This window comes from Cetorhinus maximus, chromosome 2 (genome assembly GCF_964194155.1).
Source record: "Cetorhinus maximus chromosome 2, sCetMax3.hap1.1, whole genome shotgun sequence".
Lineage (NCBI taxonomy): Eukaryota > Metazoa > Chordata > Chondrichthyes > Lamniformes > Cetorhinidae > Cetorhinus > Cetorhinus maximus.
In genome coordinates this window covers 169,574,790-169,646,878 of record NC_135880.1, presented here as the reverse complement: position 1 = coordinate 169,646,878, position 72,089 = coordinate 169,574,790, and positions in this window count along the sequence as shown.

Below are 72,089 nucleotides of genomic sequence, written 5' to 3'. Positions count from 1 at the left end.
GTATCATTTGGTGTGTTGGACGGCCAGCCAAGCCCATGATGTCATGGTAATATTACTGGTAATATTATCTCTGTAATCTCGTCCAACCCCACAGTCCTCTGAGATATGTGTTTGCTCCTTTAATTCTGGCCTCCTGAGCATCCTCGACGTTAAATAAAAACAGAAAATTCTGGAAAAACTCAGCAGGTCTGGCAGCATCTGTGGAAAGAGAAACAGAGTTAGCATTTCGAGTCTAACCTGACTCTTCTTTGGAACTGGAGAGAGGCAGATTTTATGCTGTTGAAAAAATGGGGAGGGGCAGGTGGGGCTAAAAAGGTTATGGATAGGTTGGATTTTAAATACTTGGTTTTAAATCCTCCGCCTTTGGCGGCAGCACCTTCAGTTACCTAGGCCATTTGCCATTTATCTATGAGTAATTGCGAACGACATTAGCTTCGTCATTATATTGACAGCAAAATCGGGCTCATTGTGTTTTCACCTGCAAGAATTGTTTTATAAAGATAACATTTTCCCATTCAATGCTCCCAGTGCAAAGCCACTCTCACAAGAGACAATAAGATAGGATAATCAGCATTATAGTGTTGGCATCACACTTTGCCCCTTTGAAAGTCACTCCCCATTGAGATTGCGAGATAGGCAAATTCAACAATTTTATCCATTGTTCAGGTCTGTATACTCTAATCCAGACTCAGATAGCTGATCACTGTTGGCGAATACAGTAATGATTTGCCTGCCCAGTGGCAGGATGTGACCTGCCTAGTTAATGCGGTATTTCAGTTTCTTGATGGACGTGCTCGGTTTATGTCATACGTTTCAAAGAACAAACATGCACACAAAAAAAGAGACATACTGCATGCAGATGACAGCAGCCTGTCATCGTTCTTGCAGGAGATCATAGCACCTATTTGAGTGCTGGACTCCTCATGCCATCCAAATCAGCTTCCACTGTCACATGTAAGACTCTTCAATCTGCTGTTGTTGTTGTGCCAGTCTTTCATTTCACAGTTGATCCACTGTAGACTGTATCTCCATATAACTCAGGAATACATTAAGCTCAATGCATCTTCATTTAATACCAGCCTCTCGTCAAACATTATTACTATTACTCTTTCTTCACTCAATATGCGACAAGCACGAGATCAATGTTATCCTCAAGCTCAAACCATTTCCAAACTCTCCCCCTAAAAAGCTTGGTGATAGCTTCCTTACTTGTAGTCAGTAGTTAATGATCTCGATGTCCACAACCTATTGTTGCTAATTATAGGTCAATGTTTTCTTTAGATGGGGAATCAATCAATGGCTCACAGTAAATGCACTCTCTCTCCTATTCTGCCACGTATCAGGATATTTGCATAAATCTGTTTTTTTCACTTCTGATACCATGCTGTACTTACTGAAAATACAAGAATTTGACTTTGACAATTCAAATTAATTTGAATTCAACAAAAAGTATGTTTGTTGAGTGTGAAGTACATTGTACTATAATGGGATGATGTGCTTTATTAATATGATTTCTTCCTTTCATCTTTCTCAGTCCAGTAAAGCAGAAAGACATTTGAAGCTAGTTAAATTATCAGAGCAGGTCTAGATTCAGTAAAGTGACAAGCAGTAGACAGCAATATAATAAACACATTCTAAACCTGCTGATTATACAACTGCTGGATATTACTTCATCCTACTCACCTCCTTATAAATGTACTGTCCCTTTCTCCCAGCCTCTATATCTTCATTGCATTTTCTTTGGTGGCCCTACTTTCCAGTTTTGAAATGTCTTCCATTTCCTCTATGTAGAATTTGCTACAGTGATTGATAATATCTTGAAGGATATCCTAATTTCCCAAGGTTCAGCTCTTATCATCGCCACTTCCCCTCGCAATGCTTCCTCTTCCACCCCAACCCGTGCTCTTCCTCCAATCTCACACCATCAGCTTTCATATATACCAGATTGTCTTCAGTCGCTTGTTCCACCAAACAACATCATTCCATCATCCGGCTTATTTTCTGCGCTGCTGTAGGTGAGCCACTCCCTCCACAGTACCCTGCTCACTCTTCTAATGATCCACATATTCCCCCCAAACAACTCCACTTCTCTACCTCTCTCTCCCCTCCTTTGCGATACCACTTAAAACTTAGTTCTTTGGCCAAGCCTGTCCTAATATCTCCCGATATGGCTCAGTGTCAAACTTTGTTTGGCAATGCCCCTGTGAAATATCTTGAGATGTTTTATTACAGTAAAGGTGCTATATAAATGAAAGTTGTTATTGTTGCTTCCTGATATCTTCCATGTCCAACAACAAAGAGATGCAAACCCTTCATTTTTCTTCCCCTGAACTGCTACACAAGGACTCCGAAGTCGTTTATAAAAGCAAAATACTGTGGATGCTGAAAATCTGAAACAAAAACAGAAAATGCTGGAAAATCTCAGCAGGTCTAAAAGCATCTGTGGAGAGAAAAACAGAGTTAACGTTTTGAGTCCATATGACCCTTCTTCAGAGTTCAAGAGAAGTAAAAATGGCCATCTGTCACTTGTTTATGTTGCTCTTTCCAGAGTGCTTACTCTTGTCCTACTATTATCATATTCTGCTTTCCTATCTTAATGCCACCATCAGCACCTCTATTAGCCAGGGCCACTACCATTAACACCCCTTTGTCCTTATGTTCATGGCATCCTTGTCAATCCCTCCTTGGCCCCCACCTATCACTGGCCTTCTATCAAGCTTCACCTGCTCCATCCCCCCGCCCCCCCCCCCCCCCCCCTCCCCCCTTAAACAGTAAAAATTTCATCACATTTTTACTTCTCTTTAGCTCTGAAGAAGGGTCATATGGACTTGAAACATTAACTCTGTCTCTCTCTCCACAGAGGCTGTTAGACCTGCTGGGTTTTTCCAGCATTTTCCGTTTTTGCTCCGAAGTCTTTGCCCAGTTGCTGGAAGTAATTCCTCCGATCTGTATTCACTTATCATAGCAACAGTTTTTTTACATTAGACAAGGCCAAATTAACATTTAGAGGACTACTTTGCAGAACAGCTTTCTTCTGTCTCAAAGTATATACTGCTAACCCCTTGTAGTTTTCCAATGAGCTCCTCTCTTCATTCATTATCTGACTATTCTGTCTTTCGTCTCCGCCAATGCTTTGGCAAAAGTCAATATAAGCTGCAGGAACAGGGGTGTTGGGGGCATTGGGTCTCGCGGTGGGGGGTTTGGGCCTCAGGGGAGAGGGGGGGTGGTCGAGTCGAGTCTTGGGGGTTTGTCAGGTGGTGTCGGGTCGGACTTCGGGTTGGTGGAGGAGGAGGTTGAGTCATGTTGGGTCAGGCCTTGGGTGGGGGAGAGTGAGTGGGCCTGCCAGGGTGGGGGTGGGGGCGGGGGGTGGGGGGGGTGTCCCCATGGGAGTTGGGGCAATCCCATGGGTTGGGGAGTTCTTGTCGGGGGATGTCATCCCTCGTGATTGGAGGGAATCCTGTGCGGGTGCAGGTAGCCATGGGGCTGGAGGGAGGTACCAGGGGTGTTAGGGGGTTGGGGGAGTCCCATGGGGGGGTCTGGGGGAATCCTCTAGGATCCTGTGGAGGGTCGAAGAGGCTTTCATTCTGCTAACTTTCCTGGGTGACTATTGGTGTAACCCTGACAGAATCATTTGAAGCTTGCAATTTAAATTGCATTTTTGGATGTCTCCCATGCAGGGCAATTGCCCAGGGGAAATTTGCACTTCTGGGCAATTGCCATGCAAACTTTACCCGGGAACTTCCGTAGAGGATTCCCCAGTACACCTTTGGCGTACCTCCACCCAATAAGATGCCCTGGAGCTAGGAGGTTACAGTCTAATGTGGTTTGGCAGCATTTTCTGTTTTAACTTCTACTGTGTATATAATCCTCTTTCTCCAATTTTTCTCGAATTCCTTACTTTTCTTTTCATGTGAGCACACCCTCATGTCTTCTCACCTCCCCCAACTCAAATCTAAGCTCTGCAGTCCTGACACATCCAGTCGTCAACGGCGGTGGACAATTAAACAACTCACTGGGGGAGGAGGTTCCAGAAACATCCCCATTCTCAATGATAGGGGAGTCCAGCACATCAGTGCTAAAGATAAGGCTGAAGCACTTGCCAAAATACTCAGCAAGAAGTGCCTAGTGGATGATCCACCTTGGCCTCCTCCGAAGCTCCCCAGAGTCACAGGTGCCAGTCTTCAGCCAGTTCAATACATTCCATGAGATGTCAAACAACAGCTGTGGGCAGTGGATACTGCAAAGGCTAATGGGCCCTGACAATAATCCAGCAATAGTTCTGAAGACTTGTGCTCCAGAACTTGCCTTGCCCCTAGCCAAGCTATTTCTGTACAGCTACAACACTGCCACCTACCCGGAAATGTAGAATATTGTCTAGGTATGTCCTCTACACAAAAAGCAGTACAAGTCCAACCTGGCCAATTACCACCCCATCAGTCTACTCTTGATCATCAGTAAAGTAATAGAAGGGGTCATCAACAGTGCTATTAAGCGGCACTTGCTTGGCAATAACCTGCTCACTGGCACTCAGTTTGGTTTCTATCAGGGTCATGCAGCTCCTGACCTCATTACAGCCTTGCTTCAAGCATGGGTAAAGAGCTGATCTTCAGAGGTGAGGTAAGAGTGACTCCTTGACAACAAGGAAGCATTTGACTGAGTATGGCATTAAGGAGCCCTAGCTAAACTGGAGTCAGTGGGAATCAGGGGGAAAAATCTCTGCTGGTTGGAGTCATACCTAGCACAAAGGAAGGTGATTGTGGTTGTTGGAGGTCAATTATCTCCATTCTAAGACATCACTGCAGGAGTTCCTCTGGGTAGTGTCCTAGGCCCAACCATCTTCAGCTGCTTCATCAATGACCTTCCTTCCATCATAAGGTCAGAAGGGGGGATGTTCGTTGATGATTGCACAATGTTCAGCACCACTTGTGACTCCTCAGGTACTGAAGCGGTCCATGTTCAAATTCAGCAAGACCTGGGCAATATCCAGGCACAATATCCAGGCTTGGGCTGACAAGTGGCAAGTAACATTCACACCACACAAGTGCCAGGCAATGACCATTTCCAGTAAGAGAGAATCAAACCACCATCCCTTGACATTCAATGGCATTACCATCACTGAATCCCCCACTATCAACATCCTGGGGGTTGCCATTGACCAGAAACTGAACTGGACTAGCCATATAAATTCTGTGGCTGCAAGAGCAGGTCAGAGGTCAGGAATCCTATGATGAGTAATTCAACTCCTGACTCCCCAAAGCCTGCCCGCCATCTACAAGACAAAAGTCAGGAGTGTGATGGAATACTCTCTGCTTTCCTGGATGAGTACAACTCCCACAACACTCAACAAGCTTGACATCATCCAGGTCAAAGCAGCCCACTTGACGGGCACCCCATTCACAAAACATTCACTCCCACCAGCACTGATGAACAGTGACAGCAGTGTGTGCCATCTACAAGATGCATTGCAGGAACTCACCAAGGCTCCTTTGACAGCACCTTCCAAATCCATGATTACTACTATCTAGAAGGACAAGGCCTCTTGAAGCCCCTCATCCATGTACCATTTGGGTAAATCTCCTGTGCACTGGCTTGACATCCCTCTTAATGTTCACAGCTATAATTGGACACAATATTCTAGCTGAGATATAGCTAGCATTAGGGACAGGGCCAGGGCCAGGAAAGAACTGAAGCCTTGCACCTTTTCCCTTATTGCCCATAATCAGTGTGGTTTGGAGATGAAGATGTATGTGTCTTACCTGGTGGAGTATATGGTCAATTTAAATAACATCAGCAAGCTTTCATGGGTTTAAATAAAGAAAATTATTTATTCACGTATTCATCCCGAAAGTCTAAATGCTACATCACTCATGGCCACAAACAGAAGAAAGATACAATTAAAGAGGATGATATACTTTTACAATTTATTAACCAAAAGAATAGTTCATAGTTCATGTGGCTGACTCATTGCAGGCCTGACAAAACAAGGAGTCTTTTTCACTCTTGAATTGTAGTTTATGTGAGGTCAAATAACTGGAGCTGGATATCAGGATTTTTCCAGGGTTCCCTCAAAGAGATGAATGTTCAGTAGGTATCAAAGTTAGTCAAATCTCTTCTAAGGTGGACTTAGATTTAGGAATCAGCCAGGGAGGCTTTTTAAATTTTACAACCTCTTGCTCTAAAAGGGGAAGATGACGCTATCTTTTCTGCAGCTGCTGTGGCTTGCAGTATTCTCTCCAGACAGCCCTAAAAGCCAATTTTTAAAAAAGGATGACCAACATGGCTGCCTTCCCTGTGGTCCTTCACAGCTCTTTTCCAAATATGGTGTTGGATTTCATATCATTAGCTACAACCTGGGCCTTTATGTTTGCAAACTTCCCTCCTGTGGGGAGGGTTTGAGACAATCATCATCTTGGTCTCGCCCATTCAAGTTAGGAAGGTAGTTAGGATGATTTCAGGATATGGGTATCCACTCCTCTTTATTCTGGAATGTCCCTTTGTCCTGTTGAGATGTACGGCAGTGTTTCTTGGAATCCACGGACTGAGTCAGGTGACCCCCTCGGCCGCCATCTTTTGCAGCCAACAGTTCTATTTTTTTCAAAAGTAAAAGATAATTCCACAAGCTTCCTTACAAGCACAGTCCATGTTTGAAGTTATGAGTAGGATTATGAGTAGGACATGCCTTCACCGGGCATGATACTAGTGATTTATAAGGGCTCATCATAACTTCTTTGCTTTTCAACTATATTCGCTATTAATAAAGCAAAGAATCATGCCAAGGTGTATAGGAGCACCTTCACTGCAAGCTCCCCTCCACCAACACCTACACTCACTTGGAAGTTCCTTCACTATCGCTGGGTCAAAATCCTTGAGCATCCATCCTAATAGCACTGTGGGTGTACCTACACCAGATGAACTGCAGCAGTTCAAGAAGGTGACTCACCACCACCTTCTCAAGGGCAATTAGGGTGGAGTAATAAATGCTGGCCTTGCCACATCTGTGAAAGAATAAAAAATAACTTCCCTCCAATCTGAAAATGACCTTTCACAACCACTTGCTGTTTTTTGTCCTTTACCCAATTTAATATGCAGACTACCACTGTCCCTTCAATCCTGTGGGCTTTTATTTTACTAATAAGTCTATTATGTGGAACTGTACCAAATATTTACCAATACTTATTTAGTTTATTTTTTTCTTTTTATTAGAGTAATGAGCTTCATGTGAAACACCCACCACTTTCCCTTTCTCTTTTACATTCCATTTAGTTAATTTTCTTTCACTCTCCCTCTACCCTGTAATTATGCAGCATTCAAAAGCCATGGTTTCATTAGGGAGAATCTTTGTCAGCAGGCTTTTAATAAATCCAACATAACTGATGTTGTGGAAGAGGAAGGTCTGTGTTTAAAATGAGGGTTAACATCACTCCTGCGCAAGAATAAAGATGAAATATTATAATTATCTGGTCATTCTGCAGTGAAATAGCCAACTTCATTACTCTGGTTTACATTATTTAAAAAAAAACACTTCTGAGAATGTGGCAATAGCTGGTTGAAAGATGTTGTAATTTCACTTGTCTAATAATAAAAAGAGCAAATCATTCAAATTGATGGTTAACAAGAAGGCAGCAGGGAAACTGTGTATTTTTCCTGTAACTACTGTCCCCCGCCTCTGTGTCACAGTTAATGAAGTATATTGAAGATTTATGGTTTTAATATGACCACATTGGGAGACCCAGAGCGCTTCTCAAGTTTTGATTTATTTTATTGAAGTCCGTCTCTTAAGTACTGATAAATAGGTTAGCGCACTTCTTTTCTCGACTGAAGACACCGGCCTTTCATTGGGACACATTCCACAAGCGCTAATAGCTCTCTGGTATCTCACCCAAGTTGCAATTTCTCAGCATGTGTCCGGCAATTATTCAATCCGGGCTGGAACAGAGTGCAAACCCAACCCTGTCTTCACCCGACCTGGGCGAATATGGTCATTTTATAGAATGGCATTGCTCCGTGAATAATAATCAGGAGCAGGAATCTTGCTGATTCCCCTCTTTCTGCCCTCCAATCCCACCCGTTCTAGGAGCAAAGGGCACTGAGTCCAATTATAGCTCTCGCACTCCCGCACTGCTGTGGTGAATGAAATCAGTTAACATTACACAGGACATGGAACGCAAGACCACCCTGGCCTTTATGACTCATTCCACAGTGGGCAACTAATGCCTTAAAAGGCTATTTACAAACTCAAAACTTAGCTGTAGCACATGGGCAGATAAGTATCAGTTGTGTATGGCACTGGCTGAGTGGCAAACGCTATCTGAATTAGTGAAATGCAATTGACAGAGGTTACCATCCCCATAGAGATCAATAACTCTAAAAAGAGAGCTGTTTTTCCCCATGACTAGCCCAAAGGATTGCAAGACAAGGTTTCATCTTTAAAGATTTTACTGTAACAAACTAAAATCAATTTCCACTAAACATTATTGAGTAGGCAACAAATATGTAAACTACAGAAAAGGTATTCCTTATTAACTTTGTAACATGACTGAAAACCTCACTCCGTGATTAGACATTATATTCCCCTCTCTATGGTCATGTAGTTCTAAGTTTAAAGTTCAACTCCTCCCAGCATCAACAGGATCCCTTCTCCTGCTTCACCAATGTTAATCTTTCAGTGCCTTTTTAAACAAAGTCCTCTTCTCTCAACACTTTGAGCATAAACGAATGCACTCCCTGTCACAATGTTCCCCCTGGTGATTCTGTGGTCCCTAACTTCTCACAACCCTTGAAAGTGGATTCTGTCCTCACTAACACTTGCTTGGTGGTTAATCCAAAAGCAGTTGTTTTCTTCTGCTTGGCATAACAGCAATCCTGGTGCGTTCTCTCTTCCTCCCCAGCTCCTTCTGTCTAACTGGCCTTGAGACTCTCAGAGTCTGTAGCAGTAAAGTCATCTGCCTCCTCCATTGTCCAGCCATCAAAGCTCGCACCTGACTTTGAATAAGTTTTGACCTAGACCCGCTGCCTCCAAGGCAACCAAATCACATGGGCCTATCGTCGGGAAGAGCTAAGTGTAACTTTACATCACCACCCCATTCCAGGGAGTTCTATTTTACTTTAAATTGAAAGAGACAGTCTAAAACATTATAACGTCTTACAACGTCCAGCCGTCATAACACAGTGAATTTTAATTATAAACTGTATCACTCAAGATATTCGTATCAGACCAATGGTTTTGTTATTTAATACTTTTCTTAAACTGTTGGTGATGTTTGGAAAGAAGCAAGTTGTCCTATCATAGCCGGAGGATAGGGGATAATGTTTTGAATCATAGGGCTGAATTTTCCTGGCCCATTGATGTTGGTCTGGGAGGCAAGAGAGTTGGCAAAATGTGGGGGTAAATGTGAGAAGGGGAGCCTTATGTCTTTCCACTGGCATTGAAGTAGATTATAATCCAACCCTCTTTCGGGACTAATCTGGATCAGGTAAACTCCTCAGATGATCACTCTCACCTAAGGTTGAGAAAGACAGGCCTCATAGACACTTAAATGAGTCTGAAGAACTAAACCAACCTTTACTGAAGGAAAAAAACCACCAGAGAATATTACTGTCCTCCAGATAGCCTTTTTTAACAAGTTTCAGCTAGATGATAACAACCCGGATATTATAAGGGCCTGGGCATCTCTCCTTAACAATGTACCTCTCCACTGAAGAGTGTATGGAGATGGATTTTTAAGGTTGGATATACAAGTCTCTATGAGACAATGTATTTTATAAATTATATAAGAGTTTATTAAAGAGCTAAAGATGCAATTGACCTTTGATGATAAATCAATTGCAACATTGCCAGTTCTAGGAAAAGTAGTAACCTTGTTTCCAATAGAGAATCCAGGCCTTATTAATGTTACAGAGAGACATTTAAGATATGCATCAATATTTAAAGTAGTATTTGCTTGAAATCCCTGAGTAGAAAGCTACCAAGTCTAGAAAGATACATCTATCCCAATTAAGGGGAGAACTATCATTTCTAAACTACAGCAGCACTCCTTTACCTTGAGAGACATTGGAATGAATCCAACAAATCTAAGACTCCTCCTGTGTAGTTCCAATATTTATACCCTAAAAGAGCTAAACCAGCAGGAAACATGTTGACCATAGATGCTGGATAACAGCCTCTGTTTTACATCAACATCCTTCATTTTTAGTCAACATCTTTCAATCAAGCAGGATACTGAGAGGTGCAGACAGTGATCACTTCCTTGTAACATCCAATTTCCAGTTAACAAGTTATTTAGGGTCATCCTTAAGGTTGTCCATTGTTAGACTGTAGCATCTTACAATTTACTAATGCCTTGCTGAGGTGATATAAAGACTAGTTGCTGTTTTCTTGAGATTTGTCTTGTGTCAGAGGAAATGCCACAGGATGTTGTCCTTGAACATACAATTATGCCTAGATGTGTTTATAAATTTTAAACCTTTGCCCAGCAGATGAACTCTGTTTTTAATTAATAATCCCTAATTCATGGGATAATCGCTCTTTTTTAATCTTATAACTCCTTATTTATACCTGGATTTTCTTATAACTTTGTATTCATTGCAGCATTCCTTCACAGCATGACAATATTGTCAGTGGGGCCGCCTGCTGGGCATCCAATGGCACCACTTAATGGACCAATTAAGGGTCACTTCTCACCCCTGTGGGCATTTTGCCTGGATCTGGTGGGCTTGCTGCTGTGTGGGGAGGCTGCCAGGTAAACCCTGGTGGCCTCCCAATGGGTTGTTTGGGGGCTCCTCCTTTACAGGCACTCCCTGACATATGGAGTGGCCCCCAACGGCAATAATTGCCCTCATGCCTATGGCACCACCGCCATGACAACACCCTCCTCCCCAGCCACCTCCCAGTCATTGTGGCCTGCCTGCCTGTCCCTGGCTTTCCCAAAGAAGCTTTCTTTGAATTTTTTCAAAGTTATCTCAGCATTGGGCCCACAGCTCGAGGGGCCGGAATGGCTGCTGTCCTCAATTGGATGGTGGCCCCGGAAGTGGAATATTAATTGGCTGCCTGTGGCGAAATGCCACCCTGGGCTCCCAACATCCACTGGAACGCAGTTGGCTCCCACTTTTGCACCTTGCGCTGGGACATCCAGCCCTTTGGGAAAATTCAGCCCAGAGATTCTACCATCATGGAAGGATGTCACTCTATGCTTGTGCCAGCTCTTTTAAAGAGTTATCCAATTTGTTCCACCCTTGTTCTCTTTCCCTATAGCATTGCAAGTATCTCCTTTTCAAGCATGTATCCAATTTCCTTTCAAAAGTTACGATTGAATTTACTTCCACCAGCCTTTCAGGTAGCACATTCCAGATCATAACAATTTGCTGCATTAAAAGGTTCTCATTTCTCCTTTGGATTTTTTCCCCATTATTTTAAATATCTGTCCTCTGGTTACCAATACTCCTACCACCAAAAACAATCTCTCCCGACATGTATGAGCACCAGTGCCTCACGAGGCTTTGGATTTTCAGGTCAGGCCACTGCTGATATCTTAAGCCTCCTGGAACAAGACCTCCTTCCCAGTGCACCTTTGACTGTCACTGGAGGCACCTCCCCACTCTGCCCCGCCCCCGACAACCTCGGTTCCCCACCTCTCCCCGGAGCTCTGTGCTCTCTTTGCCTGTAGGGAGAGTAAGCAGAGACTTATGACGGCGAGAAATGGATTCTGTGGAGAGGAGCACAGGACAACATTTGTGCAGTGTGGCTGTGAGGCATGGGTGTGATATGGCACAAAGGTGAGGGTGAGTCTGAGAATTGGGTGTTCAGATGGGGATGTCAGGAGGCGCCTGGAGTGAAACGAATGAGTAGAGATCCAAGGGGTGTTGGTCAAGATGTGTTGTATAGGAGCATTCTGAGAAAGCCAGAGTGTGGGTTTCTCACCTGATTGAGTTATGCCACTCACCTTTCCTGCTCCCCCCTGGGGCCCTTGAAGCACTTGGGTCACTGTCTCCAGTTTTGAGGGGCCACACTCGTGTTGCTCACTTCCTCAGCTGCTTTCATGCACACCTGCTTGGTTTTATAGGCTAGTCTCTTCCTCCCATCCTCGACAAATGTCACTTCATTTCAGACCCTTGTTCCCACAGCAGGACCTCCAGCTAACTGTCCGGGGGCAGGGGTTAAGGGGTTGGGGGGGCAGCCTTTCCAGGGCTTCTCTCCATTCCTGTGCTTTCTGTAGCCTCAAAAATCAATTTATAGTTTAGCTATTCTAACACCTGCCATGGTCCCTTTATCTAAAAATCCTACCTTTGACAGATTTGGTGCGTCATCCCACACGGCCCCTCCGATTGGTTGGATAACATAAAGGCAGGATGCTAATGCTACAGCTGTCTTAAAGGGTCATGGCAAAATCTGCTTCAATTACAATTAGGTTCCAGACCTGCTACTGGCCTATCGGCCTCTGTAATTGGGTCTGTTTAGATAAAATTCCGCTCTTAGATTCAAATTTACAACAATCAGTTTTGCTCTATTCACTAAAGGTGTCATAAAAATGAACACATCTGCCTGGAGATTATTGTCAGCAGTATTACCAGATGACTGTTTAACAAGTTGTTACAATTGTGAGGTTTATAAGATTGTTATGCTTAAGAATTGTGTCTTCAATTTAGGGAAAAATGAAAGGTGTCATATGACCCATTCTGAAGTCTGGCTGGCATCAAGCCTGGGTGGTTTAATTATTGGAGATTAAAGAAGGCCCAGATTGTTTTACTGGGAAGAAGGTGCAAGGTGTTTACACTTACAGACAATGGCAGCAACATATATGCTAACAGTGGATAGACAGTGAGCCTCCAAAATCTCAGAAAAGCGTTGAGCATGTTGGGTTGTAAACACTCCTGCTTTAAGTGGTCCATTTACTGCCACAATAAGAGAGAGTTGAGGTTTCAAGGATAGCTATCCAGCATTTCTGCCTGAATACAAGGCCCATGAGATTCATGTTCCCATAGTAATGGGCTTTAAGATAAGAAAGGTACAGAGGCAGCCACTTTGATATCGGCTTTCCTAAAATATCACTGAATATCACAGTAATCTCTGTCTGCCAGGGTCCAGTAGAGAAAGAACAGCTATAGGCAGGAAGTCACTCTGGTTCACCATGCGGGCCTGCAGGTGGGAGTTCGCGTTTGGATTGGAAAGACCAAATTCATGGGGAAATAAAATGAGGCTGGAAAATTTGCCCACCTTTAGTTAGAGGCAGAAGTCTCTAGGAAAACTTACACCATGAAAGACAGTTCTGGAGTTAAAATTTGCCAAGAAAGAAAAGGAACAGCAGTAAATCCTTAAGAGCTAAGAAACATGTTTGGACTGATTCTGACAGAATTGAATGCATATCTACAGGACAGTGTACAGGATATTTGATGGCAGGGTTTCTCAGTTGTGCTAAAAGTTCTGTGATGCAGATTTAAGTATAAATTGTCCACAAAATTAATGTTTAGTCAATAGTACCACCAGTCTCCCTGTTATAGTAAATGTCTTAAAATGTGAAACCTTGGCCAGAATTTTATGTCCCCATCACGGTGGGGATGGGGCTATAAAATGCGGTGAGTCATTCTAAACTCCATTGGCTTCAGTGGGAATGTAAAACTCCACTGCCGTATAATTCCACCCTTCCTTGTGTCATCCATTCGGCTATTAACTAGAAGTTCAAATTTCTTTTTAAAAGTTATCAGTCTCTAAGCAGATTGTAACAAAGTTCATATGCCCTTCTTCGTCCACTATCTTAGCAGACATGTTAACCCATTCAAGGAAAATGGGTAACTCACCACATTAAAATCATGGGCAAACAAATGACACATTTAAGGACGTGTCTGCCAATATTGCCAAAAACAACTTCTATGCTTCGTAAACAATGTTGAAAAATGTTGGTCCGTAACCTCTGACTAGTGTCAGAAAGTGCTGGCCTGCAGAAATTAGAAGAAATAAATACCTATTATGGTCTTGAAAATTATGTGGCCACTTCCACTCACCAAAGCTGCTTGGGGCCTGCATTGAAAGGCTCCTCGCAGGCCCCAGCAAAGTGCAGCTCCAGCGCATTCAAGGAGACCACGCCCTGTTTTTAACAGCATTTGCTGCTGTCGAGCAGGTAACTTTAAAGAGTCAAGGAAATTGATAGGCCCAGGGAGAAGGTAGGCGTTTAAGGTAAGTGCATAGGATTTGTGAGGTGGAAGTGTCAGTCGGAGGTGCGGGGGTGGCGTAGGAGGGTGGTCGGCCAAAGGTCCGGTAGGTGGCGGGTGGTCGGAGGCCCGGGGTGGTGGGGGGGTGTCAGTCGGAGATCTGGGGTGGCTGGGGGTTGTTGGTCAGACGTCCGGAGGGGATGGTTTGGAGGTTTGGGGGGATGTGTCGGAGGTCGGGGGGTGGGGGTTGGGGAGTGTTGAAGATCGGTGGTGAGGAGGGATGTGGGTGTCGTCGGAGATCGGCGTTGGTGTGTGTGGGAGGTCAGGGGTTTGGGGGATGTTGGAGGTCACAGGCTGTGCGGTGTTGGGGGTGGGGGGGGGGAGGTGGGGCTGGGGATTTGGAGCTCAGGGGGTGTGAGGGGTATCGGAGGTTGGGGGGGTCCGGTCAGAGGTCCGGGGGGGGTTGATCGGAGGTCCATGGGGGTGGGGTGGATCGGGGGATCGGTCTGTGTCCTTACTCAGAAGTTTGAAGAGATTATAACCCTTCTAACTTTGTCTGGGTAACTATTGGTATAATCCCAGCGGAACCATCCTAAATTACTGATTTAAGCCACATTTTCAGATGGTTCCCAGCACAGCGCAATTGTCCAGAGGAGGTTAGCACTTCTGGGCAATTGCCATGCAAACCCTTACCTGGGAACTTCCCAGAGGGATTCCTGAGTGCATCCTTGGGGTACCCCCCAAATCTGATGCTGAGGAGCTCGGAAGTTATGGGCTCGTGTATAAAAACGAAGCTGGAGAAAAGGCCTATGCTAACAATCTGAGCTTGTCAGCTAGGGAAAAAGAGATGAGTTCATTCAGCACCAGTGGACCATCTTTGAAGACAACTGCTGATGCGATGATGGTCTCTACGTTTCCTGGGAAAGACAGACTTTATCATCTTAGATTACTTAGCAGTAGAGAAACCAGCAATCACTGCTCCCCTCGGAACCATTGATGTGAGTAAATTTACACTGAGTTCAACATAAATCTGTCACTGCACTTCTTAAGTGTGGCGGCTGTGTGGTTACGGCACTTTAAAGATATAGGTCCAGAATTTGTAGTAATAGTACCAGTGAGATTGTCTGCATTTGCCCTTACTAATGGATTAAACCAATTGTAATTTCTGTTATCTGTGCGTGCATAATTAAATGTGTAAATCTAGAAGGTGCTGTCAGAGATACCCTACCCCTTCGCAGGACATACTTTTACAGTTTTCGCAGGTGGCATACACATAGTAATTGACATAGAGCATGTTGTCAATTTCAACTAATTACCCACTACTTTCACTGTAAGGATCAATGCAAAAAACCTTGCTCAATCAGCAGAGCTGATTTTTTTAAACCAGGTCATAGTTACTTATGATAGACCTCTCTGGTCCTGAAAAAAATAACTGTTACATGTGTGGAGCCTCATTCCCTCAGGGGAAAATTTAAAAACTGCAGTTTTAAAAAAAAATAAATACATTGACATTTGTGTTTTGATATTTAAAGTTTCTCAATTTAGTACCACTTGTATGTCCCTATCATTATTTCACTTTCTGCACAATGACTTAAATGTGGTTTATGTTTCCTGCTTTTCACTTGCTATTCTTTTTACTCCTGCTTTGCGGTCTGTGAGATTTATTTTACCTGATTGCTTCAGCAGTCTCTGGACACCCATAGAAGACACCAATTTCAAAATGGCGTTGGACCAGAGAAAGCCTAAATTCCAGGTCTAACTTTAAGGGCAGCCTTTCTTGAGTTCAGTCACTTTGTCATCAACTTCAAATTCCTGGCCAATATCGAACTACCAGAGGTCAATCGAAGAGAAAGGAAATGGTGTTGCATTTTCCAGACTCCAGTCTGTTCTTTTTTGCTCCTGAGTTTTAGTTTAGTTTATTCTCCCCGGGTGGGCTTCAATGTCAATTCAAAACATTCAAACTCCCTTAATAAAAGCAGAAAATGCTGCAAATGCTCAGCAAGCCTGAAAGCATCTGTGGAGAGAAACAGGATGAATGTTTCCTTCCATGTTGTTATCACTTCTCTTTCTTCAGGTGCTGTCCCTCTCTCCTTTACATTTGCCACCAGCACCTCTCTCCTCAAAAAAGCAACCCTTAATCCCACTGTCCTTGCAAACTACCTATCTCCAACCTCCCGTTCCTCACCACCTCCCAGAAGGCGAATGTTTTGTCACCTCTCAAATCCATTTCCATCATTCTCCAAACTCTCCAATTAGCCAAAGTACTGAAACAGCTCTTCTTTAAATCACTAAGGAATATCATATGTGGTGTGACAAAGGCAAACTTTCCCTCCTCATCCTTCTTGAACCTTTTTGGCAGTGTTGATCACACCATCTTCCTCAACTCCTCGCTACTGTCATCCGGCTGGCTGGGACTGCTCTCACCTGGTTCTATTCTTACCTATCTAATCATAGCCAAAGAATCACTCGCAATAGCTTCTCTTCCTGCTCCCGCATCATTACCTCTGATGTCCCCCAGAGATCTATCTTTGTCCCCCTCCTATTTATTGCACACATGTCGTCCTTAGGCAACATCTTCCGAAGGCACAGCATGAATTTTCACATGTCCACTGACGCCACTCGGCTCTACCTCACCAACATTTCTCTTGATTCCTCCAATGTTGCTAAATTATCAAACTGCTCAACTGACGTCCAGTACTGGGTGAGCAGAAATTTTGTCCAAGTAACTACTGGAAACACTGAAGCCATTAACCCTGATCTCTCAGCCATCGGTAGAGCAGGAGCACACACTGCTGGAAACTGCAGCCTTACCTTTTTTACGCTGGAGCCTTTCCTGTATGTGCTGCAGTGTAGTTGCGTTGGCGAGGTGAGTCGGGAGGCCTAGTGGTGAGGTGCAATTGCAGTGATGCCATGGCCTTTTTTCATGTCATGAACTGAAGACACACCCCTTGAAGTTAGCATTCAGTCCAGTGATTTTCACTTTTTTAAAAACGTTATCTGTTTTTAATTATAGGTTATAGGTTCCCGCTGTCAACACTAACATTACTCATTACTCCCAACCCACTAATCCCCCAACACTGCCCACACCCCTTCCTGACACTGTTCAATCCCTCCCAACACTGTTCACTACCCCAGTACTGTTCACCTGCTCTCCCAACACTGCACACCCCTTCCCAACACTGTTCAACCTCTCCTGACTCTGTTCACCACCCCAGTGCTGCTCACCCCCTCTCCCAATGCTGTTAACCCCTTCCTGTCATTGCTCACCACACTCACAATACTGCTCATTATCCCAGCACTGTCCAACCCCTCCCAAAACTGTCCAACCCACCACCCCCAAATACTGTTCAAACCCTCCCAACACTGTTCTCCCCCTCCCAACATTGCTCACACCCTCCAAACATTCACATGGAGCCACTTCTGACGAGTTGGAAGTTCCGGGCTCAGATGTAAATCAGCTCCCTGGGCCTTCCAATGCCATTGCAACCCTCAATAGCAGTGAACTTCTTAACATTTGCCATTATTAGGATTGGAAGAACAGGGAGATTGATTTTGGTCCCAGCTCTGAACCCTGTTCCCGAGCTTATCAACCCCAACCCTCTACCTGGCAATAGTCTGAAATTAAGTCAGTCTGTTCACAACTCTGGCATCACATTTGACTGCAAAATGAGCTTGCAACCATACATTTGCGCTACTACAAAAGCTGCCTATTTTCACCTCTGTAACAATGCCCTGTCTCAGCTCATCTGCTGCTGAATCCCTCATTTGTGTCTTTGGTACCTTAGTCTAGACCTGACTATTCCAATGCATTCTACCATATTCTACCCTCCCTAAACTGGAGGCCATCCTAAACTCTGTTGCTCATTTCTTAACTTATTGAAAGTCCCATTGCCCTCTCACACCTGTGCTTGCTGACCTACATGGCTCCAAGTCAAGCAATGTCTTAATTTTAAAATTCTCACCCTTGTTTTCATATCCCTCCATGGCCTCACTGCTCCCTATCTTTGTCATCTTCTCCAGCTCCACAACCCTCTGAGATAGCTGTGCTCATTCAATTCTTGCCTCTTGAGCACCTATGATTCTAACTGCTCCACCTCTGGTGGCTGCAACTTCAGTTTCCGAGGCTCTAAGCTCTCAAGCCGCTCCCCATACCTCTCTGCTTCTCTACCTCACATTCCACCTTTAAGACCCGCTTTAATATCTACCTCTTTAATGAAGCTTTTGGTCTTCTTACCTGATGGACTGGACTTGGCGATCCTAAGAGTGGTGAACTGAAGGTCACAATACCACAGCAGTTTCTGGCTTGCAAACGTGCACACACTTGTGCCGAAAAACATAAGTTGTGATATGCATCAATGTGCTTCATCGCACCCCATTGACAGTCCCGACAACCCGCTTTGTAAAGTGGCAGGGACCCATAGCTCGTTAATTTGGACTCATGGCTCACAACTAATGGTTTTGTTTTGAGCTGCTATCATCAGGCGCAGAGCCTGATCAGGTGATTTAATTCTGTCCAGTAAGGCACCGGTAATAGCACATGTGAATTTAAGAGTTAAATGCAAAGATTAAAAATGTTAAAGTTTATACTTTAGCTGTTAATTTAACTTCTCCTCATGGCTTTCCAAACTTTGTAAATGGATTTTAGAAGAGTGAGAGGTGACAGGGTTGAAACATATAAGATCCTGAGCGGTCTTGACAGGTTCAATGTGGAAAGGATGTTTCCTCTTGTGGGAGAATCTGATATTAGGGGCCACTGTTTAAAATTAGGTGTCACCCATTTACGGCAGAGACGAGGAGAAATTTTCTCTCTCAGAGGATAGTGAACTTTGGAACTCTCTTCCTCAAAGGGTGGTGGAAGCAGAGTCTTTGAATATTTTTAAGGTAGAAATAGATAGATTCTTGATAATCAAGGGGGTGAAAGGTTATTGGGGTAGGCAGGAATGTGGAGTTGAGGTTACATTCAGATCAGCTATAATCGTATTGAATGGTGGGGCAGCTCAAAGAGCCATATGGCCTACTCCTGCTCCTAATTCACATGTTTGTATTTTATTCACCTGATTTTTTTTTTAAACAAGATTGAAGTGAGTTTTACAAGATTTTTAAATATAAACATTTATCTGACTTACTTGATGTTTCAATGTTAGAAAATTATTTATCAAGATTAAAGTGACTTTAAAAGAAACAATTGCTGTTTGACAATCCGGCTTGCATGTGACATTGTGAGATAACTTCAAAATACTGTGACCACTTTTCTAACAGGTACTGCAATACCTTAGACATTAAGCATGTGAGGGAGAAACATTGCCTTTCCACTCTGGTTGTGTGTGGTTTCTGTTATATGACAGCCCAATGCAACAAAACGTCGGGCACCATACCCATTGATTAGTCAGCAAGAACTATTACATGACTTTGCCTTGCAGGAAGGGTTGACCCTCCACCCACAGCCAAGATTGTTCCAGAAATAGACGGGAAAGAAGACTCCAACATGGACATCATTGGACATCATGGACATTGTGGACCACCTGAAGCCATGGCTGCAGCTGTCCAGAGAGCAACTGATGACTGATGTGTTTGGACATTGAGGGTGACGAAATTCCTCTCCCTCCCTCAGGAAATCAGACAAAAGTACCGTGTAGATGGAAAGTAAAACCAGTGACTTGTTTTAACAGCAAAGACTAATTGTAAGTCTTTTGATATAGTTATTGCTGAACAATGTAAACTTAAGGCGAATAGTGCCAGACCATTGATACCATTCATGCTAATGAACTATTTTTCTACATTGTGAATTGTTTTAAGGTTAAAATGTTTCATCTTAATAAAATTATTTTGAAAGCTTTAGAATGCCTACAAGCTAATGTGCAAATACAGCAACCAACTGAAGAAGAATATAAACAGTAATTTATAAATATAACTCTTAATAATTAACATTAACACTGTCTCACCTTCCCTTCCTACGCATTAAGATCTTTCAGAAAAGCAACATCTTTCTTGGCCAATGAATGTTCCACACATTATGTGCCATCTTACATTAAATAGGCATGCAGAGTAAATATCACTTTGTACTTCTTTGTTGGTTTGTGTAAGACTTGTTCACTTCATGACCTTTTAAATCTTAAACAAAAATTTAAATGAAAATTTCCCCAAGAACTCTACAAACTGTGACAGATTGTGTTAAATTATTTAATGTCCTGCGGCGTTGTGCTATGGTCCATGGGACAGCTACAGTGCTGTTAGCAGTCACAGTCTCCACAACCTCTTTCCACACCAAAATGCTAGCTTTTCTAGCTTCCCTACATTTTATAGTTACCAATAAGCTGGTGAAACTCTGCCTCCACCTTATAGGGAAGTGAATTGAGGTCTCTTCTCACAGATGTTACATTTGTTCCTCCCATCTGCCTTTTGTGTGGCTATCTTCTTTTCTGCAAGTAATTAAATAACACTAAGTAACTAAATATTATCGAATAACTGTTTATTTTATGTAGCTCATCTTTTTATAGACTGCACTTTCCCATTTACTTTAAAGCTTTTAAAAGTTTTTTTAAAGTCTTCAGCGGTTTATTAAATTATGTCAAAGATTTTAAAAGTTGATAGATGTCTGTTTTTAACAGTGTTTAAAGGTTCATAAAATCACTGTAAATCACTCAGCCGCCTTTCGGTTGTAGAGTGCCCGAATGGAAGCATCTTCAGCTGCTGATGCCATAGGGGGCATGGCTTCATTCAGGATGTGCTACACTGCAGGGCTTTGCTGCTTCTCCCATCGGCAGATCATGCTGCAGCCAGAAGTTAAAAATCTCTCTCCAGCCATTGAGCCATGCGAGTGTGAATTTTTCGGCGCAGTCAGTGGTGAATGGCATCCCTTTGTCACTGGCTGCAAAATCCAGGCCATTATCCTCTTACGTGGCTCAATGTCATATTTTGTTTATAATCATAAGATCACAAGATTGTAAGGGTCAGGAGGAGGAGTAGGCCATTTAGCCCATCGAGCTTGCTCTGCACGCTGCTGTGAAGCCCCTTGGGGCATTAATTCCAATAAAGACCCTCTAGAAATTTCAGCTGTTGATGTTGTTGCAACATGTGTATAAATGGCCAAACCAATGCAAAAGATCAGGGAATTTTAATGCAGGTGAGTGATGCCCAGGGCCATTGGGGAAAGGCCAGGAAGTGGGACGAGCTGAGTTGCCCTTACAGAGGGCTGGCATGGACACGATGGGCCAAATGGCCTCCTTCTGTGCTGTAACCATTCTATGATTCTATAAGCAGCCTCATGGAGAGGTGCTGTCTGTGAACTCTGAGCATGGTATGTAGTATCTGTGTGAACTTAAATTGATCCTGAACCCATTACAAAGTGTCCCCAGAGGCTCGGGTCATCTGAGTGCAAGCTGCCTGATTAGCAGGCATTTATACTTTATTCTTTTGGTAATCTTTCAATGGAATAAAGAAAGAAACAGTGGATCACCAGGCTTTAACAGCCCCTTATAGTTAATCCTCCAGTTCAGATCAATTGTTTTTAATGTATCAATGTCTAATAACAGTATTAAATCCACTGTTATATTAACCATTAATCAATGTCAAAACAATGAAGAAATCAGAACACCTCATCAGTGAACACTATCAATAGTCCTCATTATATTTCCTGTTTCAAGCTCATTAATTAAAATAGAATTGCTGGTAATATTTGTTTTCCTTACCTGCTGAGTTCTAAATGTCATTTAATCGTCCTGCATAAGTATTTTTTTCTTTGGATGCAGTGATGATGAGGTGTGAAATTGAATTGTTTAATTTGACGAAAAGGATGACACTTTAAAATCACGCTTGCCGAGGTGCTGGAATTAAAAGAACCTACAAAGGTCCAGCAGGTTTATCAAGAATAATAAGGGCTCTCAACATTTTTACCATATTTGGTGAAAGAGTTTGAAATGTAGAGAAGATCTTTCCATTCATGGGAAAGACCTGAATGAGGGACTTTAAATACATGGGGGGAATTTTCAAAAATGTCGGGCGGGCTGTGCGGGAACGGGCACGGGTGGGCACTGAGCCAATCGCCCATTAAGGCCCACCCAGCGGTGAATCGCGGCTCCTGAGAACAGCGGGAGGAGGCAGGCAGCGACTGGACTCCAATGACAACCCGGCGGCCTGTTTAAAACTGGCGCAGGCAGCCTTCCAAAGGCTGCCAGTGATGGCGCACAGAAGGATTCCCGAGACCGCTCTCGGAGAGTGGGCCAGGCAGAAGGGCAGGTCGGCGGGGCATTGTGCTCCGAGATTCGCAGGTGAATGCCTCGCTGCCCTCCTCGAGGAGGTGGCAGCACAGCGTAAGGTCAGCGTGCCAAGGGACGGGGGGAGGAGGCCCCCCCCCCACATGACAAAACGTGCCTGGGAGGAGGTGGCAGAAAAGGTCAGCTCACACAATGTGGTGCGATGCACCTAGGTTCAGTGCCGCAAACAGTTCAATGGCCCCTTGCGATCGGTAAAGGTGAGTACCATGTTGGCATGGGTCACTTAGCACAGCAGTTAGATTGGCCCCTCTGGCACCACCCCTCCCTCCCCAAACTCTGAATTTAGTTACTGCATTCATTCATTCGTGGCATGTGACCTTCGCTGGATGGGCCAGCACTTATTGCCCGTGCCTAGTTGCCCCTGAGAGGGTGGTGCTGAGCTGGCTTCTGTATCTGCTGAATGTGGTGCACTTACACCCACAGTGCTGTTTTGGGGGCGACCTCCAGGATCTGTACTTAGGCGCAGTGCTGGAACGCCAAAACATTTCAAAGTCAGGCTGCTGACTGGCTAGGAGGAGAACTTCCAGGTGGCGAGGCAGCCATCCATCTGCTGCCCTTGTCCTTCTAGGTGATAGTGCTTCCTTGCTTTGGAAGGAAATACAGTGTGAGTGGCAAATGTGATGGGGGCAGCATCTGGGCAAGGGGGTCAGCCCTGGCTGCTTGGAATGGGCATGTGGCGGCTCCAGGGTTATGAATCGGATGAGCCCTGCAATGTTTCGCTCAGGTGGGGTGGCAAGGCTACAATGGCGATGCAGGTACAGGGTGGACTAATCAATGCTCCTCTCTCCTTTCAGGAGAAGACTGCACACAATAATGCAGAATGGCTGCGGACTGGTGGAGGGCAGGCCCAACTATTCATACTCACCGGATACGAGCAGGAGGCTCTTGAGCTGGAGAGGCACCATGCACCCAGGTCTACTGGCAGCGGTGAGGTTGGGGTGCCAGTGGGAGGTAAGAGTGCCGTGCACTGAGGTCACAATGTCTGTCAGTGCAACCATTCCACTGTTGACTGTTTATTGAATTCAGCATCCAACATGGGTTTCCCATTGATTATGGAAGGAGAAGCACACCCTGATCCAGGTGCCAGGCATGCACATTAACAGTGCCAAGACTTCAACTAATCAAATGTCCTTGTTCTTCCTTTCAGCCCCACCTTAGCAAGCCTGGACTCAGGAGACAGAGGCTCCGCCACTGATACCTGAGGGCCCTGAACAGATACCCACACCAGCATCACACCATCTCAGCCAGGCAGGCACCAGCACAGATACCAGCGCCTCGGTGGGGATAAGATCATCGGCTAATGTCCCGGGGCACAGTAGCGAGGGCACTTCACACTCGCTTGATGTGCAGGCAGAGACAGAGAGTGCCCAGGACACCGGCAGTCGGAGGACTGCTGGGGACCAGGGCCATGCTCAATCTGATGATGTGCCTCTGGAGTCGTTCCTGAGGCAGCAGATGCTGGAAATCTAGCAGGGTGTGCGTGAGGATCTGGCGGAGATACATGAGGGACTACATGCCATGGTGTCCGTGATGGAGGAGTCCATGCGGAGCATCAGCAATGCATTTACCCTCATGGCCGAATGCATTTACCCTCATGGAGAGAGTGGCGACTCTCGTGGAGAAACACCTCCAGGAGACCCATCAGGTCTTCCTGGAGATGCGCTTGGACCTGCAAGCCCTCACACCGGCAATGACCTCAGCTGGTCAGTGTCAGTGTGGGAGATGGACTGGGCACCCCGTATCCCAGCTCGGTGCCTATCCAGCATTGGTGAGCAGGGAGATCCGAAGTGATGTCACATTGGGGCATGAGCTGCCTGTTGCCTCTGCGGGCTCCTCTCAGGGCGCTCCGGATGGGGGCAGCAGCTCCTCCGCCCCTCTGCCAGTGACCGTGGCATCCAACGAGGCTGCGGTGACTGGGGAGATGCCAGCTGTGGAACAGGCTGCTCCCTCCCAGGCGGGGCTAACACAGGCTCCACAGGCCAGAGGACACCTGCCAAGGTCATCAAGGCCAACAAGACAGCAGAGTGAGCAGGCTGCCTCCAACGCCAGTGCCAGTGATGGGGGAGCACCTAGATGTAGCACCCACAAACATAAGCGTAAGGCACCACGGGCTTACCACTGGTGGTTTTCTGTTACCTCGGTATTAGTTGCTTATTGGGCGTTCTGCAGCTCAATACCTCTGAATGAACTTTCATTTCTGTTTTGTTTTATGAAATCATTAAATGTTTTAGTTCTCAACAAGCCTCTGGGTGCTTCATTAGTTCTGCAGGTGGACGGGAACCCATGATGTTATGAGTGACTTGTTTGTCATTGAGCTTTATTGACAAGGCGCAGAGTTAATGTTCCTGACCAGGCAGATGTTGCTCTCAGGTATCGAGTATGGAGCCTGCGTCCCTGGCATGTGATGGTTGTTCATCTTTGGTAGGCCAGCTGAAAGATCATTGGACCAAAGCCTCCCAGGTGTCCCTGCCTCCCTGGATGTTGTCCTGGTCAGTGTCTATTCCCTCAGCGTCCTCCTGAGTGTGCTCGTCCTCGGACTCACTACTGGATTCATCATCTACAGCCAGGGCATCTACGTCAACATCATCTTCCTCAACTGCACACACCCACCACCCCCCCCCCCCCCCCCCCACCCCCCCACCACCCCCCCGCCACCCCTTTCCAGCGCCAGATTGTGGAGAGCGCAACATGCAACCACTATCAGTGGCACACAAAATCTGGGGGGTACTGGAGTGCGCCCCCTGAATGGTCCAGGCATCAGAAGTGCATCTTGAGAAGACCGATGGTTCTCTCCACCACAGCCCTTGTGGAGCCATGGCTCCTGTTGTACCACTGCTCAGCCTCTGTTCTTGGATGGCAGAGAGGTGTCATGAGCCACCTTTTGAGGGGATAGCCCTTGTCACCCAGCAGCCAACCATGAAGCCGGGCTGGAGCACTGAAGGCCCCGGCACCTGGGAGTGTCTGAGGGTGTAGGCGTCGTGGAAGCTGCCTGGGTACCTTGCACGGACTTGCAGAATCTGCATCCTATGGTCACACGTTATCTGCAGGTTCATGAGTGCAATCCCTTCCTGTTGGCGAATGCACCTGGCTCACCCGCTGACGCCTTGATGGTCACATGTGTGCAGTTGATTGCACCCTGGACGTGGGGTAACCCAGCAATCACTGCAAAGCCCCTGGCTTGCTCTGCCTGGCTGGCTTCATCTGGGCGGCAGTGGATGAAGGTCAATGCATGCCTGAACAGAGCGTCTGTCATCAGCTTGACACAAGTATGGACAGCTGATTGGGGGACTCCACAAAGATCACCCACCGACCCCCAGAAAGAGCTGGAGGCATAGAAGTTGAGGGCAGTCGTGACTTTCAATGCCACTGGCATGTGGTGGCCACACACACACTGATGGAACTGGTCTCAGGGCCTATCATCTGACAGATGGAGGTCACTGGCTCCCTTGAGAGATGGAGCCTCCTTTGGCAGTGCACCTCAGACATATTGAGGTAGCTGCTTCGCCACCTGTAAACCCTGGCAGCAGGATAGTGGCATCTTCTGCAGTCCCTTCCGCCTTGCACTTCCTGTTGAGCCTGCGCCCATTGTGCCTGCACCTGTCCTCCCAAAGGTGGCTTCTCTGGAGGCTGAATATGGACCCCTGGCTTCCTCCTCCTTCTGGCTTTCTCTTCCTCCTCAGAGGAGGTGCCTCCAGTGGAGAGCACAACCCACATTCTCAGGGTAAGTGAAGGCTGTCTGAAACCTGCAAGGCCCCAAGAATTATGTATCCTCCAGCGTCCTGACCTGGAGCCTGTTATTCCTGTAAAAGCAGCTCTGAAGAGATTTGCAATTCTCCTGTTCACACAAGCAAGTAGCCGTAAATTTAAAAAGTAAATGACTAACAAATAGTATTTGCGAGCCCACTCACCCCTCTTATCCCGCCCATAGATGAGGTTTTTAAAAGCGTGGCCTACCCACCTGCCCATTGAGCCTGTGCGATGCTCTGAAAATCGCACGGGCTCTGAAAAATCATGGTGTATTAATGGCTCAAGGGCCTTAAGTGGCCTGTTAATTAATGGCGGACACACATCGGAGCTCATAGCGTGCCTGCCCACTGAAATATCGCGATGGTGCGCAGTGACATTGGGACGCATGCCCAACATCATCGCGCGTCGTTTTACGTGTCGGGCCCACCCCCTGCACACCGATGTCAAAATTCTGCCCATGATTGTCACAATAAAGCCAGTAGGAAATTCAGGAGAAATTTCTTTATCCAGAGCGTGTTGAAAATGTTGGCCTCTCATCTTCAGGCACTCCTGTTGTTCCTTTTGGCATGTTCCTCTCCACTCCTCATTGAATGAGTGTCATATCCCTGTTAGACGGTAATGGTGGAATGAGGGATATACTGGACCATGAGGTTACATTTCTGGAATACAGTTCTGATACTGTTAATGGGCCATAGTGTCTCATGGATGCCCAGTTTTGAGCTGGATCTGTTCTGTACCTACCCCATTTAGCACGGTGATAAATTTAAGAGTGGTGGCTTGGTGCAGTTATATGAATACAGCTGAAAATGGTTTTGTTACAAAAATAAGCATTTGTAATAATAGTATCAATTCTTCACCTGGGAGAATTCTGAACCTAAATTACTGACAATGGCCAGGATTGTTCCTATGGCGGGCGGGCTGGGCGGGAGCAGGCGCAGAGCCGACTGCCGCCCGCGATGGGCTCCGCACTGCCATTTTATGCAGACGGGCCAATTTAGGCCTGCCCAATTTAGTCAGCGCTACCTGTGCGGACGGGGGGAGGAGGGAGAGTCGGGGCCAGCGCTCTTCCAAGCATGCACGCAAAAGAACACAGCAATTGTTCTGAGGCAGCTCAGGGGCCTCAGGGGGATCGAATGGATATTAAAATGTTCAAAGAAGTGATGTCAAATTTTATTTAAACATGCCGCCTCATGTGACACATGAGTGGGGACATGTTCTTATATGTATGAAAATGTATTTATTTATTTATTTAGTAAAAGCTTCAGGAAACCTCATCCCGCCTGTGGATGAGGTTTCCTGAAAAATGCAGAGGCCGCTTGGGCTTTCTGCCTGCCTAAGGTTGGACGGGCAGGGCTCTCAAGTGGCTCAATTGATTTTTTAATGGCCTTAATAGGCCGTTTACATTTCGGAGAGCGCGCAGCTGACTCCGGCGCGCGCCCGCCAAACGAAATATCGTGCCAAAAAGAACCTGCTTAATTTATGGAGCGCCTTTGATGGGAGCAGTCAGCAAAAGTTCAACATGGTCATCTTTTTGGGTTTCGCTAGCTTCTAGTTCAGTGTTTTTTTAACTAGTGCAAAGGATTGCAGAAGTTCGATTTGAAGTGAATGGAAGCTGTGCTTAAAATTCCATGATCTTTTTCATGCCAGTTTTGGGTGATTTGCACCAAAAAAAAGCAATGCAACCGAGTGGAAACATTACCCCAATGGGGCATATAATCCAAACTTGTATTTTTGCAATGTTGGTAATGTGAAGAGACAAACCACCACACAAACCAGTTTGGACCCTTTGGGTGGCACTTTATGGGCAGTTTTATTTCGAAAGTTATTGGAGTCTATTGCCAGGGACAGAGTGACTTAGCGTGGACTGATCTAATTAAATGTTGGGGTAGGCTCCAGGGAAGGAGTCACATAGGGTATATGGCACAGTAACAGGCCATGTGGCCCAATTAGCCCATGCTGGGAATAGCCTACTCCAATTCTTAAGTTCCATCCTTGCTATTTTCAAGGCCTAGTGTAATTAAGGGGGCAGGGATGGCATAGTGGTAATGTCACTGGACTATTAATCCAGACACTCAAACTTATGCCATTTGGGACATGTGTTCGAATCCCATCGCGACAGCTGGTGGAAATTAAAAAGTTGGTGCTAGTAGTAGTGATCATGAAATTATTGTCAATTGTCATAAAAGCCCACCTGGCTCACTTTAGGGGGAGGAAATATGCCATCTTTACGTGGCCTAGGCTACATGTGGCTCCACACCCCACAGCAATGTGGTTGATTCTTAACTGTCCACTGGAATGGCCGAGCAAGCCGGTCAGTTATATCAAATCACTATGAAGTCTATGACCAATGACACCGGATGGACCACCCGGCATCAACCGAGGCACTGGAAACGATAACAGCAAATCCAGCCATGTCAACCCTGCAAAGTCCTCCTTATGAGCATTGGGGGGCTAGTACCAAAATTGGGAGAACTACCCCACAGAGTGGCCAAGCAACACCTGACACAGTCATCCTCACTGAATCATACCTTACAGATAATGTCCCAGACACCACCATCACCATCCCTGGGTACGTCCTGTCCCACCAAAAGGACAGACCCATGAATTGTGACAGCACAGTGATATACAGTCAGGAGAGAGTTGCCCTGGAGTTCTCAACATTGACTCTGGACTCCATGAGGTCTCATGGTATCAGGTCAAACATGAGCAAGGAAGCCTCCTGCTGATTACCACCTGCTGTTCCCCCTCAGTTGATGAATCATTACTCCTCCACATTGAACAACACTCGGAAGAAGTACTGAGGGTGACAAGGGCACAGAATATACTCTGGGTAGGGGACTTCAATATCCATAACCAAGAGAGGCTCAGTAGCAGCATTACTGACCGAGCTGCCCTGGTCCTAAAGGATATAACTGTGAGACTGGGTTTGCAGCAGGTGGTGAGGGAACCAACAAGAGGGAAAAACATACTTGACCTCATTCTCACCAACATGCCTGCTTCAGCTGGATCTGTCCATGACAGTATCGGTGGGAGTGACCACTGCACAATCCTTGTGGAAACGGAGTCCTGTCTTAACATTGAGGATACCCTTCATCATGTTGTGTGGCACTATGTCCATGCTAAATGGGATAGACTTCAAACAGCTCTGGCGACTCAAAACTGGGCAACCATGAGGCACTGTGGGACAACAGCAGCAACAGTATTGTACTCAACCACAATCTGTAACCTCATGGCCTGGCAAATCCCCCACTCTATCATTAACATCAAGCCAGGGGATCAACCCTGGTTCAATGAAGATACTAGGAGGGCATGCCAGGAGCAGCACCAGGCATACCTAAAAATGAGGTGTCAACCTAGTGAAGCTATAACACTGGACTACTTCCATGCCAAACAGTAAAAACAGCATGCAATTGACAGAGCTAAGCATTCCCACAGTCACCAGATCAGATCTAAGCTCTGCAGCCCTTCCACATCCAGTTGCGAATGTTGGTGGACAATTGAACAACTCACTGGAGGAGGAGGCTCCATCAATATCCCCACCCTCAATGATGGGGAAGCCCAACGCATCAGTGCAAAAGATAAGGCTGAAGCTTTGCAACAACCTTCAGCCGAAAGTTCTGAGTGGATGATCCATCTCGGCCTCCTCCTGAGGTCCCCAATATCACAGATGCCAGTCTTCAGCCCATTTGATTCACTCCACAAGATATCAAAAAGTGGCTGGATGACTGGGGATTGCAAATTGTTAGTACAGATAGGGGAGGTTAATTTAAACAGCACTGATTTCTCCTCTTACCACCCATCCTTAAACAGAAAGGTGTTTTGATTTGTTTCCCTCTTTATAAGCAGTGGCGTATTTCCCAAGCCCTCGGTTTTGGTGCGATCCAATTTTCTATTAATAACCCCATGGCAAACTCGAGGTAGGATGAACTCAAAGGGTTAGTGTATTTTCACAAACTCAAAATGTAAAAGGAGGGTTTGCAACATCCTCCTCACCTTCAGGTAGTAAAGAGTGAGATAGAGACAAGAAAGATTTATAATGCAAAGACCACAGAGAAAATAAATATTATTTCACATGGGTGCCAGAGTTCAGAATCAAAGTCCAATGAGGTATCCCTTCACGGAGAGCAGGCCTCCATTTAAAACCAATGTTGTAGAATTTACTTTTCTGCTGGTGTTGACTTCACATGTTAAAATAAACATGTAGAGATGAATCAGTCTTGTAGGCGATGGCTGAGAACTTCCAAAAGAAGCAATGTAGATGGGGCAAGTGTTCAACCTGCGCACAGCTCCTTTTCTGTGAGGCTGCTGATCAGATGGTAAACAGCAGACTAAGACAATGCAGTTCAGCAAGGCAATATTGCTTGTTCCACAAGCCATATTCCAATGTCATATGACTCTCACTTATCCACTGCCTTTGACAAAGAATGTGTATCCATCGTCTGGATTCCAACTGTTAAATGTCTCAGCCATTAGGAATTGAAAGGAAAGTTGCGGGGCCTATCAAGCGGCATTTACAAAGCAATGACCAGCTCACTGGTGCTCAGTTTGGGTTCCGCCAGGGCCCACTCATCTCCTGTCCTCATTACAGCCTTAGTCCAAAGTTGGGCAAAAGAACTGAATTCAAGAGGTGAGGTGAGAGTGACAGCCCTTGACATCAAAGCAGCATTTGACCAAGCGTGGCATCAAGGAGCCCCAGCGAAACCGAAGACCATGGGGAAAACTCTCCACTGGTTGGGGTCATACCTAGCACAAAGGAAGATGGTTGTGGTTGTTGGATGTCAATCATCTCAGCCCTGGGATATCGCTGCATGAGTACCTCAGGGTAGTGTCCTCAGCCCAACCATCATCAGCTGCTTCATCAATGTCCTTCCCTCCATCATAAGGTCAGAAATGGGGATGTTCAATGTTGAGTATCATTTACTCCTCAGATACTGAGGCAGCCTGTGCCCAAATGCAGCAAGACCTGGACAACATTCAGACTTGGGCTGATAAGTAGTGAGTAACATTTGTGCCACACAGGCACCAGGCAATGAATAATGAAGATTCCAACCATCACCCCTTGACATTCAATGGCATTAATGTGGCTGAATCCCCGACTATCAACATCCTTGGGGTAACTATTGACCAGAAACTGAACTGGACTGGCCATATAAATACTACGGCTACAAGACTGGGTCAGAGGCTAGGAATCTTGTGATAAGTAACTCACCCCCTGATTCCCCAAAGCCTGTCCACCACCTAGAAGGCACAAGTCAGAAGTGTGATAGTATACTCTCCACTTGCCTAGATGAGTGCAGCTCCAACAACACACAAGCAGCTTGACACCATCCAGGGCAACACAGCCCACTTGATTGGCACCACATCCACCACCTTCAGCATCCATTCCCTCCATCACTAATGCACAGTAGCAGTAGTGTGTACCACCTATGAGATGCACTGCAGCAACTCACCAAGACTCTTTCAACAGCACTTTTTAAACCCACAAACTCTATCATCTAGAAGACCAGGGCAGCAGATGCATGGGAACATCACCACCTGCAAGGTCCCCTCTAAGCCACAAACTATCCTGATTTGGAACTATATTGCCCTGTTTGCCTACTGTCATTGGGTCAAGATCCTGGAGCTCACTCCCCAACAGCACTGAGGGTGTGCCTACACCACATGAGCTGCAGCGGTTCAAGAAGTCAGGTCACCACTACCTTCTCCAGGGTAATTAGGGATGGGCAATAAATGCTGGCCTAGCCAGGGATGTCCACACCCTGTCAAAGAATAAAAAAAAAATCAAAGTTCACTGGCTCAAGAAAAGCACACTATAAAATTGTGGGAAGAGATACAATGCTGAGTCAAACAATTGAAAAGGCAGAACTAACTGCTCCAGCAGAAATAGAAAATAGCATAATGAGGAAGGAATATCATCCGCTTGTTCATGTGAATTATTTAGTTTTAATGAACTTCCCAAGCAGTAGGCACATCACTGAAAAATTATGACCTGGAATATCAATGTGTGATCAGCACATTACCTGTAACAGTGAAAAATTCAATGTATTTGCTGTTGTATGCTCCAAGTGGCAATTCACAAGCAAAGATCAGTGTGCCATATGACCCTGACTCTTCCAGGCCTCAGCTACATATCTAAAGTGGACAAATTGCTTGATCCCCTGCATTTCATTCATATTTAAAACAAGCACATTTCTATGCCATCATCATATTTAAATATCTCGTATTGGTTATCAGCTGTGCAATTATAAAGACTAATGATAGTTTTAATCTGAGATGGGTCTTCAGTTCGTTTTCCTCTTTCTCAGGCAGCAGCTCATTTATTTTTGTTTCCCAAACCAACAACCTCTGTATCTGTCCCCAGGGGCATTTTATCATTTTTTTAATATTTAGATTGCCACTGGACTCTGGGGAAGATCAGTTGGCATTCATTTTCTGTTGAGTCCTACCAAGCCTCTACCGACTCATCAATCCTAGACCAGTTGCTTAACTCATGGGAGATGGTTGCAAGAAAATCAACACCTATTCCATTTCCTACCAATGTAATTGGTTTTTAGAGTGTCAAGTGAACCATCAATTATTAAGTTGTAATTTTAAACTAACAACCAACTACGAGTTTTCAGGAATCAAACCTGTCACTTATGAACATTTCAAGATTCATCAATTGAAGCACTTCAGTGTCTGTGTGACTGGTTTTCTTGCTGACTGCACATAATCAGATTTCATGCACTTACGTTGATTTGCGTTTTAATAAACAGGAATTATTAGGCATCTGGGAAGCAGTATAATCATTTGGGTGGTATTCTATGTTTTTTGTGATCGTACTATAAATTAACCTGGCAGTCATGCCCACTGTCTACCTTGATTACAGAGAGAAAAAGCAAACCTTTGCTGTGAAAGGAGTTTTATTATGCATGGGTCAAGAGTTAAGAAGTGCCCATTATATCTTGGAAGCATATTTTGGCAGGCAATCAGATCACAACAACCATTGCAGTTAAACAGGTATTTTCCTCACCCTTTTTTAAACATTCATTTTCAGGTTCTGGGTGTAGCTGGTAAGTTAGCATGCCTTTGGGAAGGTAGTGGTGAGCTGCCTCTTAAGCTGCTATAGTTCATGTGCTGGTGGTACTGGGTTCCAGGGTTTTGACTGAGTGATGATGACAGAACAGTGGTATATGTGCAAATCAGGGTGGTGTGTGGCTTGGCAGGGAGTTTGTAAGTGATGGCGTATCAATGTATCTCCTGCACTTGTCCTCCTAGGTGATGGAGTTTGTGGATTTGAGGCCTTTTTGAATTGCTGCATTGCTTCATGTAAGTAGGATGTTGCAGACACAATATGCTGTTGGTGCAAGGAGTGAATTTTTAAGGCAGTGAATGTAGTTCCCACCAAGTGGTTTGATTTTCCTGGTTATGTCAAGTTTTCTGAGTATTGGAGCGGTACCTCTCCAGACAAATGAAGTGTATTCAATCACACCCCTGACTTGTGCCTTATAGCTGATAACAAGGCCTTGGGAAATCAATAGTTGAGTCACTCAATGTAGAATACTCAGCCTCTGACCTGCTGAGTATAGCCATGGTATTTGTGTGGCTGGTCCAGTTGAGTTTCTAGCCAATGGCGAGCCACAGCATATTGATATTGGGGTATTCAGCAATGGAAATGTTATTAAATAGCATGATGAGGTGTTTATACTGCTTCATTATCTGAGGAATTGCGAATGGAGCTGAACACTGGGCAATCATCAATGAACATCTCCACTTCTGAGCTTATGGTGGATGAAAGGTCATTGATGAAGCAGTGGGAGGTAGTGGGTCTTGGACATGCCCTGAGGGTCTCTTGCAGCAATGATCAAGGGCTGAGATGATTGGCATGCAACAACCGAAACCATCATTCACAGTACTAGGTATGATGGCAGCCGCTCGAGATTTTTCACCCGATCCCTATTGACTTCAGTTTCATGAGAGCTTCTTAATGCCACACTTGGCCAAATGCCAGCTTGACTCAAGAACAGTGAGTTCTACGTCATCTACTGCCCATATGTACATACTTTGAATTGGCTTTTCTGGATAGTAATGTTTGATTCTCTTTCCACCCCCTAGTCTGAGGTCAATTATACTGCTGCTATGATGACAGTCGCTTGGTAGTACAGAACTTACTATGCCACTTACATAGGTCGTACGTCCCAATGATTGGCTGATCGAATCAAACAACATGCTCCTCCAGCGCCAATGATTGGCTGATCGAATCAAACAACATGTTCCTCCTGCGCTTTGTAATAGGCAGAGTACGGACCATACTCAACCAGCTTGCGCTTGAAAAACCCAAAACAAAATGTCTACTGGTAGATGTGAATCTGTGATTGGATAGTACTTGCTGAACAATCCTGAATGCACTAACCACCAATTTAAGAAAATGAGTCAAGCTCATAACGTGGCTCATTTACACCTGGCTTCATACGCAGGAACCTGTTCTCTGCAAACAAAAGGAATATGTTCAAGCATTGCACCTTTTAGTATATATATTTGAAGTTTGGCATTCTTGTGTTTATCCTGATGATGCAAGACAAAAAGCTTTGGCAACATGTCTCACTTTTCAGCAATGTTATACTGACCATTGCTGAGTTAAGTGGCTCAGCACAAGCAATTAAATGTAGAATTTTTATTTTTGGAACAGTTTCATGGGAAGGATAAATTAATTTCTGCTATTTGTAACAATTTGATCCAATTAGAGTCATCTAAGTGGGAAGATGACATAGACGTAGGCGCATACATGAACAATATACAGCTGCAGTATGAAAGTGAAAGGGTGTTGTCTCCCACTGTTAAAGATTGCCGTAGCATTGGCATTAACCAGAACTAATTATAAAAGCCTTGGGTTTGGATTTGATGAGAAATGAGAATACATAATGCAGTGAAGTAATTATTGATTTGAAGTAGTTGTGCCTGGAGAGGGAATGATAAGAGTTAATTATTAAGATTTGATGTACGGGAAATATTGACATACTCTTCACATTGATGTATCTTCCTTTTATTATAAGAGCTATTTAGCTTCAACAGGTTATAGTGACAATATGCAGAGGCTGATGCATTTGAAAGTAATATAACTTGGCTGATACATAGTCCAATTTGCCTGTTCAAACTCAGTCAGAACAAAGCAATCTTTGCAGGACAGTAAGGATCTATCATAAAGAGCAAGATTTTATTCCAAGGAAACTACAAGAAAGAGTAATTGAGATCAGATAAGTTGGGTGGATAAGGCTGGAGAGGAGCTAACCTGATGGTTAAAGTCATGTTCTCATTTCATGGTTTATTCTGTCCCCATCCTGAATGGCTTGCTTTCATTTCCTGCTAATCCCTGCATCTCATTCAATATCTTGGGGATCATTTTGAACCTTTGTAGAGCTGTAAAGACAGTGGTAGGTGGTCAGTCTCATCTTATGTACCCCATCTGACTTTTCTTTCGATTGAAGGAAAATCATCAGAGCGAAAAATTAGCTACCAATTTGCTAGTGAGATTTTATGCACTCATGGAACAACAATGACCCTGTTGTGCCTTGCATAGTTAATGCATTTTTGCAGTAGGTTTTCCAAACTCTTTTTTTTAACGTACATGAGGCTGTAAATGTTTCCAATAGATTTGTTTTGCCTGGGATTGCAATGCACACAGCAAACTATTAAAGTTGTACCAATTCCAATGGCCTCAAAATGAAATACAGTAACAGCATCAGGGAGAGAAAGTATGAACTAGGAACTGTGGAATTAAAATGTAAACATACAGACTGCTGAAGTGGAGTAACACCAAAAACTGCCACAAAATAGATGCTGCAAAAGGAATCTGAAGTAAAAGCATGTAACCAGTTGAGGTTGGACTGAGGACCATTCAGAACATTCAACTTCATAAAACAGGCAAATTGTAGATGCCAATCAGGCATCACAAGGCAGTCACTAGCAGGGTGCCTCCAAAAAATTGGCCAGCACCATTGGCCTACAGGTAGGTCTTTGGTGTGGGGTGGAAATGGACTGGAGGTGGTATTGGGTTGGGCATGGGCCACCTATTTTGCTCATCCTAGCTCCACATAAGTGTAAGCTATTAGCCATTACTTCCCTTTAATGGTCACTGGTTAGGCCGCACTTGAGGAATTATAAAATGTTACAGCCCAGAAGGAGGCCATTTGGCCCATTGTGTCAGTGCCGGCTCCCTGAAGGAGCTATCCAATTCATTCTGTTCTCCTGCTCTTTCCCCATAGTCTAACTTTTTTTTTCCATTTCAAGTGGCAAAAAAATATAGAGGGGAGATGAGGAGAAATGTTTTCACTCAGGGAATTGTATGGGGTCAAGAGCTTGTTACTCAAAAAGCTGGCCAAAGATGATTCCATTAGGTTGGTGGGCCTGGAGATAGACCCCCGAATGCAGTTGGTCCCCAGCCACAACTTCACACTGGCAGACCAATTATCGACCAGCCAACATGTAATGCGTGCTGAGAAGCTCAGTGCTGCTGGGGTTGGGGCGGGAGCAGGACGGGCATTGATTTCAGTGCGGCAGTGTGTGAGCGCTGACCGAAAGCTCCCTGAAGGCAGAGAGCTGCCTCATGGAGCTGAAGACCTGAAAAGCATTAAATAAAGTTTTAAAAATCAGGGGAAAAAATGAGCCAGCTTCACAATCAGTCACCTGATAAAAATGCTGTCCATAGATTTTTATCTTTCTTTCATTTAGTAACGGAAACCTCATCCTGCCCATGAATGAGGTTTCATGAAAAATGTAAAAGCCGCCTGGCCAATTCGCCCATCCACCAATGTTGGACGGACCACGAAAAATCGGAGTGAATTGCTCCATTTATTGCCCTTTTAATTGTCGGCGGGCACGCTTCTGATTTTTACGCTCGCCCGCCGGCCGAAATATCACACGAGCGCAGGGTGATGTTGGGACGCTTGCCCGATGTTATCTCATGTGATTTTGTGTCCGATCGAGTCAGGTGCGCGCCCACACACCGGGCTAAAGATTCCGGCCCATAAATAATTGTGAAAGGGAGTTCACCAGGTACTTGAGGATGAGGAATAGGGTTATGGACAAAAAGCAGCGGTACAGGCCTAAGTGCAATTGACCTTTTAAAGGGTCAGCACATGCACAATGGGCCAAATGGCCTGCCTGCTTCTGTGTTGTAAGTAATTCCATGAAGTTTTTATGTAGCAATGATAACTTATATTTATATTATGTCTTTAACAGAATAAAATGTCCCAAGGCACTTGGCTCCTTTTGCAATTCCCTTTTGAAAGTTACTATTGGATCTGCTTTCAGCCAGTACTCTCCAGGTCGTAGAATCATAGGATCCAAGGATAGTACAACTCAGAATCAGGAGCCAGGGGCATTTAAACAAAGAGCTGGCCGGTCATCATATAGCTGACTGGATTGAAATACACATAACTGTGGAAGGCACCCAATTTTGTCAAGTTTTTTATCCTAAAATCTGTCTGCTTTGGACTTGATAAACAGTGCTAACCCTTATTCTAAATATTTCAAATATTTCTCTATCCAACTATCCCAAAAACTTTATCCCTGAGCCCCAACAGCGTGGTTTTGTGAATGGAAAATCATGTTTAAACAATTTATTGGAGTTTTTTGAAGGAGCAACATGCGCTGTGGATAAAGGGGAGCCTGTAGATGTACTGTACTTGGATTTCCAGAAGGCATTTTATAAGGTGCCACATCAAAGGTTATTGTGGAAAATGAAAACACATGGTGTAAGGGGTAACATGTTAGCAAGGATAGAAGATTGGCTGGCTGGCTGGAGAAAGCAGTGAGCGTGCATAAATGGGTCTTTCTCTGATTGGCAGGATGTGACGAGTGGAGAGGCCTCAACATTTTACGGTTTACATCAATGACTTAGATGAGGGGAGTGAAGCAATGGTAGCTAAATTTGCAGATGACTCAAAGATAGGTGGGAAAGTATGTTGTGACGAGGACATGAGGAGGTTGCAGGTGGACATAGATAGGTTGAGTGAATGGGCAAAGATCTGGCAAATGGAGTTTAATCTGGGAAATTATACAAGATCCTGAATGGCTTTGACAAGGTGGATGTGGAAAGGATATTTCCTCTTGTGGGTGAGTCCAGTACTAGGGGCAATGTTTTAAAATTAGGGGTCACCCTTTTAGGACAGAGGTGAGGAGAATTTTTTTCTCTCAGAGGTTTGTGTGACTTTGGAACTCTCTGCCTCAGGAGACGGTGGAGGTGGGGTCATTGAATATTTTTAAGGCAGAGGTAGATAGATTCTTGTTAGGCAAGGGAATCAAAGGCTATTGGGGTTATATAGCAATGCGGAAATTGAAACCCAAGAAGATCAGCTATGGTCTTATTGAATGGCGGAGCAGGCTTGGTGGGGCTGAATGGTCTACTCCTGTCCCGATTTCTTATGTTCTAACAGTGACAGACTGGAGGTAGGAGCATTTGCAGCATTGCAATAACTCTCCTGCCATGTAAAGCCAGAGGGTGGTGAGAAAGGTGGGCAGAACATGGCAGAATGTTCTTTCAGAGAGCCAATGTAGACTTGATGGCCCGAATGGCCTCCTTCTGCCCTGTAAATTGTGATTCTGTAACTTCTCATGGGATCTGAAAGCCAGGAAAATTTACTGATTGCTATTAATTGCAATGTTTATTATGGGGAATGTGATAAATGTCATAGTATTGAATGCTTGGGTAAGCACAACATTTACTGTCAAACAATTAAATGAATGGTTTGAAAACTCAGTTGGCAATTATCATTTATCACACGTCTAACAAAGCAGAGACTACTTCTGAAAATATCCATGTGAATGTCATTTTCAGTTAACTGAAGCAATTTGAGAGAAATTGTTTATTTTCTCTACCTATTTCCTCCCCTCACTCTTCTGAATGCCTGCTGATGCACAGCTCCATAAGCCCCTCGCTCAAGCTGCTATTATTCATATTTGAAATTGACTGTCATTGTCGATGGACTGTTGAATAACAAAGGGCCTTGTATACACGTCCGACCCTGTTCTCGGGTCGTAGCCATAAATGTGACCTTCCATGCGAGAATGCTCAACCTTTTAAAAATTAGTATCATCCCCCATAACCTAAGTCTCATTGCAATGCTGCCAGGCCCCACTCAGGTCAAGATCAGTGGCGTCAGCACAGGTGAGGGGAGGGTGAGAATTGGTTAGCTTCTTGGCTTTAATGAGTCAGCGTTTCACTGGATAATCTTGTGGAGCTAATGGGAACCACCTTCAAAGACAACCACCAGGCAAGTACACAAATATTAAATAACATGTTTTTTTTCCTGAAAAATAACATTGAGGCTAATGGCTCTTACTTCTATATATGTGCAAATGAGACAGCAACTTCAGGTGAGGGCAGCTATATGTTTAAAATCAAATATCCAAAGCTGCTGTCTCACATGTGTCCCAATCCACTGTTAGCTTCACAATAACAGCATCTCTCTGCCTATTCCATCATTGAAATGCATTAAATGGCATAAAGTTGCTTTATTTGCACTGTCAATATGAATTAACCTTGCCACAGAAATTTAAATCTTGTCCATTCCAGTCTAAGTACCTCTTTGACAAGTTGTTAAGTAGTCAATTGGTAGTACAAAACGTGAGTATTGCTGAAAGGGGAGACATATAATCAAAGCTTTTCATATTGCACTCATCAGGACAGCCATGCAAGATAAACCAACAATAAAGGGAGCAACAATTTATACTGCATGAGAAGAGAGTGCTAACTGGTTGGAAAGTGGACTTGGATTGGCAAGGGCGTTGCCATTGAGAATGCAAAAGGGAACAGTTGACTCTTAACTGCCAAGCTTTTGTTTCGAATTCAAACCAGGCAGATCAACTTTGATTGGTCAAGACATTGCCATGGGGAATGAACCAGAGAATGGCAGTTGTCCAAGCTTTTGTTTAGTTGGAAAAGGTGTAATGCATGGTCATGCTCCTTCTGTCTGCAAAGGACAGGGCCCTATGTGTAAATATATGAGGCGTCTAACATAAGTACGTGAGCCATACTACGAGCCCGACTGATAATCTTACATTCTTCTCATGCAGTATAAATTGTTGTTCCCTTTACTGCTAGTTTGCCTTGTGTAGTTGTCCTGATGAGTGCAAGATGAAAAGCTTTGACAGCATTTCTTTTTCAACAACACTCAATGTGTTGAGATTTATTTATTGCCAGTCAACCTTTCTGGTACTGAAAATTAAATATTACAGATATGGAGTCTCATTCTTTCAGGTTTTAATTGTTGGAGATTTTCAAAATGATTGGTATTAAATCCACCTTCTCTAACTTACACTTCTTTCTCAGTCCTTGTGCTGTTGTACCAATTCTTCAATCTTGATTGGTTAGGGAGATTGTTTTACTTGTTCACTCATGTCCCAGGTACATGATTTCCCTTGCTGTGTCACAATCAATTTACAATTTTAGGAGCATTAAAATTTAAAAATATATACATACAACAGCAAGTCTAACTAACAGAAGATGTGATTAGATTTATCCCTACAACAAAAATCTAGGCCAGGATAAAGGTTTCCACTGCCTGATACCTGTTAAATGGGACAGTCACTTGTGGGAAATTTAAATGCATCTCCCAGTTGTTTAAGGCAGATACATCTTCTCTCTTCCCGGAAATTACACCACACGCCACTTCATTTACATATTAATTAGGAGGTGGGAATGTCCCAAATGCCATTTCTTGACATTCTGACTTACAAGTCTTCATCTCTGAAGCACATCATGGGTATTGGCTGATTTAAACGACATGGGTGGAAACATTGAATTATTAATTGTTTTGTTTTAGTACTTTGCTTATTTTCTGTTTGTTTCTGCTGGCACTTCCATGAGCCTTTGTGCTGATGGTTCATCTTCTTTTGTGCTCCAGTACCATTATTGGCACCAAGAGCTTTGACAGTGGGAGTGGCCCTATCTGAGGTGTCTGAAAGAATGAGGAAAGGGTCTGGAGTAGAATTCCAGGCAGGTCAGGCAACATGAAAGGTACGCTTGCCAAGGTACTGGGATCCACTTATCAACGCCTCTAGGCAGAGATGGCTAGTCCACGCTAATCAGTGCAAGTGAAGGTCCCTCTTCCTAAAAGGAAACAGGAATGTCACAACCAATGACACTATTAGGATATGTGAATGCTTAACTGGCATTATGAAAGGTGCTCCCTTGGAAACATTGGTATACTATGGTTTCAGTGGCGCTACATGAATACATGCCTGTGATGAACAAAGGGAATGTCGGACTGCAAGGTATGACTAACTGATGATCACTTGCCTTTGTAGGATCCAGGTCAGCAGAGAGTTATATGTTGTTGAATTGCGTCCCCTACTGCAGGAACACCCACAAAGGGACAACACGCCAGATGACAGTCATGGGCTAATCGTAACCTACCTTGCATCAGGCATAACCTTCACCTTTAGGCACAATTGGGCACTTTACAGCCTTCTGGACTTAACACTGAGTTCAACAGCCTTCAGACTGTGAACTCTATCCACTGACTTCACCCCTTTTTAATCCCTTTTTAAAAATTTATTTTTATTTTCTTTTTACTTATTTTAATTTTTATTCATTGATTCATTGTTTATCCTTTTTTTAACCCCCCTTTTTATCCCTTTTTCTATCCCTTTTCCCCAACCACTGCCCCCTCCCCCCACCCGACCCCCAAAAGGGCTATCTGTCACTTGTTACATGTTGTTCTTTCACAGAGTGCTGACTCATGTTCTGCTATTCACACGTTCTGCTTTCTCACCTTTAGGCCAATATCAGCACCTTCTTTAGTCTTTACCACCACCATTAACACTCCCTTTGTCTTGTGTCCATGACATCTTTGTTAATCTCTCCTTAGTCCCCATTTATCGCTGACCTTCTATCCAGCTTCACCTGCTCCACCCCCTTAAACAGTACAAATTTCATCACATTTCTACTTTTGTTTAGCCCTGAAGAAGAGTCACAGGGATTAGAAACGTTAATGCCATTTCTCTCTTCACAGGTGTTGTAGGACCTGATGAGTTTTTCCAGCATTTTATGTTTTTATTTCAGATTTCCAGCATCCACAATATTTTGCTTTTATGTTATTTATTATTTATAATCCTCACCTTCATTGGATGCCATCAGTAACATGTTTTTTTCTGCTTCAGTATGGATTTCCTCATTCCTGCCAACGCATCCAGAAACAGATCTCTGCAATTTGCATTTTTGTTTTATAAAGGGAGGTGATATCGTCAATTGTTTTGGCACCACATGTTATCCAGTAAAGACTAATGAGTGATGCTGCAAATCGAGCCAAATTGCACAGATGTTCAGAAAATTATGAATGAAGCATTGGAAACTACAGCACAATGTTAAGATCTGAATGCTTAATACATTCTTATGAAATTCCTCTGGCCGCCTTTACATGTCTAAAAATGAATTAATATCATCTTATAAAGGATATGATAAATGGACGCTTGGATAATAATGAACTGGGCAGAATCAACATGGATTTATGAATGGGAAATCGTGCTTGATGAAGTAGTTGGAGTTTGTTTAGCAAAATTAAAGCATATGGGATAGGGAGTAATATACTGGCATAGATTAAGGATTGGCTGACAGAGAGAAAACAGAGAGTAGGGATAAATGGGTCATTGTTGCGTTGCCAGGCTGTCAGTAGTGGGGTCAGTACTTGGGCCCCAGCTGTTCACAATATATATCAATGATTTGGATGTGGGGGCCAAATGTAATATTTCCAAGTCCGGGTATGACACAAAGCTAGGTGGGAATGTATGTTGTGATGAAGATGCAAAGTGGCTTCAAGAGGATTTGGAAGAACTTAGTGAGTGGGCAAGAACATTACAGATGGGATATAATGTGGAAAAATGTGAGGTTATCCACTTTGGTATGAGGAATAGATATGCAGAGTATTTCTTAAATGATAAGAGATTAGAATGAGTAGACATACAAAGGGACCTGGGTGGCCTCACCAATAAGTCACTGAAGGCTAACATGCAGGTGCAGTAAGCAATTAGGAAGGCTAGTGGTATGTTAGCCTTTATCACACAAGGATTTGAGTACAGGAGTAACAAAGTCTTGCTTCAGTTGTACAGAATCTTGGTTAGACTTCACCTGGAGTACAGTGTGCAGTTTAGGTCCCCTTACCTTAGGAAGGATATTATTTCCATAGAGGGAGTGTACCCAACGTTCTACAGACTTGTTCCCAGGGCGGTGGTACTGTTCTATGAAGAGAGATTCGGGAAACTGGGCCTGTATTCTCTAGAGTTTCGAAGAATGAGAGGTGAAAACATTGAAATCTCTATAATATTTAAAGGGATAGACAGGGTGGATGCAGGTAAGATGTTTCCCCTTGTTGGGGAGTCTAGAACCACAGGACACAATTTCAAATAAGGGGGAATCCACTTAGGACCGAGGTTAGGAGAATTTTTTTTACTCAGAGGGTTGTGAATTTTTGGATTTTTGGACCCAAGAGGGCTGTGGAAACTCAGTCATTGAGTGTGTTTAAAGTAGAGATTGACAGATTTCTAAATACCAACGACATAAAGGGCTATGGGGATAATGTGGAAAAAAGGCATTGAAGTAGATGATCAGCCATGATCGTATTGAATGGTGAAACAGGTTCATCGGGCTGTTAAAATGAGAGACAGAGAAATGTACTACAAAGGGGGTTAATCATCTCTACAACCAAAATTTCTAATCTATTTTCCCCACCATTTTCTTTTCTTAAACTAGTGCTCAACCTTAAGCCTTGTATTGTGCTTGACCAGAATAATAGGATGTTCCAGCCCATTTACACAGAATCACAGAATAACAGAATTTTAATAGCACAGAAGGAGGCCATTTGGCCATTGTGTCTACACCTTCCGTATTGCTTCTTGAATGATACTCTAGGCAGTTTTTCAGGCAAGTGGAGAGTATTCCATCACATTCCTGACTTGTGCCTTATAGATGGTGGCCAGGCTTTGGGGAGCCAGGAGGTGAGTTACTCACGATAGATTTCCCAATCTCTGACCTGCTCTTGTAGACATAATATTTATGTGGGTGGTCCTGTTAAGTTTTTAGTCAATGGTGATGTGGCAGAATGAATGTAAAGGGGAGGTGATTAGATTCTCTCCTGTTGGAGATGGTCATTGCCTGGCACTTGTGTGGTGTGAATGTTTAAAAACTGGTCTTTTGGTTAACAATGTAAAAGTGTAAGTGACCTTGCTATTTACTGAAGTCTCGGTTTTATAGACAAAATGTAGCCAGTCCACACTAGATTTGTATTTTGCTTACCAGTGTTTTAGTCTATGTTTCTTCTTCAAGCAACACCACCATAAAGCAGATCGATCATTTCCTGCTGGTAAACTCTTGTTGCGTTAGCCAACGTAACAGTAATTGCACTTCAAAAAAATTCATTGGTTATGAATTGTCTTGGAATATCTGAGCAGATAAAATATGCTACATGTTGTTTCTTTCATTCCCCATGGCGTCACAGTTCAGCTGATGAATACCATGGTGTGTGACAAATGTCGTGTCAATTAGTATTGCCGCATATTGCTGTTCCAGGCATGAATATTTTTGATCGGGTTGTACAGAGAACCCGACAAGTGGATTTCAAAATGTTGCAATTGCATGGAATTATGGGGATTTTGTAGTCAATTTTTAATAAACCTATTTTTAACATTTATACCAGTCTTGACTGTTGTGGTGGCGGCAGGGGGAGAGGGCAAGAGGTACCACCTATCCACCATAAAATGAGGAGTTAGGGGTTTTGCATCTGTAGCCGACTTTCCTATTTCAGGCAAGTTCACCCCATAGACTTCAGTGATTCAAAAGGGCCCACCATCAGCTTCTCAAGGGCAGCAAGTGCTGGACAATAAATGTCGACCTTGCCAGCAACGCCCATGTCCCGAGAAGGAATCTTTGAAAAGCTGTGGTGATGTGGGATGATGGCAATTGGGAGACCAGGTGCATCCTCAGGTGGTTAAAGCCACTAGGGTCCACCCATGCAATTCCTTGTTGCTACTTCAGGTCAGCACAGGCAGTTTGCTAAAGGTATCACCCAACCTTTTCTCAGCCGTAGTTGTTCTGTCATCCAAATAAGTGAATGTAGGAGGAAAAAAATCAAAAACACATCAGAAATACATAACCAAAATAATAACTTTCAAATTAAATGCCTGACCTGAATTTTGTACTAGCATCAAGTAGACATACAAATCACCTCTTTGATATGCAATTTTATTCAGTACTATTATCTACACATCAATACGGAGGCAAACAGGGGTAGATTAGCAGAGACTCAACTCTTATTCTCTTAAAATCAACTGAAGCATGTCATGTTGAAATTATTGATTATCTTTGTTACCTGGGAAAATCGGCTACACGACTAAGGGAATTGGATGATAGATTATGATTATGTAATATGATTTCCCTTCAGACTGAAGTGCATCAGCCCCAGGGTACAGTTCACTTGATTGCACAGGATGTTAATATCATTATCTTGCTTCAAACAATATTTCTAATAATGCCTTCCTTCACATATTCGACAACACCAGCTGAGCTCTATAGATTTAACAGTCAGGGTTAAAGAATGTGCAGTGAGCCCTGTGGTATTAGTTGATGTATCCTTACTAACTGAAAGTGTTGATTCATCAGGATGTGATGCGGATTACTGGAGGTCTCAATAGGCATCAGTCATTGGAGCATTTTCACATTAGATCTGAGTTTTCTGATAGAGCATGAAAGGAGCAAAGCCAGCCTACGTAGTGCAGATATATTGTTTAATTCCTCAGAATATGAAAGCCTAAAATCCATTCCCTAAAGGTGCTTTTCAGTAAGTTTAGATGCACTGGGCCTGGGATTGCTGAGAGTTTACTGGAAGATACCTCTTGGTGATATTGGAGCAATAAATATTTTACTTTTAATATTTAATGGTGCAAATAACATGCCAGAGGGTAATGGATGATTTTAACTAAGATTTCTCATCATTTATTATTCCCCCCGAGAAATTCTGACCACTAAGCTTTTCTGATTGAAATAAAGGCAGCAGAGACACACATTAAGGGCTTAACTGGTGAACCAATATACTTGAAAATTGGTTGCCAAAGGAGTTAACACAAGAAGAAGAGGATTAAAAAAAACACAGTAAATATAAGACAACAAAAGCCTCAAAGTCGGTTGCTATTGTGGACACATGCTTTGATCCTTTACTACAGTAAATCCATAAAAGTGCCCTAATTGATAGTCACTATTAGTCCCTTCCAATTATTACAGCCATGCAAGACCCCAGGCATTTGCACATTATTGCTGCATCTTACAATTACTGCCATTAGGACATACAGCTTGACTTCTGCCTGTTGTTTCTATAGACTTTATCCTATAAAGGTGCCTTAAGAGCAATACAGGCCTAAATTTCTGCCAAGAATAATTTTCCATGTTTTAACTCACTTGTGAACACACTTTTACAACTTCCACCTATTTCGCTTTTGATGGATCATGGTCACCAGTTTTGGGGGGGACTTATGGCTTGTTTTGGGATAGCCAAGTTGGTACAATAGACAGAGCTGATCAGCAGACAGTTCTTAGATGAAACATATTTGGTTTATTTACAAAGGTACTCAGCAGTTAAATTTGTGTGCTTTCAAATCAAAACCTGCCTCTGTACTTCTGCTCACTAACTGAGGTACTGACTACAGAGGTAGCATGCACTACTCTTCTATTGGTTACGTAAGATCATGTGATCTTCATTTATAACATTCTTCTTAAAGGTATTCTACACATAAAACCATAATTACCACATCCCTCCCCCTTTACTCGGAAACACATTTTACATTTACAATTACAATTTTTTCAAAATAGCAAATTATTTACACAGATAAGTAATTTACAAATTCAGTCTTTCTGGGGGTTTCTTTATGCATGTAGAATGTCTCAGTTCAACAGCTTCAGATGCTTTGTCAGGAACCTCCTTTTCTGGAGTTGTCTGAACATCAGGTTCTTCAGCGGGCACCTGCAAATCTGTTTCCTCAGCTCTTGCAGATACAACAGACACATCTGACACGTGTACTAGGTTGAGTTCTCTCAACAGGAAACATTGACTAGGACATGAACACTGGTGGAATCATTTCTTGGGGATTTGTTTCTCTCTTCCTTAGATGATCCACATGTCTCCGTATGACTTGGCCTTCCACCTTCATGTGGTAAGATAGAGGCCCAGTCATTGCACTTATTTCACCCTGTAACCACATTGGTCCTCCTCCAAAGTTCTTCACATATACCCTCTCTCCTATGCTAAACTTCCTGTCACAACTATGCCAGTCATGTCTAGTTTTTTGACTTCCCTGACCCCTTTTCACCTTCCCCCCTAAATTTGACATTATTAAGCTCAATCTCATCCTGAGATGGTGTTTCATCAACAATTCCGCAGGTGTGACACCCGTTGTTGTGTGAGGTGTGGTCCTATTATGGAAAAGAAAGAGTGCTAGCTTGGCTGCTATGGAATCTCCAGTTCATTTCCTCATGCCAGCCTTGAATGTTTGAACTGCCATTTCGGCCAGTCCATTTGGGGCAGGGTGGTATGGTGAAGTTTTTATCAGTGATACCGTTGAGGCTGATAAACCACTGATATTCAGCACTCATAAGTACCGTGCCATTATCAGATACAGCCACTGCTTGCAGTCTGTGAATGGCAAAACTTTGACGTAGCTTCTCAATTGGAGCAGAAGATGTTGGTGACTTCACCTCATATATGTCCATCTATTTTGAGTGCTCATCGACAATGGTCAGAAATATTGTTCCCATGAAAGGTCCCACATAGTCAATGGGCAACATTTTTCCCCCATTAGGTGGGGAAGTGCGGGAGCGGGCGTGAGCAGGCGGGCTTCCGATCGGCGACCCCACTTGGGGGCGCGTCGCCATTTTATGTGGGCGGGCCAATTAAGGCCCGCCCAGCATGACATGTGCCAGGAAGTGCTGTGAGCACCCTGTGCGAGATGGGGGTGGTGGGGGGTGGGGGGTGGGGGTGGGGGTGGGGGGAGGTGGATTCCCTCAGTCGGAAGTACGCTCTTTCACGTGTGCGCGCAAAAGAGTGCACAGATCTCTCTGAGGCAAAGTGCTGCCTCAGGGAGATCAGCTCCGATTTAAAACTTTGAACAAAGATTAGAAAAAAAATTCCCTGCCATGTCCCCCCAATGTGACACCGTCACATGAGTTGGGACATGTCCATAACTTTTATTGTAAAAAATTCTGCGTTTTTAAAATCACTCATGAAACCTCACCCCACCCGTGGATGAGGTTTCATGTTTTTTCACAAGCCCGCCTGGGCTCCCGGCCTGCCCACCAACCTTAAGGTTGGACAGGCAGGTCCATTAATGAGTTCCATTGGTTTCTTAATGGCCTTAATAGGCCATTGACAGGTTGGCGGGTGCTCATCCAACTCGGATGTGCGCCCGCCAAACTAACAATCTAAATGACGCAGGGTGACGTCGGGATGTAGGCCAATGTGTAATTGTATCCATGGCTTTCCTGGTCACTCCCAGAAGTGTAACAGGGCTGTTGAAAGTAACTGTTAAAGTACGGTTTCATTTCATCAGATGCATGCTCTTGTGACCAACCATGAAGCACTTGTCCTCATACTTTGGGTAAGAGTGGGTCTCGAATTGCCCAGTCTCTGATCTGCCTAGCACATACCAGAGATGAATCTAAGAAATTCAACAACAAAACTAGTTCTTGTGAAACTGGGACATCCTCATCTTTTTCGTGTAAGGGCAAACGACTCAGTGCATCAGCGTTTGCAGTTTGATTTCCAGGCCCATGAACGAAAGTATACTTGTAGGCTGCCAGGATCAATGCCCATCGTTGTATTCTTTCTGAGGCTATGGGTGGTATAGCCTTGTCCTCGCTGTATAATCCTAGCAATGGCTTGTGGTCTGAAAAGGTAGTCAAATGTCGTGTACGTACTGGTGAAATTTCATGACACCAAAGATGATTGACAGGCCTCCTTTTTTCTATCTGTGAGTATCCTTTTTCCACTGTGGTGAGCATGCTTGAGACATACCCTGTAGGCCTTCCGTGCCATCATCCATTTGTTGGGAGAGCACTCCATAGGGAGATGCATCACATGTCAATACCAGTTCCTTCCTCTGGTCATAACGTACTAATAGGTAGGATGAGTGCAACAATTTTTTTTTATCTTTATAAGAGCTTCTTTCTGTGGTGTCTCCCAAGTCCAACATTGGTTCTTCTTGAGTAGATAATGCAGAGGTGCCGGTTCTATAGACAAATTGGGTAAGAAACGCCTGTAATAATTGATCATTCCTCAGAATGATTTGAGCTCGGAGCTGTTCTTTGGCGCAGGTGCCTCTCTTATGGCTCTCACATTTTCCTTAACCGGGTGGAGGCCCTGTGAATCTACGTTGTGACCCAAATAGATTACCTCCCTTGCATGGAATTTGCACTTTCCTTTTGTAAAATGAACTCCAGCTTGCAAGAAACATTTTAAGACTTCTTCTAAGTTTGCCAAATGCTCCTTTTCCATGAGTCCTGTCACCAGAGCATCATCTAAATAAACTACAACGTGGGGCAGTCCCTGCAGTAAGCTTTCCATTGTTCTCTGGAACATGGAACTGAGGAGACGCCGAAAGGCAAACAGGTATATTGGTACAACCCTTTGTGTGTATTAATTGTGACAAATTTCCAGGAGGTCTTCTCTATCTCTAATTGTTGATAAGCATAACTCATATCAAGCGTTGTGTAGGCAGTTCCACTGCCAGCTTTGCATATAGGTCTTTGATTTTTGGTATGGGGTGCCTGTCCAGCTCAGCCACTTATTAACTGTCAATTTTTAGTGTCCATAAATTCAAACGCTTTGGTTGAGTTTAAGGACTATTGGTGCTGCCCATTCTGAGAATTGCACAGGTTTTATAATGCCTAATTTCTCTAATCTGTCCAGCTCGGCGTTGACCTTCTCCTGAAATGCATAAGGTACTGGTCTTGCCTTCATGAATCGGGGAGGTTGCATCTGGGTCCACACGAATGTTTGCTCATACCCCCCAGATCTTCCCAAGTTCATCCTTGAAAACTGAGGTATTTTTTGTAGTAGCTCTGGTAACCCACTTGCTGTCAGCTGGAAAATTTCAGCCCATTCTAACCTAATCACCTTTAGCCAGTTTCATCCAAGGAGACTTGGTCCCTCGACTGCTACCACCATCAAAGGTGGTTTTACCAATTGGCTTCTGTAATGGACATTAACTCTGCTTCTACCTTTGACTTGGATGTCATCTCCCATGTAAGTTTTTAATTTGATATCATTATCTTCCAAATTTAATTTACATTCACCTGAAGGTGTGTTCACTGATCACTGTAACAGAAGCTCCTATGTCCACTTCCATTCTAATAGGTCTGCCATTTAATTTCACTGTTACATATATTGGTTCTGTTTTTCCAATATTCAAATTAAGTAATGAATAAATATCTGAATTTGCTGCTTCAGGCTCTTCTACATTGTAGACCTCATGGGGTTTTATCCTTTGTTTGAAAGTCTGACTGATTCTTTCCTCACACTGTCTCATTAGGTGTCCATTTTGATGACAATAAAAACATGTGATTTTGTTTAAACTGCCAATCATTATAAGGTTGTCTGCTTCCACCTCTGTTAGAATTATTCCTTGCTTTCGCTGATAAGTAATTTCTTTTTATTTGTCTGCTAGCAGTGGCTGTTTTCTGCTTCTCGGCAGAGACTTGCATTTTCCCGCCCTTTTTGGCTGGGGCTCCCCACCCAATGTGGAGAATGGCGTCATTTTGCGCGCTCTGTATGGCTTTTGAATCCCTTACTGTGCTTTCCATGGCCAGTGTAATCTCTAGCACCTTCTTAAAATCCAAATTTGTTTCAGATAGTAATCTCTTCTGAATCATATTCTCATTTACACCATACACTAAACGATCTCTGAGCATGTCATTTAAACTCTATCAAACTTGCAACATTCTTTTAACTGTTTCAAACTTGCCACATAACAAGCAGCTGTCTGCCCCAGGGCTCAAATTCTTGAGTTAAATTTGAACTGTTGCATCATTACTGAGGGCTTTGCTGGTAATGATCCTTTACGAGAATCACCAATTCATCAAAACTTTTCAAATCTGGGGCACTGGGTGCTGTAAAACTTCAAATGAAGCCATAGGTTTTACTCCCACAAGTGGGCAAGAGGATCGCACGCCTCTTCTCTTCCCCTGCAATGTTGCTTGCTTGGAAAAATAATGCAAGGTGTTCAATATAATGAAACCAATCATCCGTGGCTGGATTGAAAGGATTAGTTCTTCTGAATTGCAGAATCCTGTGAGGGGTCTGCTTCAACGATTAGGACAGAAATTCTACTTACAATTATTGTGCAAGGTACAGCCCGATTTTGTCTTTCTTGATTTCTTTCATTAACTTGTTTCATTCTTGAAGCTTGTTTATTGTATCTTCACTTTTTCCTCGCTTTTTTTCATGCTTTTTCCTCATCGCCAGTTTGTTGAATCCTGGTCACCAGTTTGGGGGAAGACTTATGGATCCGGCCCAGGGTTGGGATGGCCGAGTTGGTACAATAGACTGAGCTAATCAGCAGACAGTTCTTAGGTGAAACATATTGTTTATTTACAAAGGTACTCAACAGCTACACCTGTGTGCTTTCAACTCAAACCTTGTCTCCATCCTTTTGCTTACTAACTCAGACTGTAGAGGTAGCCCACGCTGCTCCTCTGTTGGTTACATGAGGCCATGACATCTTCCTTTATAACATCCTTCTTAAAGGTATACTGCACATTATATAAAACCATAATTACTAAAGCTTTTCACAATGCAACCAAAGTCTAGATCCATTCATTCTCAGCCATGGCCTTCTGCAGAATAAACATCTGTAACACTTACCTTATTTGAGCAGGCAGGGATTTTATTTATCATCAGATATATAGGAATTTTTCCCTGCCTGTTATTTAAACATTTGTGACATATGTTGACACTGTCCTTAAGATCGTGTATCTTTTTTGGCTGCATTTAATGACGACACATGTCTTGGCCAGGATGAAGATGATTGAGTAACATTAATTAAGCATTCATGGGGAACATGCTGGATCGCTATCGGGCAGGCTTGAATTTGACCGCCATGCCGTTACCTCAGCGCTTCCTTGCTCCAGGCACCATACTTAAAGCGCACCAGAGTGCAGCCTGCTTCATGTCTACAAACCAGGACTGCTCCAGTAGATGGCCCCAAAAGCAAAGAAGATGGCAGCTCCCAAATTCGGTGATGTCTTTCTGGGACACCTGCTGAACACAGCGGAAGGTACTGTGAAGCTCTCTACTCCCTCGCTGGCTGCAGGAGGCCCACCAAAATCACCAACCCAGCCTGGGAGGCGGTGGCAGTGGCAGTCAACACTGCCGGATCACAGAGGAGGTCAGCCATCCATTGCAGGAAGAGGATGAATGATCTCATCTGTTCCGCCAGGGTAAGTCACTCTTCTCATCACTCTCAACTCACACTCACAAACCCATCACACATCCACAGGGATCTCACACCTCAAGGGTCAACACCACTAACTCTCACACAAAGCCTCACATCTCCATCAGGCTTATATCCTCTGGAGCTCACGTGCTCATCCTGTCCATGTCTCTGCTCACCACACAGACATTCCACTCAGTGCCATGTGACCTGCCCACACTCACTCCATCTGTTTTCATGCAGGAGAAGCTGGCTGCCAACAGCAGGGAGAGGTCCTAGACCAGGGGTGGAGTGACAAACATTAGGCCCCTCAGTCATTTTGAGGAGTGTGCCATCGTGCTGACTTGTGAGGACATGGACCGTGCCTGCAGTGATGGTGAGGTCGGCGGTGAACACCCAACTGAGGATCCTGCACCACATCATCCCTCTCGCAATGCAACTGTGAGTGCACTGTCTCCTGCTTTTAACTCTGCTGCCAGGCACTAGTTATCTCTACTTTGGATCACAGGGAGCTCTGCCAAGCGACCGACACCCTTAGTCAGCAAGTCCCTTAACTCCCTCTAGGTCCTCACCTCCAGCTAATAGGACACCTCCTCCATGGAAGAGCTGGAAATAAGCAGCCTGGAAGACAGCGCTTACCCACACCCTCCACTAATGCAGGGACACACACCTCAGTGGGACCTAGATCCAGAGTAGGCTCGGGTTCACACTCTGGTGGCCACTGCATGGACACGTGTCTGCAGCAGGAGGAGGCAGGTTCAGCCCAGCTCCACGGCACCTGGAGGTCTGCTGGGGAAGTGGCATCTGTGATTTTCAAGTCAGACGATGAGCCTCTGGATTCGGCCCTCCAACTCATCGTGGAATGTCAGCAGAATGCAGAGGAACATCGCATAGAGCTGCTGGAAGCCCTCAACAGAGTTGCACATGAATTGGAGGAATGCGTCCACCTGCTCTCTGATGAAGATGTGTGCATTAGGGTCTCCATGCAAAAAATGGCGGACGCTCTGGAGACCCTGGCCTGGCAGAACGCAGGAATGGGTGTAGATCTGCACTCCATTGCAATAACCGTGGGTGAGTTCCTGCAGTGGCAATGTTGGAGGCAAATGGGCCCCTCAATGTTCCTCCAGGTGCTCCCTCCCCTCAAGGAGTCAGGCCGGGGCCTCGGGCACCCGAAGGAAGGAGGAGCAGCAGCTGGACAACCCCGTCTCATCCACGCAGCAACTTCAGAGTCTGTCCTCTCCCTCCGAGTTCCCTTTGCCTGTCACCCCCTCTACCTCATCCTCTGTCACCGCGGAGGGAGCAGCCGGCCCATAGGAGGACAGCCAAAGCAAGCCGGGGCCCTCAAGGCCTCAGCTGTCCAGAGGGCACCTGCAGAACTCACCATTGCACAGGCTGTCCCCACCCCTGCTGCAGATGTCAGGGCAGCACCTAAAAGAAATGGTAGGCTTAGAAATGTTAAGAATTTCTGATCACAAATGGTTGCACAGGTGAACACATTTTGCGCTTTATAATCTGAAAATATATTCACTTTCACTGAGTAATGTTTAATGGTGTCTTTCAGCTTCATTTACAGGCTTTGCTAGTCCTCTTCGTCCTTCCACAAACTCCCCTCCACCCCCGCCACTGGCAGTTTAGCTGCCAGCAGCTGTCAGACCACAAGTGATTCTGGAGGGAGAAGTGCATGTGTGGCAGGGCCTTTCGGAGCTTTGTACAGCACTCTCTCATGCACATGGAGTCTTCACCCATCACATTCATCTCACTGTCCAGAGCATTTTCAATGCTGCCTTTCAGTTGTCCATCTGAGCCGACCTGCATCTCCGCTCACCCACTGATCACACTCCCATTCAGCACCTGTGCCCGTCCCACGAGGCTCCGCTCACTTTCGATTTGAGAAAAATGGTAATTGTCACATTTCTGCTCAGCCCTCCCCTCCTTCCTCACCTCAGTCACCCATATCCTTTCCCCCATCACAGTTGAGCCCCCAGGCATCACCTTCCACCTCTCCACCATCACCTACCAACCAGAACCCTTTTCTTTCTAGATGTCCAGGTGAAGTTGTACATTCCCTACTCACCTGAGAATCCCACCTCCATCCACATTGACCTCCCCGATCTCCTCCTTCCCACCCCAGGGTCTGTGTCTGCCTCCAGGTCCCCACCAATCACCCCTGCCATCTCTTCTGCTGCTACCATCGCACCCTCACCCTCCCATCCTTCAGGCTCACTCTGTCCCCTCTCATACTCACCATTCCCTCCTAGCATATCCACACTCAGTTCACTCCCCAGGAGGCAGTTATTGACCCCACAGACTCCTCCCTTGCACGTTCTCCTGGACATTCCCCCTGCTTACTCCCTCTTCCACCCTTACTTCCTTCTCTATCCTTACTCCCTCCCCTCTCCCAGCTCCTTCCTCCCCCAGGTTTCATTCCCCCCTCCAACCTCCTTCCTTCCCCCAGACTCTTTCCTCCTCTGGACTCCTTCTGCCCTACTACCTCCATCCTTCCCCCAAAGTGCTTCCTCCTCTCCGAAGTCCTTCCCCTCTCTGAACTCCTTGCTCTCCCGAAAGTCTTTCCTCCCCCGACCTTCTTTCACTTTCCAAACTCCTTCCCTTACACCTTTCTCACCTGTTACACCCTCCTCCCAACCTGCCCCTACCCTTTGTTCCCCCCTCTCCCAATGTCACCACCACCTTCCTCTCTGAGGCAAACCTAGACCTTCCTCTCCCAGAGCCCACCACCATCACTCCACCCCCCAAACCATGGCACACCTTCCTCACCCACTCACAGCTAGACCTTCCTCTCCACCACCCTTGATGATCATCCGTAGCAGCCCATGGCCAAGACCGTGATATTCTGAAGCAGACCCGAGACATCAATGGAGACCTCCCACCTTCCGAGAGCTGCTTTGCGGTGGAGCCCATGTCCATGCAAATCCACCCAGCATGCGGTGCAGGTGTTCCTTCCAAGTCCAATACCTGTAGCTCTCCAACACCTTCCTCCCCTCGGAGGTCCATGATGTGAGCAAGGCCCTAACGGTAAGTCCCGACATCAGCACATCACACTTGTCCAGACATGTTCTGGGCTGGCTTGTTCTCCCACCGTCATAACGGTCAACCTGGCGTGGGAGGACAATTCCATTACCGGGATGCAAAGCGGGTTTACCCGGGCCTCCAGCGTGATTGGTGCTCTGCCATGGCGAACACCATTGGATGATCCCGTTGTGGTTTCACGCCATTGTGAAACCAATTTTTGGCCTTCTCGCCATATTGTCCACCCCCCGCCCTGCCAGCCATGACACCCGATGTCAACGGGGCTGTGAAATTCCAGCCTTAAAATCAGCAACAGACACCTTTAAAACTGAGACAGGACATGGCCTAGCAAGTAAAGAATTAACTGACCTCAATGAATTAATGACCCCAGGACATCCCAAAGTGCTTTACAGCCAATCACTTTCTGAAGTGCAGTCACTGTTTAAAAACTGCCCAAGAATAAACGCCACTATTTGTGCAACAGTTTTTAATCAATCTATGGGGTATAAATTTAATTGTGTGTTTGGTAAGCCAAATGCACTGAGGAAAATATCAGTTTTAATCCTTTAAGGACAATGAGAAGCAATCAGGGTCAGCAGGTTTTTGATTTCCAGTGCTACACAAAAATAATTGCCCTTCCTCTTCTCCTTTGGGGTATATATTTATTGTTAATTGTTTTTTTAATTCCTTTGTACCATACACCATTCTCCAGCTGAGACAGAGAATATGTGGCCCACCAAAAGGTCATAGACAGCACTCAAATTGACTTGCCTTCCAATCTTCCTCTCTCTTCAAAGAAGCTCCTATCTTCTGCCACCTGCCTCAAGAGATTAGGAATTTGTGTCCTATTTTAAGAATTTGCTTTGACTTCCAATCCTGATCCAAATAGCTGTCACTCAGGAATACCAGGGTATAACATTACCAGCATGTGCACCGTCTGGAATTAAGATTGTCTCCTTGAAGAGGGCTTTTTGTTTTAAATTTTTCTTTCAAAAAGCTGTTTCCAGAAAGACCTGGCTTATCTTTAGTGGTTTCAGACAAAAATAGAAACCATTATTCTAAATCACTGATACTCTGGAGTGCCAGGTGTGTGTTCATCCTTCCAGATCTTAACTCTTAGAGTGCTGCCTTCCCTGGGAACGTTCTCTCTCCTGATCTGATGTGACAGTGACCATGGTGAACTATCCCACCTAATCCTTTCTTGGCCTGTTTGCCACCTTTGATACGGCTGACCACACCATCCTCCTCCGACCCCTCTCCTCTGCCATCCAACTGGGTGGGATTGCACTCACCTGGTTTCATTTCTATCTACCCAGTCACGTCTGGGGAACTGCCTGAACTGCCTGAACTTCTCTTCCTGGTCCCACACCATTCGCCGAACGCATAGGTCATTTGTGGAACCCTGCAACATTCAATCTAATCACCTCCCTCACTGATTCCTCTCCATCTACATGTGTGAATACTCAGGAAAGAATTGCTCCATCCACAAACCATGCAAACCCTGTGGTTTAATGTAGTGTTCAATTGTTCTGTGTTCACTTCTGTGTGTCTGTTCACTGATCTATACTCACTGTGCTTGATTTGTTAAGCCTGGGTGTAGACACAGAAAACAAAGCTGTTGAAAGCGCTAGAAGCTAGAGCTGAAGCATGCAGTCGACATTTTGAAAGCATTTAAATAAAACCTTTTACACATGCAGAAACTAGTGTCGCCTCTGCGTAGATCCAAGATATTAATTATACAACAACTTAAGAGTGTGTAGGTTGACGAGATAAGCATGACTGCAGTCAGACAAAGTGGATAAGGTAGGTAGTGAGTACATCCTGTTCTCTGACCGGTATTTGGTTCTGAATTCTGGTGAAGTCGATAGTTCCTCTGGGGAATACATGCAGAGCCAAGTTCATGGTAACATGGGTGGTTCAGCTGAACATAGTAGGCAAGGAGGCAAGTCAGAAAAGTAGTTAGGGGAACTGATAGTCATTTCTGTAACCGCAGTCAAGACTCGATGATGACATGTTGCTCCCCTGGTGCCAGGATCAAGGATATCACTGACTGGTTGCAGCAAGGTGAACAGCAGAGGTCATGGTGCATATTGGTACCAATGTCGAAGATAAAAGAGGAATGAGGTCCTGCAGGAAGATTTTAGTGAGCTAAGAAAGAAAGTAAAAAGTCGGACTTCAAAAATCTCTGAATTACTCCCAGTGCCACCCTCAAGTGAATACAGAGAGAGGAGTATGGGGTAGATAAATGCATTACTGGAGAGATTGTGGTGCAGAGAGGGAAATTAGATTGCTGAGGCATTGGGACTGATTGTGGGGGAGTTAGGACCTGCAAAAATCAGACAGATTGTACCTCAACAAAGCTGGGCCAATATTGTGGCGGGAGGTTTGCTAATGCTATTGGGGACGGTTTCAACTGGCTTGTCGGGGGAATGGGAACCTAAATGTAGATTCAGAAGGGAGAGAAGCAAATCTGGAAATCAAAGGCAGAAAATTAGTAAGTGAGCATGGCAGGTACAGAAAACAAAGGCTAGAAAGTAGACAACAAAGGAGTGGTTCAGTCATCAGTGGTATATACTTCAGTACAACAAGTGTAGTGAATAACGCAGCTGAGCTGCGGGCATAGATAGACACTTGGAGGTATGTGGTATCTATTACTGAAACATGGCTAAAAGAAGGGCAGAATGGCAGCTCAAAATGCCAGGTTGCAGGTTTTTCAGAAAGAGAAGAGGATAAAAAAAGGCAGGGATTCGCAATAGTGTTTAAAGAAACAATCACAGCTATGAGGAGGAATGATATGCTAGAAAGATCATAACATGAGGTCATAAGGGTTGAACTGAGGAATAAAAAAGGGGCAGTCACACTACTGGGAGTATACTTATAGGCCCCTAAACAATCAGAGGGAAAAAGAGGAGCAAATAGATAGGCAAATTGCTGAGAAGTGTAGAAACAATAGGACAGTAATACTGGCTCTATTATCACTTTTTTTTTCCTTTTACAATCATTCATTTCATCATTTAATCACTCTTGCCCTCCAGCTTATCACAAACCTTTGTTATTTCTTTCCATTTCTTCCACTTATTTCGCTGGCTTTCTACTTTAAAAACTGTTTAAGTTTGATGAATGGTCATTGACCCGATGCACTTGGTGTAGAGTATCCACTTTTGGTACAATTGGTGATTCTGGCTCAAATTGCATTCAAAATTGTGCCCAGTTCTACACAAACAAATCTGTACGTTGTCAAACACAAAACCTGCCATGAAGCAGCACAATTGAGCAATCTTATAAAAAATATTTTTTAAAAAGAGTGTTCCCTTTAAAAGAATTCTTAGCGTTACGATCTCATTAGAGACTGATAACTTTTAAACAGATTCGAACTTACAGTTATTAGACCAAAAAAAGCGACATGAAGGTTTCACATTGGAAAATTTTACTGTAAGAAATTCCTAAAAAAAAACACTATTGATTCAACAGAATTTTCTTTTTGTATGCAACTTATGTTTTAAACTATAGAAAGTGACATTCCCCTTTTATACTTATCACACATTGCACTCTCCACAGAATTACAGTCCTTTTAGCAAACAATCCACAGTTTCTCCCAGCTTCCAGTGGGTTCCCATATCCCTCTTTTGGTGAGTACTAGCTTCAAGTGACCGTCTCAAGGTGCTTTCTTCAGTTTTAAAACAGTTTCTTAAATCCACTATCACCAGTGAAGCCTGGTCCGATGATACTTCTTGCCCCAGCTATGCCAGGACAAAGTTCCCAGAATCCTTAGAAGGCTGCAGGATGTGCCTCTTTGACTAAAGGCCGTCTCCATCTCGTATCCAGTTCTGGTAGCTCGCAAAGCCAATCAGCCTTTCTCCCAGCTAACCACTGTCTGTCTGTGATATTCCTTGATTTGTAGGGAATCCTGTAACCGGAGCTCAAAATTTGTTCCCTCTGCCCTCTTCCCATGGCATTGTGAAACACATTAGCCTTGTATCTGGGCAGAAATGCTAATTAGCAGTTCTCGATCTCTAGTCACTTCCATCTTAGAAGTAAATGGACAGTTTACAGCATAACCCAGTACCTTCAACACCTTTCTCGGACTTTGGGAGGCTTAGAGACTGCTCATATACTCAGAGACTGCTGCTATTGCCTCAAGTATAAACACCATGCATGTTCTTCTCAGTGAAACAGTCTAAGCCTTCTTTTTTATCTCTAACAATTAAACCAATCAGGCTAACTATCAGACAGAGTGCAGAGCAGGTCACATGACCCTGCTTAGTTACCCTAAATTTAAAGCTACAGTCCCAAAATATAATAATGTTATAAACCTCATGCTTGTAACATTAGAGATATTTAGTGGCAGTAACTTGGTAAAGTTTGATTAATGCAGCTGAAGATGGGTGTGTCACAAAAAATAAACATTTTAAATCAAAGTGTCAATCCACCACCTATGAGTAAGCCAATGCTAAATCACAAAAAATGACTTTTAAAAAATATAGGCCTGTAACTTCAGGTGGAGTGACAATTGAGTGGGATTGTCACTCTGCTCATAATTACTTAGCTTGAAACCCAGCTGCTCCTATCTCGCCTGACCTTCTGACTCAGGCCTGGTGAGATCTGTGTAACACAGCGGGTTCCCGAGGCCTACAGCCGAGGGCAGCACAGTTGAAGGCAAGCAAGCCACGCCTCCTTTGTTACAGCGCTAGTTACCATAAAGCAGGTAAGTTTAAAGGTCCAGCCATTTTGACAAACCAGGGAGAAGATAAGCGTAAAAGGTAAGTGGGTAGGATTTGGGGGGTGAGCAGTGGAGTGGTGGTGGTGTGTGTGTGTGTGTTGGGGGCATGGGGGTCAGTTTGGGCTTTTGGTGGGGGTCGCGTTTAAGTCTGGTCAGGTCAGGCTTCTTGTGGGGGTCTTGGGTCAGGTAGCATTGGGTCAGGATTCAGGGGGGTGGGGTAGTTGGGTTGGCTTGGGCTGGGTCAGACCAGGGTGGGGGAGAGGCGCTGGGTTGGGCCAGGGGAATGGAGTGGTGCCAGGTTGGGTCAAGTCAGGTCGGGCCGCGTCGGGCCAGTGGTGGGGGCGGTGGGGGTGGTTATCAGTGGAGGAGGGTAGTTGGGGATGGGTATATGGGTGGGCATGGGGGAGCCCCATGGGAGATTGGGGGTGGCCAGTACAATAGTTGCCCAGGAGCTAGAAATGGCTTCAATTCTTCTAACTTTTCCTGGCTGACTATTGCTGCATGACAGCCGGAACTATCCAAAGTTTGAGATTTTTGCATCTTTGGAAGGTTCCCAGTGCAGGGCAATTGCCCAGAGGAGGTTAGCACTTCCCAGGCAATTGCAGTGCCAACCTGGCTTGGAAACTCCCAGGAAGGTTCCCTAGTGCATTTTTGGGGTCCCTCTCCAAGTTACACTGCCCTGGAGCTCAGAAGTTATGAACCACATTTTCTTGCTAGATTGGGGAGCAGCAGTGAGTTCCTTTGCAATTTAAAAAAAGATCATTCATAGCCTTTCAAAACACACCTGCTAGTGTCATTGTCCCTAAAAGATCAAATTTAATTCTTTACAGCCCACTCAAAGGCCTGAAAATAAGCCCAATTAGTGGAAACTTCCAATGTTGATTAATTCATCACGGAGTTGTGGCCAGTTTTGGGGTGGGCTTGCTGGCCAGCTCGATGTTTTTAAAACTAGCGCAAAAATCACAAAAACTGAGTTGCGTGAATGCAATTAGCACTTAAAATTCTGCTACCTTTTTCACGTGTTGCACTGATATTGGAGAATTGGAAAAAAAAACAACACATTTGAGCACAATCTGCAGGCCCATAACGCTGTTTCCCTCTCAACAATTACTTTCTGATCTGCTGAGTGTTCCCAGCATTTTCTGCTTTTATTACAGCTCTTCAAAATACTAGGGTTAGTCCCTTGAATGCTGAGGTTATGAAACATTCCTGATCTGGAAGGACTTTGTTCTGTATTCCCAGTAGATCAGGGATGAGGAGTTCATGGTATTTTTAAGCATACAAGATTCCAAGATCTTTTAACCCAGAAGAATAATCCTGCTGTTCATACCTTGATAATTGTCTGTGAAGCCTAGGTATTAGAGCAGTGCTGACATGTGCTAAAATGTGAAGTAAGAATTGAATTGAAAAGTTCTCATGAAGAATTGGGTTAAGGTTTTACATTTAAATCCAGGTTTTATGTGTGCTGCCTTGTGTAAGCTCAGGAGTTGCCTGATATCAACTGACCCACTTAAAGAAACTGTCATTAGTTGACGAATGTAATACAGCCATGCAAAGCCTTACTATTAAAGCTTAACGCGCTTAAGAGACCTCAAGTGCTTGACACAAACTCAATGTACTATGGACAATTACTTTTTGAACTATAACACCACAGTTGTCATCTTTGTAACTTAAACATCAATAATTACAGTGAAAGTAATTGTTAATTGTTCTGAATACAGACCCCAGAATAAAAGCAAAATACTGCGGATGCTGGAAACCCGAAACAAAAACAAAAATTGCTGGAATAACTCAGCAGGTCTGACAGCACCTGTGGAGAGAAAGACAGTTAACGTTTCGAGTCCATATGACTCTCCTTCAGAACTAAAGAGAAGTAAAAATGTGGTGAAATTTATACTGTTTAAGAGGGGTGGGACAGGTGAAGCTGGATAGAAGGCCAGTGATAGGTGGAGGCAAAGGAGGGATTGCAAAAGATGTCATAAACAAAAGGTTGAAGGGGTGTTGATGGTGGTGATACTGGCTAAAGGAGGTGCTAATGGTGACATTAAGGGTAGAAAGCAGCATGAGCAAGTGACAGATGGCCCTAGTAGGGGTGGGGTGGTGGGAGGGACGGTATGGGAGAAAAGATCGAAATAGGCTAAAAGGTGGGGATAAAACAATGAATGGATATAAATTTTAAAAATAATAATAATAGAAATAGGTGGGAAAAAAGAAAAAATATATATAAAAATTAAAAAATAAATGTTTGAAAAAAGGGGATCAAAAAGGGGTGAGGATAGAGAAGAGAGTTTGTGATCTGAGGTTGTTGAACTCAGTGCTAAGTCCGGAAGGCTGTAAAGTGCCTAGTCGGAAGATGATGTGCAGGTCCTCCAGTTTGCGTTGAGCTTCACTGGAACGTTGCAGCAGGCTAAGGACAGACATGTGGGCATGAGAGCAGGGTAGTGCGATGAAATGGCAAGCGACAGGGAGGTCTGGGTAATGCTTGCGGACAGACCGAAGGTGTTCCGCAAAGCGGTCACCCAGTCTGTGTTTGGTCTCTCCAATGTAGAGGAAACTGCATTGGGAGCAGCGAATGCCGTAGACCAAATTGAGGGAGGTGCAGTTGGCTGGACAGCTGGCAAGAGAAACATGTTGCCTCTTTTTGGGAAGGCTTGCTGGACCACACAGCAGCCAGGCAGAGGCAAGGCCTTCCCCTGAAATCAAGACCCCAGGTGGGAATCTGGCCAACGAGGGCAGCTGGCCAATCAAAGGCCGGTAGCTCTTGTGCTCAGCAGTGTCACAAGGGAGACCATGGCTGTTGCTGGAAGGACAGGCACTGGAGTCCCAGGAAGGCAGAGCGACCCAGGCCACAAGTAAGTAATGTCAGGAGTAGGGGAAGGGGAAAGGAAAGGGGTTTGCAGGGTGGTGGGAAAAGGGGTGCAGGGGGGTTGGCAGCAAGGGCAGATGGGTGACTCTCAGTAGGCCATCCCCCTTCGCAATGTCCTGTCCCACAATCAGGCACTGTATACCTTTAGCCCAGGGACCCCATACCCCAACCCTCCCCACCCAGGAGGTGACAATCGTGCTGTGCAGTTCTACCTGCAATGCATGCTGTATGGCGACAGGCCTGCCTGCAGCTGAGTTCATGCCAGCGGCAGCAGGATCGGGCCCTTCAGTGGTCATTAATTGGACCTCAGTTGGCGGCAGGGCAGGAAGGACGATCATGGGCTTTCTCATGGCGAAGGCGGGAAAGCTGCGGGATTCCGGTACACCTCCATCCCACCTTCAAACTCGCCAGCAGTGGGAACACAAGATTCTGGCCTTTGTGCAGATTGGGTGGCGGCTTTGCCGAACACCTCTGTTCATTCCGGAAGCCTGACCCCCGAGTTTCCAGGCGCCTGAACGTTTAATTCCCTGCTCGGCCCTTGACCGAATACGCTGTTCAAATGAAACTCAGAGTAAGTTCGAGAAACAGTGCCTCATCTTTTGATTAAGCATTCTACCACCTTCTGGACTCGGCATTGAATTCAATAATTTCAGATCATAAGCTCTGCTCCTATTTGTTTGATGTTTTTTGATTTTGCGGATGGCAGCTGGTGGTAATGATCCTTCTTTCCCATTCACATCTGCTCTGGACACATCTTATTTATCGCACTACAACCTACTTTTGCCTAATACCATCCTGTTTTTTTAAATTTCTCTGCCTTCTACCCTATCATGAACCTTTCCTTTGGCTTTTCTTATTGCCCTCTCTCCCTTTTCCCTACCTCTATATGTGCTTTGAACCAATTACATCTCTAACTGTTTCAGTTCTGATGAAAGGTCATTGGCCTGAAATGTTAACTCTGTCTCTCTGTTCTAGGAAAATCACGTTTGCACAAACAAACCTGTAACATCCTGGGGGTTACCATTGACCAGAAACTGAACTGGACTAGCCATATAAAAACTGTGACTACAAGAGCAGGTCAAAGGCTAGGAATCCTGTGGCGAGTAACTCACCTCCTGACTCCCCAAAGCCTGTACACCAACTACAAGGCACAAGTCAGGAGTGTGATGGAATACTCTCCACTTGCCTGATTGAGTGCAGCTCCAGTGGGCAAATAAGATTAGAGAGACGAATGCGTGGCTCAAAGACTGGTGAGGGAGAAGTGGGTTCCAGTTTGTGGGGCACTGGCATCAGTACTGGGGAAAGTGGGGGCTGTACCATTGGGACAGTTTATGCCTGACCCATGTTGGGACGAGTGTCTTCACACATCACATAGCTAGGGAAGTAGAGAGGGCTTTAACCTAAACGAGAGGGGTGAGGGATCAAGCTTGGGTAGAGGTAGCAATTCAAGGTGTAGAGTCAAGACAGGAGAGCAAAATAGTAATATGAGAAATAAGGGTCAGAGAACGGCAGGAAGGGACAGAGAGAAAAAAACCTAAGAATACATCAACAGTCAAGACTAGGGACAGAATTTTTAGCTCATTGGGCGGGCGTGTGCCTGACCCAAACGAGCGTAAAATGACAGTGATGACGTTGGGCAAGTGTCCGGATGCCATCACGCACTCACATGATATTTCAATCTGCGGGTGCACGGGAGTCGGCAGCACGCCCACCGACAATTAACAGACCTATTAACGCCATTAACAATGTAGTTGAATTAAATTTTTCGCTGCCCATCCAACCTTATGGTTGGCGGACAGGCGGAAAGGTCAAGCGGACTTTGCATTTTTTGCAAAACCTCATTCACGTTCCGTCATTAAAAAATAAATTAAAAATTTTCAAACTAATTTCTAACATGTCCCTGCTTATGTGACAGAGACAGAGTCACATGAGTGACTGTAATTTTAACACCTTAAAATTCTTTATTGTTATTTTTTATATCTTCAGCTCTGTGTCTCAAGGAGCTTTTCCTGTGCGCACCTGCGTGCATGCACGAAGTTCCGTGCTCGGCCTCCAACTCCCCACACAGGCAGCACTGAGCACTGCAGCGCGCTTTTCATGCTGGGCGGGCCTTAATTGGAAATTGCGTAGAATTGTGGCCTGGCCCCGATCGTGGGTGGCAGTCAGCTTCCCGACCGCTCCTGCCTGCCCCTGCTGAGCCTGCTCGACGAGGTAAAAATTATGGCTTATTTGTTGCAAAGGTAACAAAAAGACGAGACTGAAGGCTCTCTATCTAAATGCGTGTAGCATTCATAACAAAGTAAATGAATTGATGGCCAACATTGAAGTAAATAAATATGATCTGATGGCAATTACGGAGATGTGGCTGCAGGACAACAAAGGTTGGGTCTATACTATTGAGGGGTACATGACTTTCAAGAAGAATAGGAAGCTAAGTAAAGGTGGACGGGTAGCACTGTTATTCAAAGGGGGCATTGGTGCCATAATTAGAGATGACCTTGGTTCAGGAGATCAGGATGTTGATTCAGTTTGGGTAGAGGTGAGGAATAGTAGGGGAAAGAAGTCATTAGTGGGAGTGGTCTACAGGCCCCCAAACAGTAGCCACTGTGAAGGACAAAGTATTCAAGAGAAAATATTGTGTACTTGTGGTAAAGGGATGGCAATAATCATGGTTGATTTTAATCTACACATAAACTGGAAAAATCAGATTTGAAGTAGTAGCCTTGATGGGGAGTTCTTAGAATGCTTTTGCGATAGTTTCTTAGAGCAGCATGTCCTGGAACAAACCAGAGAGCAGGCTATATTAGACTTGGCATTGTGTAACATGACAGGATTAATTAATTACCTCAGAGTAAAGGCACCCCTAGTAGGTAGCAGCGACCACAATATGATTGAATTTTATATCCAGTTTCAAAGGGAGAAGAATGGGTCTAAGACGAGTACCTTAAACATAAATAAGGGCAACTTTGTGGGGATGAAAGCTGAGCTAGCTGAAGTGAGCTGGGGAACTAGGCTAGAGGATAGATCAATAGAGAAGCAGCGGTAGACATTTAAGGGGATATTTCAGAGTATTCAAAATAAGTACATTCCTATTATAAAGAAAAATTCTAAGGGAGGACCCACTATCCGTGGTTAACTAGAGAAGTTATGGAGAGCATTAAACTTAAGGAAAAAGCATACAACTCCACAAAGATGAGTGGCAGGACAGATGATAGGATAGAATATAAAGAACAGCAGAGAATGTCTAAAAGGTTAATCAGGAGAAAGAAATTAGGGGTATTAGAGGAAGCTAGCTAGAAATGTAAAAACAGATAGCAAGAGTTCCTACAGGTATTTAAAAAGAAGAGTAAGTAAAATGAGTATTGGTCCTCTAGAGAGTGACAGTGGGGAGTTAATAGTAGATAATAAGGAAATGGCGGAAGAAATGAGCAAACATTTTGCTTCTGTGTTCACTATAGATGATACAAACATTCTAGTAATAGCTGCAAATCAGGAGGCATATGGGAGAGAGGAACTTGGTGAAATTGAAATCAGGGAAATGGTACTGAGCAAATTGAAGGACCTGCAGGCTGACAAGTCTCTGGGTCCTGATGGAATATATCCTTGGGTCTTAAAAGTGGCGGTTAATGAGGTAGTCGATGCGCTGGTGTTAATTTGCCAAAATGTTAGATTCTGGAAAGGTCCCATCAGATTGGAAAGTAGCAAATATAACCGCCCTATTCAAGGAGGGGGGTGGCAGAGAACAGGGAACTATAGGCCAGTTAGTTTGACGTCTGTTGTGGAGAAGTCATTAGAATCGATCATTGTGGAGGTTATAGCTGGGCACTTAGAAGAGCTCAGGCAATCGGGAAGAGTCAGCATGGTTTTGTGAAATGAAAATCATGTTTAACCAATTAATTGGAGTTTTTTGAAGGAGTAATATGCGCGGTGGATAAAAGGGAGCCTGTTTCCAGAAGGCATTTGGTAAGGCACCACATCAAAAGCTATTACGGAAAATAAAAACACATGGTGTAGGGGGTAACATATTATCATGGCTGGATGATTGGCTGGCTGGCAGAAAGCAAAGAGTATGCATAAATGGGTCTTTTTGGATTGGCAGGATGTGATGAGTGGAGTTCCACAGGGGTCTGTACTGGGACCTCAACTTTTTACGATTCACATCAATGACTTAGATGAGGGGAGTTATGGTAGCTAAATTTGCAGATGACAAAAAGATAGGTAGGAAAGTATGTTGTGAAGAGGACATGAGGATGTTGTTCACTTTGGCAGGAAGAACAAAAAAGCAGAGTATTACTTAAATAGAGAACGGTTGCATAATTCTGAGGTGCAAGGAGATCTGGGTGTTCTAGTACATGAGTCACAAAAAGTTAGTATGCAGGTACAGCAAGTAATTAAGAAGGCTAAGATAAAAGCAAAAAACTGCGGATGCTGGAAATGTTGAAGGGTCATTTGGACTCGAAACGTTAACTGTGTTCCTCTCCGTAGATGCTGCCAGACCTGCTGAGTTTTTCCAGGTATTTTTCTTTTTGTTTTTAATTAAGAAGGCTAATGGGATGTTATCCTTTATTATGAGAAGGATGGTGTAGTGGTATTGTTGCTGGGCTAGTAATCCAGATACCCAGTGTAATGCCCTGGGGACCCAGGTTTGAATCCTGCCACAGCAGATGGTGGAATTTGAATTCAGTAAAAAATCTGGAATTAAAAATCTAATGATAACCATGAAATGATTGTCGTAAAAACCCATCTGATTTGCCTTTAAGAAAGGAAATCTGCTGTCCTTACCTGGTATGGCTCCACAAAAATGTGGTTGACTCTTAACGACAATAAATGCCCACATCCCATGACCGAATAATAAAAGCAAGACAGGTATGCAGTTTTGGTCTCCCCCTTATTTAAGGAAGGATGTAATGTGTTAATACCTGGAATGAGTGGCTCTCATTGATTGATACCTGGAATGAGTGGGTCGTCGAATGAGGAAAGGTTGGACAGCCTGCGCTTGTTTCCACTGGAGTTCAGAAGCGTGAGGGGTAATTTGATTGAAGTATACAAGATCCTGAATGGCCTTGACAAGGTGGATGTCTAAAGGATGATTCCTCTTGTCCCAAACTAGGGGGCGCTATTTTTAAAATTAGGGGTCGCCCTTTTAGGACAGAGATGAGGAGAATTTGTTTCTCTCAGAGGGTTATGCAAATTTGGAACTCTCTGCCTCAGAAGGTGGTGGAGGCGGGGTCATTGAATTCTTGTAAGGCAGAGGTAGATAGATTCCTGTTAAGCAAGGGAATCAAAGGTTATCTGGGTTATGGACCGTGGCCGTCCAAGAAGGCAGCTCACCACCACCTTCTCAAGGGCAATTAGGGATGGGCAATAAATGCTGGCCTAACCAGCGACACCCACACCCTGTGAATCAATTAATAATAAAGAAACCTATGAATGATGGAGACTTGTATTTGCAGCATCCATTGGGGCTTAACCAATGCTAATATTAAAATTAAATTTCCAGGTTTGCAGCATGTATTTAACGGAGTTTAAAGTAGTGGCAAATTAAATTTTTTAATTACAAAAGCTATCATCACATCATGCAACTTCAGATTAGCTGGAGCTTCGGACAATTCTATTGATTTCAATGGTGCACCAATTTGGATTTAATGAATCCTTTTTTGGCATCTTCCTGCTTGGCAATCTTCTCTTCTTTCTCCAACTTCTCTCAATCTTCCTCACCTTAAAGACTCTTAAAAACACTGGGCCGAATCTCCTGGTGCCACCAGCAGCGGGAAGCATGGCGGGCAGGGGATCTTAATTTGGCGTGACGCCAAAAATCAGTTTCCAAATGTCGGGATCAACTGTCGGAATTCTGTTCTTGGGGCTTCGGAGTTAAAGGCGGATTGAGCTTCCCGACGAACAATGTCAGAAGGCCCTTTTGCATGTCATACGTGCTCATTAAAAGGACACCTCGCCGGAATTAAGCTCCCCCTCCAAATTAAGTTCCCCGCCAGCGGGAGATTGGAGCGTTCTCTTTTACGACTGTATCTAAGTGGTGCGCACCCAGCGAGCTTCACTTTCTTCCACAACTTTGAGGTCAATAGACGCAGCTTTGGCCTTCTTCGGGGCCGCTCATTACTTCATTCATATCAAGTGCCGATAGCACAAGCTGAACGAGGACTGGAAGGGCAGGGTGAGGGAGGGGTAGGTTGGAAGGGTGGAGCGTAGGCTGGAACTGGGAGGCAGGCTAAGGGGGGAAGGAAGGGAGGCTGCCCGGGTGCACTTTAAGTATGGTGCCTGGACCTCCGAGCTAATGAGGCCACAGTAGGGAGAGCGACTTCCTGCCCGCCTCCATCACGAGATTTGCCATGCTCTGCACGGATGCGTAAGTAACGATTGGAGCAGTGCAAGATCGTGCATGTTCAGCCGTGCCCTCCAACCCCAGCGCCTCCCGCACAGTGGAAATCACTCGCACTTCCGCACCCACCACCGAACATGGACATCAGAGCAGAAGATTCCGCTCACTATTACTTATGCCTTTACCTGTAAATTCTCAAATGAATTTCATACTTGCAAGAATGATTTTTTAAAATTCTTTCATGGGTTGTGAATGTCGTTGGCAAGGCCAGAATTTGTTGCCCATCACTAAATGCCCTTGAGAATGTGGTGGTGAACTTACTTCTTGATCCAATGCAGTGCGTCTGGTGTAGGTACACCCGCAGTGCTGTTCGGAAGGGGGTTCCAATTTTTGTCCAGCGTCAATGAAGGAACAGTGACGTAGTGCCAAGTCAGTATGGTGTGTCGCTTGGATGTGTACTTGCAGGTGGTGGTGTTTCCAGGCCCTTGTTCTTAGAAGTGTTAGAGTTAGCAAGTTTGGAAGGTTCTGTTGAAGGAATTTTTATTTTGAATATCTAAGCTACTGCAGTGACTTAATATTAGACATATCTGCAAATAAATCCATTGTTCTCAACAATCTTACATAGAGGTGGGATTTTCCCTTCCGTGCACTAAGTGCGGTGCCAAGCGTGAAAATTGGCATTTTCCTACCAGCTGCAATGGTGGGTTTTCATGCCCAATTGCCTGCTTCCCACCTCATTAAATTATGCATGCATGGGAAACATGCCAGATCACTGGCGGGTGGCCTCTGATTCGGCCATTCTGCTGTGAGCTCACCGCTTCCTCAATCCAGGCGCCATGTTTAAAGTGCAGCTGCGCACAGCCTTCTCAATGTCTACAGCCCAGGATTGCCTCACTGAAAACATGGCCCTGAAAGCCAAAGAAATTGCAGCCCCCGAATTCAGCGTTCACCTTCTGGACACAGTCCAGGCCTCCAACGATGTCCTCTAGCCCCGCCCTGGCCTCAGGAGGGTCCAGCAAGCTCAACTTGGGAGGTAGTGGCAGCGGTGGTCAGTGCCAACGCTGCACAGAAGAGATCAGGCACTCAGTGCAGGAAGACGATGAATGATCTCATCTGTGCCGCCAGGTTAAGTCAACCATTTCATCACTTTTAACTCACACACTCACCAGCCCATCACACATTCACGGGGGTTTCACTCACTGCCACTCACTCTCACACACATCCTCACATTTCTATTTAGGGCTTTTCTCCTCTGGAGATCACTTCCTCATCCCGTCCATGGGTCCACTCACCACTCACACATGCCAGGCATCCTTATCACCTGCCCTGGAATGCATCTTGCTCACACTCCCTCCACATGTCTTTATGCAGGACAAGATTACACACAATCACAGGGAAAGGATCCAGACCGAGGGATGGCGTGGCAGAACTCAAGGTCCTCTCTCAGTTCGAGAACCGAGCCACTGAGATAGCCAGAGAGGACATGGATCGTGCCTGCAGCAATGGCGAGGTCGGCGGCAACACTCAGGTGAGGATCCTGCACCAACTCATGCCTCAGGCAACCATACTGTGAGTTCATTCTCCTGTTGTAAAGCTGCCTGCAATGCACCAATTATCTCTACTTTCTTTCATAGGCACCTCTACAAAACGCCTGATGCCCTCAACCAGCCAGGCCCTTAGTTTAAGTCCCGATGACACCTCAGATGAGGACACCACAGCAGAAGACCCATCACAGCGCTCACCCACACCCTCCACCAGTGCAGAGACACACACCTCGGTGGGGCCTAGCTCTAGAGCAGGCTTGGGGTCACAATCTGGGAAGCACAGCACACAATTTGGTCCACAGCAGACAGCAGCAGGGACATCAGAGGTTGGCAGCACTCAGAGGACTGCTGGAGACCAGAATTCTGCTGAGTGCAAGGCAGATGACAAACCTCCAGACTTGGCCTTAAATCAGTGTCTGGAGCTGCAACTAGAATCACAGGAACATCAGGAAGGGATTTCAGCTGCATTCCTCAGGTTGCAACGGGCGATGGAGGAGTCTGTCCACATTCAGTCTGAGGTGATAGCACTGGCATGCCAGCACACCACGGTCAAAAATGGCAGGGTGGCGGGCGTCATGGAGACCTTGGTCCAGGACATCGGTCCTGCACTGGTGCAGGTGCTGCAATCTCGTTATAGCCATTGGTGGGCATCCATCAGCGGCCATGCGAGGCGGGGGCAGGGCACCTCGATCTCACTCCAGCTGCCCCTTCTCCTCAGGAAGTCAGACAAGGGCCATTGGGCGCCCATAGGGAGGAGGGCCAGCAGATGAACGCCCCGGGGCCATCCACCCAGGTGACTCCAGGAGTTTCCAGCTGATCCCAATCCCCTCTTCCCGTCACCCCATTACCTCCAGCTCCACAGGCCAAGGAGAGTTCACCTGCCCCACAGCAGGACACCCAAAGCAGGCTGGGACCCCCCCAGATCTAAGCCCTTCAGAGGACACCTGCCAAAGTAATCACAGACAACAGGGTGTAGCAGTCAGCAGGC